General features: G+C 31.9%; 2 protein-coding genes across 2 annotated transcripts; one reads left to right on the top strand and one right to left on the bottom strand.

Moving 5' to 3' along the window:
• Positions 1–1016: 1016 nt before the first annotated feature.
• On the bottom strand, positions 1017–2485 carry LOC148271572 (uncharacterized). Its single transcript, XM_088241223.1, has one exon. It carries the CDS (start codon positions 2287–2289, stop codon positions 1276–1278), a length of 1014 nt encoding a protein of 337 aa, XP_088097349.1. The 5' UTR covers positions 2290–2485; the 3' UTR covers positions 1017–1275.
• Positions 2486–20655: 18170 nt separating this feature from the next.
• Positions 20656–64442, top strand: LOC148271571 (putative gustatory receptor 28b). Its single transcript, XM_088241224.1, has 4 exons — positions 20656–20675; positions 61129–61197; positions 63172–63261; positions 64313–64442. Exons 2-4 carry the CDS (start codon positions 61162–61164, stop codon positions 64358–64360), a joined length of 174 nt encoding a protein of 57 aa, XP_088097350.1. The 5' UTR covers positions 20656–20675; positions 61129–61161; the 3' UTR covers positions 64361–64442.
• Positions 64443–71614: the final 7172 nt, after the last annotated feature.

Genomic DNA, 71614 nt, shown 5'->3' with positions numbered 1-71614 from the left:
ATTTGTAAAAGTATTGTAAAAAAAGTTTACGGATTCGTCAAATGATCTAATTGAGAATTCAGTATGCCAGTCGATGTCAGAGATTGTACTATTTATTGAATCAAAGTTTGCTTTATTAAACAAATATTTAGTTAGCGGTGCAGGCTTTAGGTAAGTAAGTTCAATAAATTGAGCATTAATGAAGAGAGCATTATGATGCGGGTCAATAGGTACCAATGGGTCCATACATTCACTAACATTAACAATGTCATTAGAAATTACCAAATCTAGGATCCGTCCGTGTTTATTAAAAATTCCATTAAATTGCGACAAGTTATGTGTATCCAATTCATCGATAAGTAGGTACTCATCGTGACTTTGAGCATTAGAAGGCAAGTATGAAACATTATCAGTTGAAAGCCACTTAATACCGCTCAAGTTGAAATCACCTATTATCAAAAATTTGTCAAGCGGGTTATTAGAAATTGTCATATTTAACTTAGAGAAAAAATTTATCAATTGGTCGGAAAAGGAATTGCCTGATTTTTGTTTACATAGGTATAGAACACATAAGTGTAGTTTGGTGCGCGTACGGGTACCTGCGAGATTAAGAGATAGTGTTAGCCACAGATCTTCAGCGCTGGAGTTGAGTGTTGGCTGGGCAATAGCTGATATTTCTTTACGTACCGCTAGGAGAACACCGCCGCCCCGCGACTGTCCCGTTGCCGTGTAATCCCGATCGCGACGCCAAACCATATAGCGGCTGTCAAATAGTTCACTATCGGAAATGTTGTCGTTTATCCACGTTTCGGATAGAGCTATAATATCGTAACTAGATATGCTTAAATTACGTTGGAATATAGTAGTCTTAGAACGTAATCCCCTTACATTCTGGTACAGTATATTTAAGTTGGCGTTAGCCATAAGAAAGATCGTAAATATTAATTAACATAATTATGAAACAAAATAAAATAGAAACATGTGAGTATTGATTCCGAAGATTACCGGTACGTAGTTTAGGCAGAAAAAAATAAATGTAATGTGTTAGAGCGGGCGAGCGGATATAATTTGCAATAAATGTGCGACTAAAAGAGACATAAAGATGTAGATACTTGCGTTGTAGATAAATAAAGTTAAATTGTAAGTAAACATATGAGTATATAATAATATAATAAAGCGAGCGTTTGCTTTCGAAAACAGGGGTTACAAACACATTCAAAACAATCATTGACAGTAATGCGAGTACATAAAAAATACATAAGGAAAGTGCGAGCGATATAAACAATAATAAACATATTAAACGAACTTGTTTAAATCGGTCTCAGTGTTTATAATGTGGACACTCGAAGTATCATTCAATCTTGCATGAATTTTGCCATATTTTACCCAAATATACTTATATCCCTTTTCATCCTTCAACTTGGATTTGGTCATCGTAAGGAGTTTCTTGGTCAACGGAGTCAGATGGTCGTTTATATATATTCGATTGGTCGAATGGAAGCCTAAATCGTTAGCTGATAAGTTTTTCATGGCGCGAGCGGCTGATGTGAAATCTTCCTTTAAATATCGATTAATAAAACTCACTATTATTGACTTCTCCTTAGAGTTATGAACCGGTACCCGTGATATATAATTTATTTGGGATTTAGGAAAAGTGTAGTCCACCTTTCGACTGATGCTGTCTAATATTGTGAATAGATTTTCGTCCTTTTTCTGTGGTACACCCTTTATTTCAATGTTGCTTAGTCTAGACCATTGATCTTTGACAGCCATCTCTGACTTAAGTCGATTCACGTCGTCTTGGACGCTCTTGACTGCTACCTTGATTTCATCTACCTCTAGACATTTTTTTTCCATAGCTGTGATTCTTGTTGTGCAGTCAGTTAGTTTATTGCTGTTAAATTCGCAGGATGCTCTTAGATCTGCTAACTCACTTTTAATAAATTTGACATCTTCTATCAGAGTGGAGAGACCCGCCAGTTGACTTTTAGTATCAAGGATTTCACTTAAAATCATATCAAGTGATACCAAGCTGGCTGGGGATTTAGCTAACGTGGATTTTTCGTAGAGCCTCTGGTTCGCAAACTCTTGGTTTGCAATCCCTGGTTTCACCGCGTTATCAGCCGTGTCTTGAGAAATCTGTATGCATAGAGTGCATTTCAGCGCCCGGCGTCTGTCAGCAGTGAGGCGTTTCGATGGTCCCTCAGGTAAACCGCCACACTTGTAATGGAGTGACCCTTTACACTCGCAGCACGTAAATGAATTGATCGCAGTGATTAGCTCAGGGCACACGATGCATTTATTAGACATTTTGTACTCTACCCACAATCAAATTATAATTAGTTTAATAGTTGTTTACCGATTAATTGCACTGAAAAAAGATTTATATTTTATACACTGTAACAGGACACGCACTGAATTCAATTTGGTTTAAGTTATGAGGCACAAAATAACTTATTTAATGGTTAAAATGTTTTTTTTCTAATACGGATAAAACAATGATCACTATGGTTCTATGTTGAGTTTATGAATGACATAGTAACATCTTTAACATAGTAACTCTTTTTTCTTCCTAAATCTCACCTCATCTCATTTTTGCTCTCTCATCTTTATCCCTTTTTCCCATTGAGTAATAGTATTGATGTAAGAAAATTTTTGAACAAATACAATTATTTCTATTTTTGTATTTGTACATAATTTTCCATTTTTATTTTCTATTGAATATGTTCTGCGACTTGCATTTAAAAAAAAACTTTTATTTAATTGGTTGGTTGGAAAAAATTGACATTCGACAATAAGCCCGCCAATGAACAATTATTATTTTTTTATTTAAACTGATATAAAATTACCATATACGTTGTTATTGCTCCAATGATCTAAAAAAAAATAAAATATTAGTTTATGTATTGCGTATGCAGATATTCGGTAAAATATGTGTGACGCGTTTCGCCGTGTTAGGACATTATCAAACTATCTTGGTTTATATAAAAATCCCCAATACTTCTTTAACACCCCCATAAAATATTATCACTATAATACACCTATATTTTTAAACAGCAATTATTGTTGGTATAAAAGGAAACTTTGTAAATATTTAAGTTAGTTTGATAATGTCCTAACGAGACGAAACGCAGCAGATATATTTAAAAAAAAATTGAATGGATTTAACTCTTGTGTGTATTTGCTTACGCTGAATGTGGATAAAACAAAATATCTTACATTTAGTATAAGAGACGGATTACCACCCGAAGCCAGTTTAAAACTACACATTAACTCTAGAAATTCGTTTCAATTATTGAAACTAGTTGATTATATAAAATATCTAGGCATTGTAATTGTCAGGAATTTGCGATGGGAGACGCAGGTTCAGTCCCTGGTATGTAGATTAAGAAAGCTGTTTCATATCTTTAGCTCACTCAGAAATATCCTGGATATTAGCACTCTCAAAAATGTCTACTTTGCGCTTTTTCAATCGGTGGCTGCCTATGGCATAATTGGCTGGGGAGATTGCTCGACAATTGTCATGAACCCCCTAATCAAGACGCAAAAGCTAATTCTTAGAGTTATGCTTCGGTGTCCTCCGACTTACCCACCTGAAACATTATTTCTGAAGGAGGTCGCAACAGAATGCCCGTACGAGGTTTTCGCGTAACCTAAACTACTTAATACCAAAAACACGTACGATGTTTACTCGGAGACACTTTTCATATATAGCTCCAAGAGTGTTCAACGTCTTGGATGAACATATTAAGCTCTACAAAACAACGTCTATATTTAAGATGAAGATCCATATTGGATTTTATCGAGGGGTAGAGACCACTGTATAAAATTGCTCCGGGAATAAATATATAATATCGATGCTGTCTTAATTATTATTCATCTTTGAATAAACTAAATAGTGATGCATAATTATTTGTAAATATATATTTTAACTATTGCTAATCGAAGCATAAAATTATTTATTTTAATGTTTATTAAATTACTTATTCCACCATATATGGAAATGTGTTACACTGTTATTACATTATCCTATAATTTTGTATTTATTTTTACTATAAATTAATTACCGAATGGAATTATAAAATAACTAGAAACTATAAATAATATTTTGCCATGTATTATTATATAACTTTTCTGCATTCTATTTCTTGACATGTATAAATTTTTATTATTCGTATTTTTCTATTATTATTTTGTATATTATTTTGATTGTTTTGTATATGGTTTAATATATTTATAAATGTTTTGATTTATATAAATACGAGTCCCTACTTAACATGGAATTTTCTAACAAGTCGGGACATAAAAAAATATAATTGTGCTCTATGATAAAATTGTGTATTTTGTACATTAAATAAAAAATAAATAAATATTGCCTTCGGTCTCGCGCGATTGTGTGGGGATATAATATTTGCCTATCATACCTAAACGAGAACATTCACCCGGCTCCAGGAGAACTGAGTCACCTCCTCAGTTTTTACTGGAGTAATTCTCATTAAGCGGGTCCACGTCGCGGGGGTGGGCACCTTTTACTTCAGTAAACCGGAGTGTTTAACTGTTTTGGTGGCGAAGTTTGGATAAAGACTCATTATTGCTTGGCATAACATACACACAGAAAGATGCCCAGCCTTCGTATTGGTTGGGCGTGGGATATAGTTCCTCTCTCCAACTCTGGCTTAAAATAAAAAAATATGTTCTAAATTGACAGACCAGCGAAGTTTCTAAATAAGAATCATACATATTACATTGTGATACAACAAAAGGGTGTGTTTATGTGTATGTGTGTGGAAATAAGTGTTCAGGTGTGTATAAGTGGGAGATCGTATTGCAGCCAGAAAGAATTAGTGATATTTTTTTTTTTAAATAAGGGGCATATAAAATATATCAATACATGAAAAAAAGCATTATAGTTAGAGATGATAGAAGGAAGAGTGTTGTGCATAGTTAGTACTACAGACTGGCAGACGGAATAAATACTTATTTCTTGTCACGCAAAAGGTGGACATTAAAACTAATTTTGGAGAGTAGGTTTCAAAGAGCCTACTTTATTATTTATTAATTTATATAATTAGCACAATTCAAAAATAGTGCCTCTATTTTCAAGGGTAAAAAAACCATTTTGTTGGGCTGATAGACTGTAAGTACAAAGCGTTTTATTGTTTTTATAATCTAGGTATTTAAAAAAAAAATTGTTGTACATTTTCAATCCTTGTTATGTTTGTTATTTTTCGTGGGATCCACACAACGGATGCAAACTCCAAGTTTATTACAATATTTGAGTTTGTCCAAATGTTCATAGATAAAAGACTGGATTTCAAATTACAACAGGGATGGAGAATACCTTAAATAAGGGAATATGGAAGTCAAGGCATTTACAGGATGGTGAATGTTACACAGTGTGTAAAGTGGCCACTTAAACCAGCCAATGACAGGTCATAAGCCCGGTAAATGCCTTGACTTCCATACTCCCTTATTTAAGGTATTCTCCATCCCTGTTGTAATTTGTTAATCTTAATGACCCCCGAGGGGGTGAAATCCAGTCTTTTGTCTATGAACATTTGGACAAACTCAAATATTGAAATGAAACCAACTGGTCCAAGAAGAAGTTTAAAAATTGAAAAATTGTTTTCAGGCGTTGCCTAGTATGTGAAATAATTCAGTCAGATGAATCTCTTCACAACAATAAAGGTTTCAGCTCTTTGACTTCACTAAAATCAACAGATGGAAGAATTGAAGAAATATGGATGTTCAAACATAGGCAAAATGGTGAATGTTACTGTGTAAAATGGCCACTTGAACCAGCTAATGACAGGTCATAAGCCCTGTAAATGCCTTGACTTCCATATTCCCTTATTTAAGGTAGTCTCCATCCCTGTTGTAAGTTGTGTATCCAAGTTTATTGTTTATAAGTTGTCAATGTCCGAGTATTTTGAAGAAAAGGTGAAAAATAAAACAATTAATTTTATTGCATAGTATTAGACAATTTTTTATTATGGACACTTTATTCTTAACTAAAATATGAGAAAAATTGTCATATTTAAACATTATTTAATGATTGTGCTCCTATGAAAAGATCATAAAAATTCATAAATTTAGAAAAGTTTAACAATCTATTTATTCGTGACTCGAAAGTGCCCATAAGAACTACCCGTCATAATAAATTATTATAACAGTGCATATATATTGCGAACAGTGTTATTTAAAGTGAATATACGTTTATTCATAAGTGTATAATGATAAAAATATCAAACCTTTTACAAATATGACAAAAATGTAAAAAAATACATTCAGAAATTTTGAGCGGAAATGTTGCGTCCTTTGTTATACACATTCTACCTACTATAAAGTTGCGTTTCAAAATGGACACGAAGCCGACGGAACAAAAGGTTTCATCCCTTGGTGCATATGTGGGTCGGATCTACCAGAAATTACCCGGAAAGATGTGGCTAATGTATTTTCGGATACCAGGCAGACCCCTCGGACATCGGTAGTCGCTTTCATCTTGCGAGCAATAATATAATATGTGAAAACAGTGCTTTATTTATTTAGTTCTTCATTGTTTACTTTTTATTATAAACACTAGACTAACTTAGTACTCTGCTAATGTATGTTTTTTATTTAAATCATTGCCATCAACTATAAAAGAATTTCAAACTTAAAATTCATAAATAGGGTTTCAAATTCTAACCGTCTATGCGCTCTCTGAAGCTTTAGGGTATGTTGTAATCCATCTCTTATTTGTAAACGATTTTGAAAAGATAATCAGAAAATCCAAAATTCCATTTTTAAATAATGTAAATGGGGGCTAGGCTTCATACCGTCCATGCGCTCTGTAGCAGCAAGACATGATGTAATCTAGCTCCTATATGTTATGTGTAATCAAATTAAATTATAATTGGAAACGAAGAACTTGAACCCCAACCGTCAATGCGCTATGTAGGTGCAAGACGTGTTGAAATATTGTAAAGCGCCCTTGAGATGATCTTTACAAAAATAGCGCTGTATAAATTATCCATAATGATAATTATAAAAAGCTTATTCACACAGTATGTAAACATACTTAACTACTTTTTTAACTTTTTAGACAAGTAGTTTATTTAATTCATAATTATTCTGCCTCGTTAAGTGAAAAAAGCAATTAGTAAAATATTTGAAAATTATGTAAGGCTCTCTATCTGTCGAAAAATGTATTCTATAAAATTCGTACTTCTGAATACTTACTGTAAAAATGAGACTATTGTTTATTGGGAATAATCCTGCCGCTGTAAATCTCGGAGTGATGTGAAGCATGTAGGTGGACATTTGGTGCAGCTAAAAAAAAAAGAAGATCGAGAAAAATAATAAAGTATTTAAAAAAATTTAAATGTCAATATTTTGCATTGTTGCGTAATTGAACGATATAATATATTGTTTTCAGTATGGTTTTCAACTAATAGCAAAATATCACTCTTTTTACATTTTTAAAGTAAAAAAGGCATAGAATTAAGAATAGTCCAGAAACCGCATTCGCGCATCAAACAGAAGGTGACTCAACTACTCATAAATGAGTAGGTTTACGTTCCGACCCATTAGTTTCTTTGTAGACGTCGCTCAGTACGCAACTCCTGACTTGAATTCAACTATGCCGTGTTGTGTCCTTTTAAATATGAGAAATACTGCTAGGATCTTAAAGAAACAGGGTGCTATCACATTTTATGTGTAATTAGCAAATGAATGTGAATGTAACAAATGCATTACTTGAAAATTGAATCATTTTTCCACCTGTCAGATTGTCAAAGAAAAAAAAAGAAAATTTCGAGTGTTGCCAGGGTAGTAATTTTTTTACCCTACTTTGCTCATCTAATGAGAGAATTAATGAAAATCGGTTCTCGGATTAAACAATTCTGTGGTGGACATTTGACCGACATTATCTTCAAAGATATAAAAATATCCGTTTTATGTAATTGCTTTATATTTTAAGTTTAAAGTTCATTAATTCAATTACTCTTATTAAATGACCCTTTACTTATCTACTCTGTTGTGTCAATCAATATTTCCGCGTGCACAAAAAAATTTTAGAGAAATTAACACATTGCTTTTTTTTACCTTACATTTGTGTCATGATTTTTTTTTTTCCCCATCAAGCAACATTACGCTACGACATCACGAATGCGCACGGCGAAAGTAGGGTATAGTGGGGGAATTATTGAACACAGTCCGATGTATTCAAATATGATTCTACGCTACTTCTGGACTATTCTTAATTCTATGAATCAAGGTCTATGAAATACTGTTCACTAAAAAAATATTTTTTGCTAATTATTAGTGGCATATTATTTTTTTAAATTTGTAATTTTGAATTCCCGCAAAAACGGTCATTCCATTGGCCATGCCCCTAATACATCACGATTCATGTTTATTTGTTTCTTGCTATTGAAAATTGTTTAGAACATTATCACGAATCTTGACGTCACAACAAGCAAGACCAGACACGTCGCATTTTTCTAGCAACGTATTTTCAATGAATTTATTTTTTACATTTATGTAAGAAAACATTTCTCCACAATATCCATATCGATTTTGAAAATACAAATTATTATTCTGAATCCATTTCATATTTTATTTATTTATTTTTATTTTTATTTTTTTAGGGAAATCAACAGTTATACATACATATTTTTAGTAAACAAACAGATATAGTGTATAAACTCAGAACTAATAACAGATTTCCACATAGTATACAAAGTTAGTAAAGAAAATATATTACATCTCAAATAAATACATACAATTTATACATATCAAAATATTATTTTCATGTACTCAATAATCAAAGATTTTTTAAATATTAATTTTAAGTACATTAAGTTACTGTAAATTGGACGGGATAAGGACAAAAATGCTTGAAGAGAGGATAAGGAGGGGAGGGGAGATGTACATATTTATTATTATAATGTCTACTAAGTTACATCATACATTTTTAGTGTAAATTTTAAATCTGACAGAGTGATGTTTGTGTAATCTATATTTTTAAATTTTGTATTGTACATTGAAAAAGTCCTACGAAAAAAAGCATTTTTAACATACGATGTTTTACTCATTGGTACATGAAACAGGTGGTACCGTCTACAAATCCTGGCTGGCACATGTATTGATATTAAACCAAGCAGCTCTGTACAGTCAACCATTCCTGTCATAACTTTGTAAAGCAGCAGTTGGTCCGCACACACTCTGCGGTACTGTAGAGAAATGATTCCATGGAAGGTGGAGGCAGTGAGAGTAGATACATAAGAAATACCGGTTTTGTATTTAAGGTACTTTATAAATTTGTTCTGAATATTTTCTATTGTACTTATATATATGGCATACTGGGGATTCCATATCTGAGAGGCGTAATCCAAATGGCTTCTGACAAATGTATAATATAATGAAATAAGGGCCTTTGGATTATCAAAGTGTTTACTCATTCGAATTATGAAACCTAACATGCTCAATGCTTTGGAGGTAATTTTATTGATATGCGATTCAAAAAGTAGTTTTGAGTCTAAAACAATCCCAAGATCTTTAATTTCGTGCTTTCTCATTAGTACATTATTGTTTAGTTTGCAATCAAAATTAAGAATTTTTCTTTTCCTTGTGAATGTAATATATTTTTATATTTATCGTAGTATGTGATATTTCCCCAGTATGCTCCTCGTAATGCGCGGGGTTGTAGACCCGGAAGCGGGGAATAACGCTCTGGCAAAAAGAACGTGGTCAACGCCGTGTCGAGGAACTAGTAAATGAGTAATCGTGCAGGTATTTTTTTTGTTATTTTCCAAACATTAATTTTTCACGCCCATAGGGCTTTTACATACATGGAAGTGATATAAAACATGAGTACATAAACCAAATAAATTTTAAAAATAGAATGTAAAGCAATAAAAGATAGAACAGTGTTTAGAAGTAAAGTGGTATAAAAAAAGAAGATGACTATTTAAACAACACAAATAAAATAAAAAAACAATTTATTTTAAATATAAAGTTTATATTTGAAGCACTTACTTTGTGGTTATTCATTATAATAAAATAAATAAAACAACTTTGTTTTTAACCACTAATTTTTATTTTTCACCGACCGGTTTCAAAGCAAACAAGCTTCTTTGTCAAAATTTACGTAACTAATGAATTTAAAAAGCGATTCATAATAAGAAAACAATAATTAACAACCAAATAAACAATATTTCTTTAAGTCCTCTCCTGGCTTACTTCGAAAATAATGATATCAGATTACCACCCGTGTAAGAAAAAAAAACACTTGATTTATTTGGTCCACGTGTAGTATTTAGTGAACATGATAGATATAAAATAAAAAGGAATCAATTCATTAGTTGTTTTATTTATTTTTTATAACAATTTATTTATTCATTTATTCATTCAACATTACACTAGTTTAAACATTTATGAACTTATTAAGGCTTTTTAGGCTTTACCCGTGTCAAACCACAATAAATAACAATAAAAATACAAGGTAAAATTAATTGGATTAAATTATAACGACATGTGATGCAATATAATAACAATCTAGAAAAAAAGGTATAAGTAATAAATGATAAAATTCCAAAGAATACAATGCAAAAAAGATAATCAGAAATATTTTTAAAAATATAAATTAAGAATCACACATAATCAAATATACAAAATAATGGTATCATTGAAATCAACGAAATAAAAGTAAAATATAGTAATATTAAAAAAAACAGAATAAGAGTACCATTGAAATCAACAGAAAAAGAATGAATATAAATAAATAAAAATATACAATATAAAGAAATAGAAGATAGGAACAGTGTTAAGAAATATAGTTGGTATAAAAATAAAAATATGAGTGTTTAAACAACATAAATTTAAAAAAAATATCGTTTAAAGAACTGTGTTTAGAAGTTTAGTTGGTTTTAAAAAAAAACTTTAAAAAAAAAATTCGACTGAATGAAACCAAGGCGAAACCGAGTGAGGGTTATCACTAGAGCCCTTGCAGGGCACTGCGGATTGACACCTTGCTGGAATGAAACTTCCTGAAATTTCCGTACGCGAGTTATGCAGTGCAGATGATGAAAAATCTACGAGGTGTGTTGGATGCTCGATATCTTCGACCTCGGGACTGTAAACAAGGCCTTCCCTCTCGCGATACGCGTTTTCTAAAAAAACAGGGAATGTTTAATTTTAGGTAAACTAATTGACGTTATGGTTTTGAGTGTCAATCCTGGAATTAATGAAAGGAGTAAGAACTTGCGATTTCCCCCCTTTGACACTGGTGCAGAAAAACACCGTTATCGTTTGCACTGGTCACTTTTAACGTTTCCTTGTATGTCGGTGATTCGAAATCACTGTCACGCTCGCGGTACGGTTTTCGTTGAGTTTAATTGTTGTGTTGTCACGCGTTGCTTTCTTGACTCGCCGTCAGGGAGGAGTAGGTACATTGGGATTCAAAAGGACCACCGGTATCAAAGGAAGGAATGGGTTGACACTTGAATAAAGGATAATGAATCCAAAACAAGGTGTGTTCAGAAAATAATGGGAATTCGGAGATCCCGATTGTCACTTTATTTTATGCCTCTAAAGTGTGCTTAATTTTTCAGCTATTTTCATTCTTTACTTTGTCTGTGGCTGCCGCTAAGGTAAGACGTGTTCGGCGTGCTCGGCGATTTTCGTCTTGGCGATCCAGAATGCCTTCACTGGGACGATTGAGCCTTAGTTTCCACGTTATATTCGTAAACCCATGTTCTGTCACCTATTATAACACGTTTCAGTAATTTGCATCGCGTTGACTTCGTTTAGTGACACCTAAGCAACTTCCATACGCCACTTTTTTTGTTCTGAATTAAAATATTTTGAAAAAAACTTTGCTGCCATGAGCTGAAATTGAGTATAAACCCAAAATATTCAAAAAAAAACATGGCATGAGCCAATTGATATCCTAATATTATCAGCAACTTCTCTGATTGTGATTCGGCGATCGTTCATAATTATTTCGTTCACTTTTTCCACGTGTTAATCGGTTGTTGATGTGCTGGGGCGTCCGGGCCGTTCATCGTCTTCAATGTATTCACGGCCATCTTGGAAACGCTTATACCTCTCGTAAACTTTTGTTTTACTTACAACAGACTCACCATAGACCTTTGTTAACATTTTATACACTTTGTCAAATTTCGTCTCTTTTTTTACACAAAATTTGATACTAATTCTTTGATCCGTTTTGTTTAACAAACGAAAATTGCCGAGCTCATAAAGACACGCCTAACCTTAGTGGCTGCTATTGACAAAGTTAACAATGAATTCAGCTGAAAATTTAAGCGAATTTCAGGGGCATGTATACCAACATAAAAACTACACTGACAATTGGACTCTCCGAACACACCTCGTATATACATTATATGTGAATTGTGAACATTATATTACCCAAGAAGCCGCATCCCCAAGGGGGCACTAGTTAATCCTGAGGATCTTAGGAGCGTCTGCCTCATAATAGCCCGACACTTTAAGGATCTGGGCTTAAAGGGGGAGATTTAGAAATATAAGAACACTCGCCGTCCATTCAGTAGCCAGGCTCTAAAGACCTGAGCATCAAGAGAAATAATAATTTACGGATACCCATCCCAATAGATCTACATAAAAAGCAGTCACGTCAGAAGCTATATAGTACCTACCCGCATTTTTCAGCATAGAATAAGGGTTAAGTAATAAACACAACATATTTAAAACTGTATTTTCGCCAGTAGCTATTAAATAGTTTATGGTGTGGTTTTAATTTTTTAATTGAAAAAGGTGACTAATATTTAATACCTTGTAAACGATATCCTTATCAGTTTCAAAAGCCATCAAATCATTTATAAGCCGTGCGAATTCTTCAGCCTGGAAAATCAATAAAAAAAAACATTGATTTAACTTGAATAATTTAATCATGGTATGTTAAGGAGTGTAATTTTTTTGGACCTTCTGTTTACAAACGTTGCACAGATATGTGAGTAGAAACATATTTAAAGTATTTCCGAAACATCTCAAAACACGCACGAGCAAAGCAGTTATCGGCAAATCTACTCCATTTGTCATAGATTTAATAATGAAGAAAAGGAAGAAGAAATTAAACAGTGTATTAAAAAACGATAAACTGATTACAGAGAGGAAATGAATGAAAGCATAATCATTGAAATCGTCGCTGCAACTGCAGATTTTGGCGTAGGCTCTCCAAATCAAACTTAATTTTTGAAAAAATATATAATTTTTAACCGGGATGTCTCTAAATGTTGATTTCATTACCGTGCGCTTGAAGTGTTGAAATGAGTCTCTTTCTGATTTTAGTTTAACAAGTTCACAGTTAATATCACCTAAGTAAAGCGAAATTATATAAATAAAAGACGAACAGACGAATTGAGCCATTGTTGTGTGAAAGGTTGGCGTAAAGATGGTTGTTGCCATAGCCAATTTATCCACGCTGTGTATATTGTTAGCGGAGATTACGGCCATACAAAATATGCAAAAGACAATTTGAACTAATGTGACTAAAGATAATTTAATCTTTAGCTTTGAATAGTTTCTCGTATGACCGATGCTGATAAAGATCCTGTCAATTTCATGTAAACCCCGCAAAGTTGCAAACAATTTGTCGTTATTCAAAAACTTGAACAAGATCATAAAATTGACTGCCACGAAGCCAGTGTAAATTTGAGTTTTTTCGACAAAACGGTAAACATTAGACACATTCTTCCAATATTTATTTATGTCACTCATTGTAACAAAAATAAAAAAGCTGCAGTACACGATACAGTAAATGATAGAAAGTGCACGTGAAAGTACGCTCAAAGTTATAGTTGGTTCGACATTTTTAGTATCGACACGAAAAGGTATAATGCTTGCCCCTCGACCTAATGCCAATATAAAAAACATCGCGTCTAAAATTGAATTTGATTTATAGAATCGTTCAAAATATTTCAGCATTGCCATTTCTGTGTAGCTAATGTTATAATTCTTAAACTAATACCGTACAAATGAGCAACTATTTCACACGAAACAGTACATAGGCAGTGTATTAAAATATTTTGTAAGTATCTTTTAAGTAATTGTTATCTGTTAGTATTTTCTATTAACTTTTTTTTCCATTAATTTTGCCCTCGTAAAAGTACGATGACATAGATCAAAAAGTAAAACAAATAAAACAATTGATATAAGCGTATTGTTGTGTTCTTTTGTGGAGAGCTATTAATTTATGTATTTAATTAAAAAACGCTAATAAACTCTTCTTTTTATCATGTTTATTCGAAGAGTCAGAAATAAAATAATATGACGTGAAGTTTTATAAGAGCCAAGCGTAAAGGAAAAATAATCGATTAAGGTATACTTATTTATTTGTTTATTTTAAAACACGGCACGCAGTGCCTTTTACCTTACAAAAGTACATACTTAAAGATGGACATGTCAAAGGTCGGAATAATCGACGCGCGTGCATGAGAAGATGTATGAATGTAGAGGAAGCGAGATCTGTGTGCAAAGATAGATTGTTGTGGCGTTCTATCCTCTCTGCCTACCCTTACGGGGAAACCGCGTGATGGTTTGTTGTTGTTGAAATAAAAAAAACAGTGGTTATATTTCACTTAAGTAAAAACGCTGGTGAATAAACGCATTGAAAGTAGAACGATAGTTAAACCGAATTCTTTAATAAATTAAACTATAATAAAACCCAAGAATTTAATAAATTTTATTCAAACCAACATGGATACTGGGATCCCAATCACGGGAGTAATCTTAGATTTTAAAAAAGCTTTCGATACGGTTCATGTTGAGACCATGATAATAAAATTAAACGACATAGGAGTAAAATTTCAAGAAAGTAAACTATTAAAATCATACTTAGCAAATCGGAAGCAGTAACATGCGTTGAATACACTGATTACAAAAGCTATTAATATAACTAGCAGTAGAGTAATGGAAAAATACTCATTTGTAACAAAATACCTCTCGCGGATTTTGGCATAAGTTACCTAAAGTATGGAAGTCTAGGTATCCACAGGGCTTATGACCTATCATTGACTGGATTGAGTGGACTTAAACTAGTTCACTTAAACCAGCTAATGACAGGTCATAAGTCCTGTGGATGTCTAGACTTCTATATTTCCTTCTCTAAAAAGTTATTCATCTCGGTTGTAATATGTTAATATTTACAGCTCTCTAGGGGAGGGGGTTTAATCCAGTTCTTGACTACAAAAATTTGGACAAACTCAAAGCATTGTTGATTTACCCAAAGTAGACTAAGTTTTTCATTCAAATTGTTTTGACCATTTTTAACGCTGCATTTTCTAAAAATAATTAAAATAATCATGGTTCATTAACAAAAAATACGTTTTCTTCATCCACTACATGCACACTTAGGTAATAGATTTCTCTGGATCATGTCTAGTCTGCCTAACTAGGTACAACCTGTTTTAAGGCAGACATTTTTATTCAAAAATAAACAATAACATGACTACCTACTATTTGATTTACTATAAAGTCATACAATATTTGAGTTTGTCATTATTAGATTTGAAATACATCTATAAAACGTACCAACTGAAATTCAATATTTGAAAATAGGTTATTTAAACTTTTGGAATTCAATGATAAACAAGTACCTTAGTATCTACTTACCAATGACAAGTTACATCATCTTTGCGTTTATCTGAACGGTTAAGAACGAATAAAATATATACATTATGGGAACTAGACATCGTTTTATCTGCTGTCTTCGCGCGCATGTTGTACAAACTTTTATTTTTAAATACAAAACGTACCGATAAAGACCTTTTTTTGTGGAAAACGGGACTTAAAAACGTCAATTTTGTTTATTCTAACAAAAGGTCTGACATGCAGTTGTCTCTTTCGTACAGTATTTTGTAATGTTCGAATATCAATTTATCAATATTCTCTGTCATCACAATTTATGTAAACAGGAACACAAAAAAAATCATTTATACGTAAAAATTTTATTTGGAAAATAATTGATGTCTAACTTTCGATTGTGTTTAGCATAAACTTAAATCTAATAATAGCAAAGCATTGCCGGGTTCAGCTCGTATCATGTATAAATATTAGAAAAGTAGAGGTCTGAGGTTGGATCCTTGTTGTATTCCAGAGGATACGGAATACGGAGAGCAACAAAGTAGGTTTAATAAGTCAATAAATAAAGCAAGAGAATAATAAAGAAGGTTAAATAAAAAAAACAGTTTTTTCGTTTTCAAAAACTTTAAAAGGACTGTTAAACACAATGTCGCAAATCCCACGTAAAGCTGAAACCATTCAACAAATAAAAAAACTTAAGGAATATTTTTCATGCGTATATGAACCAAGCGGTTATGGAAATAAATAACAATAGTAAACATAAATTGATTTGATTTTTTTACTTTCAGTATTTGAAATTTGAAAGCCATGACGCCGGTGAAAATTGCGAAAAATCATTACCGGTTATATGGCTCCAAATACACTCTTGGTCATTTTTTATAATCTTTGTTCTAATCTGAATTAAAATGGGTGTAGAAAAAATCTTGATTTGAAAAAAAAAATTGTGCTATCACTGATCACCGATGGAAACAAACTATTCCTAAAAAGTACGTATTTACGTTTTTATCAAGAAAAAATGCATTAAATTTGATAACAATGATTTTTAAACATATTTTGCAGGTTGGATCAACATTGTTTATGTTAAGTAGAAAACTTATCGTATCATAAAATATAAATAAACATCGAATTTTAATGTAATTTTAGCTAAATATATATTTTTTGAGCTTTTATTACTTTATTACAAAACGTAAATATAATAAAATACTATATTAGTAACGGGTTATAAAATCCGGAATTATTTTGATATTTGACGACCCAAAAATAAATCGTTAGTATTTTTTAAGTATTTTAATCACGAACTGTTGATGATAAATTTAATTTCATATAACATTGAACTTATCAAATATAATATTATTTTAACAATACATTACTTAAACTGGTATTTTTTCTTCAAATCTACTTTAAATAATGGAAATACATTCTTTAGAAAAAATTGATAAAGAAAACTAAACAAATTTAGTAAGCGAGTACAAAATTACTTGGAGTGTTAGTGATAAGATCGATAATATACAAGTATATTGTTCGACCTACATAGTTTCTAACAAAGGGTAGAATTAAAAAGCGTGATGTGGTCTTTATTGTTATTTCACCGCTGACAGACTGTGTTGTTTTGCTGAAATTGACAAGCGCTTTTGAATTTAATGATTTAAACATCTGATATTTTAAGTTTGAAAATGATAACTATGTTTAAAAAGTTTAAAAATACATTTTTCACCTCTAATTCAGTTATGGAATCAATGTCACCATTGATTTCAGCTGGTCATTATTTTGCGCAAATGCCATTTGACATCATTGTCTATAAAAAGCAGTGTGAAACAAAAATTAATTATAAGTTTCTGATTTGGACTTTGCTTGTCAACGTTGTATATTTATTTGGGGCTATTTCCGCAATAGTTTTAGGAATAACTAACATTCACAAGAGTGCCAGAAAATCTTTCCACGCAACTGGAGAACGCACTTTGTCGTTTGCGAGTTTTGTAACGATGATCTCTTTAATCGTTAACATGTTTCTACAGACGGATGATTTAGCTAAAGCCTTTCAAATTCTATCGGAGATAAAAACTGCATTTAAATTTATGGGTCGAAAGATATCTTTTAATAAGCTCAGACTTCAAATGTTTGTCATAACTTCGCTGCTTTACGCATTTTGTGCCGGTTCAGTCGTTTTAGAAGTTTCGTTGAAAAGATCCTGGAATGGCTGGGGATATTTAATGGTTACGTTGTCAAGATTCATTTCTTCATTCAGCGTATCGTTCATTTTTGTATTCTTTTCATCTTTTGTTCATATTTCGTGTCACCATTTATCAATAATTAATCAAGAAATAACTAAGCTAACCTTCGTACAAAATGTGGCAACAGTCAATTTTGAAAATGGACAGAATGCTAACATCTGGCATGGCCAAAATTTTCGCTCTAGGAATAAGATTGTAAAAGAAAATCTTTTATTGATTTGGAAAGTCTACATTAAAATATGCGAATTTTCTTTAATGATCAACCACTATTTTTCTATAAGAATCCTTTTTGTTATTACTTTATCTTTTATCAGTGTGGTTTTCAAAACATTTTACATCGTTAGTACTTTTTTCAACTTGATTAAAAATAACATGATCGACTATCATTATTTAGCGAACGTAACTAGCCGGTGCTCGTTCCACATGCTCAACATCTTTGTTATTATATTTGTTTGCAATTTGTGTGAGAATTTAGTAAGTTTTGGTATATTTTTAATATAATTATCAATTAATCAAATTAATCAATATTTTTTCTTTAATGTATTAAAAGAAAATAAAATCACTTTGTTTTAATGTTCCACTTATATTTTTTATAATTCGACAACCAACTTTATTCGACAATACTATGCCTTCTTCAAAAATAAAAACAAAAATATTTTATTTAATTTTAATTCATTAAATAATAACGTTTTACAAAATAAGTGCTTCAAACATAAAAAAAAAATATATAATATTTTTTTCTTCACATTTCGATTATGAATTTTTTCGCCTATAAAAAATCACTTTATAATTCTTTTTAATTATAGTAAAGCCTTGTCCCAAGTTTTAACTCGAATTATTTTTCAGTCAAAGAAAACGGCCAAATTGATCAATAACATGATGGTAGAAGAAATCGATAGATGCATATCTGAAAAGGTATAAAAAGTGTTTTTGCACCACAACCGGCCAAAGGGTCCACCCGAAACACCCAGGCTTGTGAAAAATCACATTTTATTTCTGCAATTAATCTCACCGGGAATCGAACCCTTTCTCAAATATCTTAGCCACTGCGCCACGGAGGCCGCGTCACGATAACCAGTGTGTTGATACAATATTTTGAGTTTTTTTCAAATATTTGTAGGCAAAATACTGGATTTCAGCCCCAAGGGAATTATTATTATGATTACGTTAAATTCGAAACATTGTATTTAAACCAACTGGTCCAAGAAGACAAGTAATAATGAGAATATCACTCTCAGGCGTTGCCAAGTATGTGAAATAATTGAATCGGAGATATTTCTTTTCGACAACAGAGGTTTCTGCTCTTTTACATGATTAAAATCAACAGAAAGAATAATTGAAGAAATATGTATGCTCAAATATAGGCTAAATTGCGAATGTTACACAATGTGTAAAGTGGCACATAAAATCGTCAATGACCGGTCGTAAATTTAAATTCCAAGAATTTAACAAAAATATTTTTTTATTTGAAAATGTTTTTTTAATTTTTTTTTTAAAGTTTTATTCATTTTAACAAATAAGTAACATACATAATTGTATTTTTGTTCCCGTAAAGCCAAAGCTTGTCTGCGGGTTACATTTATTATTTTTTTTTTTTTTTAAGTAAGTACATAGTTTAATAATAATTGAAGAATAAAATATATTTATACACTTAAGTTTCACTTGCTGCTTAATAATTTTTTGACTATTTTTAAAAATGAAATTATGTTTTTTTCTTCACGATTTTTGGCTGATATTAAATTGTACAGATTTTTGTTTTTTTTTTTTTTAATAACCCTAACATTTATTTTACAAAAATCACTTTTTTTTTTATTGGTTGATAATTATGTTTTTTATGCGTAGTGAAAAATTTGTCTGAGTTTTCTTTTAGTTTTGTCTGGTAGTTTATTGTATAATTTCAGTCCCTGATTTATTAGTCTCGATTGTCCTTGTCTTGTTTTGGAATGTTGAATGTGGTATGTTCTGATATTCTTGTATAGGTCCATGTTTGCTACAATTTTTTTCAAGTTTTAGTTCTTTGTCTACAATGATATCAATGGCTAACTTAACTAAGGAATAAATTTTAAAGATTCTAGTTGAAAAAGTTCTTCTTCTTCTTCTTCTGCAGCCTTATTCTCTCCACTGCTGGATAAAGGCCTCTTCCAAACGTCTCCATTCCTTCCTATCACCCGCTTTCATCATCCACGTTTTAACAACAATAGAGGCAATGTCGTCGACCCATCTTTTCTGTGGCCTTCCAATACTTTTTTGTTTGCTCACGGTCTCCACTTTATTATTCTGGGTGTCCACCTGCCATCATTTTGCTTCGCCAAGTGTCCTGCCCACTGCCATTTCAATTTCGCTGCACGATCCATGATATCTACGACTCCGGTTCGGCGCCTTATTTCTTCAATTCTTATTTTGTCTCTTAGACATACACCGAGCATCTGTCTTTCCATGGATCAAAGTTGAAAAAGTTCATTCACATTTAATTGTTCAGTTCTTTAGTTGGTGTTAGATAAGGGAGGTCATATACTAGCTTCAGTATTTTATTTTGCTATCGTTGTAGTCTGATTATGTCATTTTGGTTTCCTTCCATATTTCCTTCTCTATCAAGTTCTCCATCTCTGTTGTAATTTGTCAATATTTTAATGCTTTACTAGTGGTTTTATGGGCCTAGTAGTTTTCCTAATAAATTTTATTGTTATTTTTAGTTTGTTCACAAAAATATGATTTAATTCATTCTGAATATTGATTTTATTGAATTCAATTGTCTGTTTTGATTTGTAGCTTCTACACTTTTCAACTAATATGTTCCACGTTCGGCCAACTTTCACGGCATTTGGATTATTCACTATTAACAATACTCTGTTTTTCACGGTAAGATTCTTAATAGGAATAAAATTATCTTTAAAGCGATCATTTTTTTCGGGTTTATTTTTCGGGTTCCTCGCGGGGAATCCCGATTGACGAATACATTTTACAATTTTTTTGACAAAATACCTTTTTAAACATAATAATTATATGTACATACGTATTATAAGTTTAACTTACTAGAATTCAAAAGTGCTTTGCGCATGTACAACAGGCTGAATTACCTTCATAGTTAGTTATGTATTTATATATTAAAAAAAAATATTTTTAATCATAAATTTCATAAAAAGTACATGTTTTTGTAAAATTCTAAACATATCTACTTTTACACATCTAGTACATGTTATCACTGTAACTCTCCAAAAAAAGAGACTTACTCTTGTGATTGGAGAGTGACTTACACTGTTTTAATTGTTTATTTACAAGAGTTAATATAATTTTAAATACGAGTACACGAAAAGAAAAAGAAAAACATAGGATATATAAAGGAAAAACATAAAACAATAATAAATTCATACTTATTAAAATTTAATGTTGTTTTTACACGAGTTCAAGAAATTTCTTCAGATTAACTTTAAATTTATTTGTTGATATATTATTTTTAATAGTTTTTAGTTCATTAGGAAGATTATTATAATTTTGTACACCTTTGAATACAAAGTTATTTTGACCATGACTAGTATGGAATTTAAGAATTTTAATATTATATTGGTATCTGAGTGACTTATTCATTTCAAATTATTATTATTTTTCTTTATTATATATTTGAATATTATAATTTATTTTATAAAGAGTGTCTACTATATGAACCTTAAATATTTTATATAGACTTTCCGTATTGAATGTTGAGGGTTTCTTTAAAATACCTTTAATAATTAATCTTTGTACTATTTTAAGAGGGTTTAATATATTGGCCTATGCACCACCCCATTTGAATTTTCAATTACTGCAACGGAGTTGAGGAGATGTAGATGTTCGAACAAAGGCAAAATATTGAATGTTGTATTGCGTGTAAAGTGGCTACTTAAACGTAAATGCCTAGACTTCCATATTTTCCTCTCAAAAAAGTTTTCTCTCTCTGTTGTAACACATTCGTAATACAGAATTCACTACGTAAAATATATTTTTCCATTTAAAATGTTTTTTGACAAATAACAATTTGAACATTTAAAAATTCAGTTATTAAATATTCGACATACACTTTAAAAGTGTTTTTCGACAAAAAAACAGTTTTTTTTCTAATTTGGCAAATATCCTCTAAAATCTAGGAAATGTAATAATAATATCGCCGTCCCAGTTCCACACGGAAACAAGTCCGAAATTGTCATATTTGAGTTAGACATTGATTCAAGTCAAAAAGCCGATATTCTTCCAATCCCACTCGGAAAAAACTAAATAAAGGCTTTGTTCTCTTCATAAAGACCATGTATTTCTTTGTGGAATTTTTAATTATTTTAAACTTATATATTCCACACAGTAACATTTTGACATGTTTCTGTGTGGAAATTAGAACGTTGAGTCATAAATGTATCTTTTTTCTATTCCATAGAGCAACAAGTCTTAGATATTATATTTTTTTATTTTTACACTTTATGTACTTATACAATTAATGTACATATAAGGGCGGGCATATTGCCTTAAGGCGATTTCTTCCTACCTACCTAAACCGTTCAGTTTGAGAAAATTACAAGCACATGGACATATTGAATCTTAAAATTGTATACAAAAATCATTAACAAAGATTAACAAAATAAAAGAATATATGAAAAATCAACACTTTACTATGAATATAAAAAAATAACACCATACTGTGAAGAGAGGAAAGGGGATGGAAAGGAAATAAGAAGGACTAAGGAACAATTTAAATATTTAGATAGTGACATTTCAATCTTGACTTAAATGTAAATAAACAAGGGGCGTCACTAACATTAGAGGGAAGATTATTCCACAATCGAGCAAATTTTACTGTAAAAGAGGAGGCAAGAAAAAATAGAGCGATGAGAGGGTATTAAAAGGGTTCTATCGTTACAAGAACGTAGAGATAGTCTGTGCTGTGATAAAGATTGGAAGAGCTCTCTCAGATAAACAGACGAAGTGGGATAATTTAAAATATTGTGAAGAAGTGATATAATGTGAATGATTCTTCTATGCCTGATACTGAGCCAGTGTAGTTGCATGCGATATTCGGTTATGTGGTCGAATTTGCGAAGATCAAAAATATAACGTATGCAAACATTCTGCAATCCTAATATTCACCTATTTTAGTCTACCTAACTAGGTACAACTTGTTTTAAGGCAGACAGTTTTATGCAAAATAAACAATAGCCAATTGTGTGCTAAAAATGGCTCCAAGGTTTCTTTTGGGAATTAAAGGCCAGTTTCCATTTTCTTTGCTCCAGCTAAAGTGTTCGAGTCATTGTTACATCACTGTATTTCATCAAAAGCGAAACCTTTTGGTTGACAAACAGCATGGATTCAGATCTGGACATTCAATTGAATTTAATTTTGTGGTATTAACTGAATACGTGTCGAAAGCCTTGGATAGAAGTCTTCAAGTGGACTGTTTATATAATGATTTTAACAGGGTTAATCATGACGTGTTGCTAAGAAAATTAAATAAAATTGGTTTTAGTTTAAGGCTTCAAGAGCTTTAGGAGTCAATTTGTCACTTATGAACTTTTTACTTTTAAACCGTTTCTTATATTTTCAGGAGTCCCACAGGGCTCTAATTTAGAGCCACTTTTATTCTCCATTTTTATAATTGACATTACTAGCGTGGTATCGCATTCACGAGATCTGTTGTTTGCTGATGATCTTAAATTATTTCTGGAGATTTTCACCTTAGATGATTGCCGCCTTCTCTAGTCTGATATAAATAATATATTTGATTGGGGAACTCAGAACTCACTAAAATTTAATGTTTCAAAATGTTATGTTTTGTCATATACAAGAGCAAAAAACTATTTTTATGCGGTACTGTATGGGAGTTTGTTCTCTTAAGAGAACTGTCACTGTCAAAGACCTGGAAATTATGTTTGATGCTAAACTGAAATTTCATGCTCACATAGGCACTTTTTGTGACAGCGTGCCGAAGTATTACAGATGGCATAATTTTACGTAGAAATAAAGGAAAATGTCACAAAAATGTATGTGATTTAAAATGCTTGTATTTCTTTTCAAAATCGAAAAAATAAAATTTGACTTCAGCCACTTTCATGTTCAACTTATTACCTTCAAATTATTGCAACAAATTTGAGTTGAATACTTAGTCTTTATTGAGATCTCAGATACCTAAGATTAGTCTAAATTTGAAATGGCGTAATCTGCAGGTCGAAAAGTAATTATATTTTATCATCATCATCATTCCCTTTCCGTACATAATCGTGCATAGGGCACTGCATTGGTACACCAATCGCAGCGTATCTTGATCATTTTTGTTGCATGAAGGTAAGGTAAGGTAAGTCTTACGCTTAAGTTACCAGTCCAGGGACTATGAAATATTCTAGTGAGAAAACACCCCTTTTAGATAAATATTTTATATCAACCATGTCCGGAATCGAACTCGAGACCTCTTGCATGGCAGGCTAAAGCAATTATTTTTTAGTTACATAAATCTTTTAAGTATATTTTATAACAGAAATACCTTTAAAACATATTGTTTTTAACTAATTCATGTTTTTATATGATAGCGCGAAAAAAAAAACATTCGCTTTAAAATGAAAAAAGTCGTATGATTTCCTAATTTTGCGTTCGTTTTACCAGACTACAGCCTTAGGTAATTGTGCCGTGTATAACACATGAAATAATAAAACATAGGTACTATTACTATATACATTTTAAATATAAAATCTGTATATAGAAAAGGCAATGTTTGTATGTATCCCTCCGATATACTAAATAACTACTCAACCGATTTACGCGGAGTTTTTTGCGAAATGATGAACATTGTCATGGGCATTTTTATAGTTAAAACAATATGTGAGCGTAAATGTTTTATTCATTAACATTGCATTCGACAAGAATACATATTTTACCAAATAATTGGGAGGAAGTTATTTTTTCGCATAAAAAAAATATATTAGAATGCATACAAACAAAATATTTTTTTTATGGATTCAAATACTATTTCTTTTAATTCCTTATAATTTCTACCCATTAATATCTTTTTACTGGATTTTTTAGAATGCTAAAATAATATTAAGAGACAGGTATTCAATTCATTTTTGAAAATTATATTTCTACGTAAGAACAGAAAAGTTTGAAATTTGCAAAAACAATTATTTATTTTAGAATTCAATCATAAACAAGAGTACCTAGGTAACTACATTCCAATAAAAAGTTACATCAGCTTTTACCGTTTATCTGATCGATTTGTCACGACAGTATCAGGCATTTTGGTTTTGAATTAAATGTCAAGCTCACGTAAAAATCCAGCTGGCAGTTAAAGAACGGCTAAATACGCGTCGGACATGACTGAGCATTTGAGCATTAGTTATGTGTCATAACTGTTGAGAGCTTATAGTGCGTCTATGTGTATTAATATTTCGGTGGTTTTATTTAAAAACACAGAACTTGTTTCTATGGCATTTAAAAGTAAAGTTTTGTAAGTACATATACTTAATTACATTCAATTTCAAGAGGAAACGTGGTCTTATTTTTTTTCAAACGAACGTATTACCTTTCTAATGTCCCTGGATTATGGCACTTGAGCATTAATTCAAGTGTTTTATTTACTTTATAAAGCTAACAATTATATTCTTCACATAAATAATGATTTCTGTGAATTCAGTTCCCGAAAATTAACAAATATATGATTTCATAATGTTTGTTTTTTTCAGATTATCGGAGCCATAACAACCTACATGATTATACTAATACAACACGCATCAGATGGATAAAATGCGTATGATAAGAAAACACATTGAAGATTAGTTCACGTGCTGATTAGTGCATTTACTTACCATGTATTATAGTTAATTATGTAAATAATTAATTTAAGGAGATACACAAATGTAAAACACATAAGCAACAATGATATAAATATTTGATGACGTTGTTAATTATTGCGTTATTATTTATACAATTGAAATCTACTACCCATTACTACTATACTACTAATATAATACGCATTACTACTACCCATTCTAGATTACGCATGACTGATTTAAGCTGTGAGCAACTCGATAAACTTAAACGACTTCAAAATACATGCATAAGGTACATTTTTGGTCTTAGGAAATATGACCACATTTCTGAATTTCGTAGGCAACTGAAATGGCTCAAAATTAGACAGCGGAGAGACTATCACTCCCTCTCACTTCTGTTCAATGTACTTCATAGTCTTAACGCTCCTATATACCTGCGTGAAAACAATTCATTTTTTAATTTTTTTTTTTTTTTTTAACGGACATTGTTCATGAACATTTTAAAAAAAAGAAAGAAGCATTGACAAACATAAGGGACATCGAGACAAGATTTGGACTATTTATTAAGTGCTCGTTTAAATCCTTGTAAACTTAAACCAAAAAAGTCCAGATCTTGTCTTGAGTTAACAATACGACAAAGGCGGGTCATTGGAGAATTTAGGCCATAGTTTCTTCTATGCTGATCGATGAACAGTACTTCATTGTTTCTCAATCTACGAGTCGGAATATTGAATTTTACTTGTCCCAGTAATGATGGAACATCGATTATATCATTTAGTATGCCGAACATATATATGGAGTCAACATTAGTTCTACGTTTTCGTAGACTAGAAATATTTCACATTGACTCTATTTCAGCATAAGAATAATTATCTCTCTCTAGTCCAAGCATCCACGCTATTTTTCGAAGCAAGCGATGTTGGACTGATTCTTCTTTCTTTGCACGCGGCGATGAAACATTGTATTACCTTTTTTTTTTTTTTTTTAAAGGTATAACCCGCTAAGCCTCTATTTTGAGGCTTGTCAGCAGGTGGGATATAGGGAATATGGAAGAAGGTAATGAAAAATACACCACAACACCCAGACCAATTGAGAAAAAAATCTTTCTTGGATTTTTTTCTTGCAACTGGCGGGAATCGAACCCGCGACGCTAGTTTCACAGATAGCCGTCTAACCAACTGCGCCACGGCGCCTGTCAATGTGATTTATGCGATTGACGTAGAATAGAGACCAGACCACTGAGGCATATTCAAGAAGAGGGCGAACAGTTGAGCAATAATGAGTTTTGATTGTACGGACATTAGTAAAATCAGAGGATATTCTGTTAATGAAGCCAAGTAATTTCAGTGATTTATTTACTGTGTTATCTATATGCTCGTTGTATGTCAGTTTAAAGTCCAAAATAACTCCTAAATCTCTGATGGACTTGACTACATCAATTTTGGAGTTTTCTAATAGGTACTCGAAGGAAATTGGTTGTTTTGTTCTATGAAATGACATTATTTTGCATTTTTTAATATTTAGTTCTAATTTCAACGCTTATTAGTTCATGGTTTCTCTTTCTTCTCTTAAAGCATACAGTATCCATGCGGCTCGACTGTGGAACCATCTCCCATCCACCATCAAAGATTTGTTTATTTACACCTTTTATCAAAATACAATTTTACGTTCACTTTGCCCAGCTAACAAGGGTACATACCCCGTTCCTAGCTAGGCAATTACATTCTAATATTTTATCATATATTACAACAGAGACAAAGAACATTTCAGAAAAGGTAATATAGAAGTCTAGGCATTTACAGGGCTTATGACCTGTCATTGGCTGTCACTTAAACCAGCCAATGACCGGTCATAAGCCCTGTAGATGCCCAGACTTCTATATTACCTTTTTTGAAATGTTCTTCATCTCTGTTGTAATATGTTAATATGATAATAGTAAGGAAATTAATAGAGCAGATACAAATAAAATATAAACTTATTCGTATACTCATTTTGATACATATACATACACACATACACCTACATACACACATATATATATATACGCATATATATACATGTACATACACACACACACAGATACACCCATGCGCATACACATACATACATTCATAAAAACATAGACAATTTATTTATGTGAAACTTCATGGTTGCCATCTATAAATATATTTTTTAAAATTATTCCTTATTTTTATATTTTATTTTCGACATCCAGTAAGAATCTCCAATCCGTGGCATGCATCAGCTTATCTGACTCCCTACAACCAATGTCATGAAAGAGCGAGGTCAACACCTTCCAAAACTTGACAACACTCCCGTCTTTCCAGGATTCTGGCAAAAGGTTATGGTCCTTTTTGCCTACGTAATAGTGTTGTCTCGATGCCAGAACAGTGTTGACCCCTTAACTTAGTATCAGATCTCTATTAGAGTATCTTGTATTATGGTTGTGGTTGACGCTTGGGTAAATGTCTTTATTTATGTGTGTAACCACTGCCGTTCTCAATATATACTGTTGAATAATATTCAGTACTCTAAATTATTTGAAGAACACGTCACTTGAATAGCGAAATGTTTTTTAAAAAATTACTCGGATCAAAGATTTCTGTGCAATTGCTACAGGTTCAAGGGCGGTTCTTTATGTTAAAACAGTATATTTGTTTAAATCACGTCTGAAGAAACATCTCCTTTATTTTCCTCAGTCTCTCATTTCCTCTTTCCTCTTTTTTCCCTTTTCTCACTGAGTAATAGTTTTGATTTGAGATAATTTATAAACAAATACGTTTATTTCTATTTTTATATATCTTTAGAATTTTAATCTTTATTTTCTATTGAATATGTTCTGTAACTTGAATTATAAAAATAAAACTATTCATTTATTGGTTGGTTGGAAGAAATTCCCATTTGGCAATAAGCCCGAAAATGCACAAATAACATTATGAACAAAAAGTTAAATAAATAAATTAAATAAAAATCATCAATTAATTAATAAAATAGAGCTTTGTCACGTAAGGTATGTATTGTGTATTTAGATTATCTTAATGATGTCAAGTATTTTAATTATAATAGACAATAATTTTGAAAAGTGTCCCATGTTAAACGTAGACATTTAATGGATTATTTTACACGTTTGCATTCAGATATCCGACATTTAGAGTCAACAATCATGAAACGTGTTAGTAAAGTTAGAAGAAAAATAATATTCTTTTTCTGCCACGCTGAAAGTACATTTGAAGCCGTAAACCCTGTTTTGAGAATCTGCAATCTCCTAGCATTTATTCCTTTTTATCTTTTAGTGAAAAGGGGGCGGATAAAACCGGTTTTCAGTCTTCTTTATGTAACTCTCCCACTATTTACATTTATAGCATACATGGCTAATATTTCAAATTTAATGATAAACCATTTTAATTTGAAGCCCCGGCCAAAATTGGATACCGAAGAATTCGGGAAATGGTTGAACATATACAATGGCTTGTTCAGTACTTTTTTATTCATCGGTGGATTTATAAATAAAAAAGGGTTTGCAAAATGCTTCGAACAGTTTGCAAATATTGATGAAATATTTAAATCGTTGGGGAGAACGCGCAACTTTTCTTTGCTGAGATTCCAAACAGCTTTGGGATTGTTCTTGTTGTATTCCTTATATTCTATGACATATTTTGTGAATTTTATATTACGAGATGAAAGAAACGTTAACTTTCTTTCATTCATTTCCGTTCTTTACACGCCGATTTCTCAATCTACATTCACAATGTATACACATTTTATTATTGCCTATTTGAACTACTTAAACTTGTATATTTTGAATGAAGAAATCAAAAAATTAGATCCCCATTTGGACCCATTTGCCGATAAAAACTTGAGATCTAAAAATAAAGTGGGTATCTGGAAAATTGAATTTTTTAAACATCCTAAACCAGAAGTTGCGTCACTTCAAAAAATTCTTTACATTTGGGCTGCTTATACCAATATATCTAATTGCGTGAACTTCCTAAATCGTTACTTTTCACAAAAAATACTTATAATAATTGGGGGATGTTTTTTGACTGGATTATTTAACATATTCCACATTCTTACAAAACTGAATGGAATATCTCAAGAAGAACATTTTGAGAACTATTTTTCGACGTCTGCGATCTCAAGACTTTTTATAGTCACAATTGATTTGTGTTTGATCATTTCGATGTGCAATTACTCTGAAAAAATGGTAAGATTCAAATAATTGTTAATCTAATTTCCATATTTAAAAAATCATATTGGTTGCACGAGTGGTTGGTGGGATTGAGTGATTTGTGGCTGGATGGACCGCCAGTGGATGAAAGTCCACCTATCCTACCCATCCTGTGATTTCCTAATTTTCAATGTTTGTTCATTATTCTCGTCTCTATGGCCATGGGTAGCTACGGTTGCTTTAAGAACAATTTTCCATATCCATAGCAACCAACATCAACCATCACTTCTTTTTCCCTTCTTGATAATTTGTATTGTCAACAACCGCACGCAACTTATTTTATCTTCCCGCATCCAATCGTCCTATCGCCCGCATTCACACACTTTTATATTTTCTGACCGCCGCGCCGCCACTCTTTACATATTTTACACATTCACCATTCTGCCCATGTTTGAACATCCACATTTCCTCAACTCTTCCATCTGTTGACTTTTGTGAAGTAAAAAAGCTGAAACCTTTATACGCGGGTGAGATTCATCCGGCTGAACCAAATCACCAACTAGGCAACGCCTGAAAACAATTGTCCAATTTTTATACTTCTTTTTTTACCAGGTAGTTAATTCAACAATGTTTGAGTTTGTCTAAATGGTTTCAGACTGGCTGGATTTTCTCCCTAGGGACTTATTCATATTTATTATTTGCTTAACAATATGTGTGTTTGTTACAGGCTCTTGAAATTAAATACTTAATTACCAAGTTGCTGGCTTCTGAAACGGATCCAAGTATTTCAAACGTGGTAAGAAATATATGGTTTTCATGTGGTCACCTTTAAAAATATATACGGGACAATCATATACAAACCTCGAATTTGTTTCTAACTGGAAAATAGTGAGCGAAGGTAGCCACCGCTCCTGGTGGGGATTGTGTGTATCTAGAGTCTGTTCGTTATTACAAGAATTAAAAAAATAAAAAAACAGCCACGGATCCGACGGAGAATAGCCTATTTCACACATATCGTCTTAATCTAAACGGCACGGTAAAATTATAGTGGATTGACATTTATTTGATTCGTTTGTATCTATTAAAATTTTAAAATATTTATATTTTTGTTTCTATTATAAAACTCCATTGTTAATGATTTTAATGAGAATATCAATAAAAAAATACAAAATAAGAAATATTAGTGCACTTACAATTTACCCAAATATTTCAATTTTGCTAAACAATTTCAACGAGTTGTAAATAACTCACTATTAAAAAATGAAATTCAAGTTAGGGTTAAGTGGGGTGCAAACCTTGGACCTTTGATCCCTGAGTCCGCAACACTTGCCAAGGGACCACAACCCAATTTAAATAAAATTGTAAAACTTAACAAAAAAGATTTTAATAATAATTTTATCAAAATCACTATTTTAACTAAGCTAGTACTCTCAGGTTAAAACCCTGCAAAAGGGAATCGTCTAGAGATTGGTCGGTCTCATGGTGTACTGGTTATTGCGTTTGCCAGGCTTTAAATAAATAAATATCTTTAAAACAATAAATATCGATCCACCGTATTGTATTTTATCATGCCGAGTAGATTTTTGCCGTGGTGCGAAATGGGCCAATCATGCGATATCACGCAGCGGGCTCGTGGTTTGCACGTGCACAGCGGTCCAGTCTCCGTGAATGTACGGTTGTTCAATTTTCACCGCTAGAGCTCCCTTCTCCAACACCCCCCTCCGTCTAACGACTTAAGATCTAGCGACTTCTAGCGACTTTTGAACATGCGTTTAGCGACATTTGCTCATGACGAGTTGGCAACACCGCCACCGGCTCAGTGCTCAGTAGTCATCGTGATGTCTGAGACGGCGGTACCTTCGTCCGTTGATCAACGCATTATAATTAAGTTCCTTGCCCATGAGGGGGTGAAACCATCCGAAGTTTTGATGTGACTTGAGGCACCCTTAGGTGAGGGACGCTTAAAAAGACACAAATGGCGTGAAGCTGGAAAGGTCTTGCTGATCGTATTTTCGACATTAAAGGAGTCATTCACATCAATTTTCTTCAATAACGTATTAATGATAATCTTGAGTACTACAGCCAACTGCTATACGAGACAAAACCGACATATTGTTGAAAGAGGCGTGACTTTCCAAAAAGAAACGTTATCCACCTCCATGACAACGCCAGACCCATACAGTAGCCCTTACTCGGCAAAAACTTAAAGAATTGTCCTGGACTACACCGGGACGCCCTCCCTAAAGTCCGGATCTATCGCCTTTTGACTATCCCTTGTTCGGCGCCATGGAATAAGCACTTGGACGGCAACGTTTTGACACCGCTGACGCAGTGAAGCTTTCGTGCGCAATTGGCTGATGACACAATCGTCTTTTTACGATTACGGGCTAAAGAAATTATCGATTCGTTGACAAAAACGCGTTTTTAAATGAGGAACTTATTCAGAGAAATAATTTGCAGTGTTTGTTTTCATTTCTATTGTTCTCCATAAAAAAATCCAGTTGATATTTGTTACACCCTCGTAATTTATATCAACATCAAAAATAATTATTGCTAACAAATAAGAAATCAATAAAAATAATACAAATACGCCCATTTTGTACAAAAAATTGAAGATAATTCTGTAAATTTTCTATTGTTATCTTGGCCCAGGAACGTCTAAAACTTGTTTTTTTAAGTATTTATTGAAACGTGTTTTTATTTCAGCTTCATCGCTTCTCTACTTCAATTTTTCATCTCCATCCCCAATTTTCGGCCGACGGACTTTTTGCTATTAATAATACTCTTTACTTTACCGTAAGTTCCCCATTTTAGTTGCTTTAATTTCAAAGTTTCAATAACAACAATTGTATTTCTCAGTAAGGTAACCATAGAATTAAGAATAGTCCAGAAGGAGCGTAGAATCATATTTGAACACATCGGACTGTGTCCAATAATTCCCCCACTTAAGCTAGGGTTTCCTAGGACAGCGGTGCCCGTATTTTAACGGCCGTAGTGAACGGTGGTGCAGTGGACAGCCGTCGTAACGGTGACTAGAGTGTGGTTTCCTAAGAAAACGGTGTTATCAACACCATTTAACACCGTTTCCCTAAGAAACCACTCTCTAGTCGACGTTACGACGGCTGTCCACTACATCACCGTTCACTACGGCCGTTAAAATACGGGCACCGCTGTCCTAGGAAACCCTAGCTTTAGACACACTTTCGCCATGCGCATACTTGAAGTCACCGGATAATATTGCCAGATCGCGAAGAATATAACCATAACACAAATGTAAGGTAAAAATAAAGCAATCTGTCAATTTCTCTAAAATTTTATTGTGCACGCGGAAACATTGATTGACACAACAGAGTAGATGAGTAAAGGGTGATTGAATATGAGTAATTGAGTTAATGAACTTCGAACTTAAAATATAAAACAATTTTTTTTGACATGAAACGTTAAATTTATATCATGTCAAAGATTATTTGATGTTTTGAAGATAATGTCGGTCAAACGTCCACCACCGAGTTGTTTAGTTTATTTTATTAATTCTCTCATAAGATAAGCAAAGGAGGGAAAAAAAATTTACTACCCTGGCAACACTTACGAAATTTCCATTTTGTTTTTTCGACAATCTGACAGATGGAAAAATAATTTAATTTTTAAGTGATGCATTTGTTATATACACATTCATTGGCTAATTACACATGAAATGTGATGGCATCCTGTTTTTTTAAGATTCTGAGAGTATTTCTTCACTTTATAAGGACACAACACGGCATTTTTGAATTCAAATTGGGAGTTGCGTACTGAGTGACGTCTACAAAGAAACTAATGGGTCCAAACGTAAACCTACTTATTTATGAGTAGTTTAGTCGCCTTCTATTTGATGTGGACTATTCTTTATTCTATGAAGGTAATCGAGATCAATCAACATAATATACACACTTATTCAAAACATTAGAAAAAAAAATAAGTAAAAAACTATTTTTTAAAATGAGTTTAATTCTGTAATGTGGTCTCCCATCTACGATATCCGTGAAAAGCGAATTGAATCAGTGCAACGGAAATTCGTACCAACCATTTTTTTTGTTGTTTTGGTTATATTTATGAGTTTATCTTTATGGGACTGTTAAAAATGGTTTGTATTCATAATATGGTTTGCAAATTCAGAAAAACTTTTACATTCTTTCACATATAAAGGTATTATAATGAACAACTTATAAAATATTGAAATACTAAACTATAGGTTAAGAGAAAACTTTAATTAATAATATTATATTCCAAAATTCTTTACCCCTGCTATCAATTTTCCCCAAAATTAGGGAAACCCCATCCCCTCCACCACACATTGCCTTGCCCCTTCCACCCGACCCTATAAGTACCTAAGTACCATGCGCGGTCCGCTCATATATTGGATGGAACCAATGCTTCACCAAAAAATTGACCTGTAAACAATCAGTATCTATATTTTTTTATTTAATAAAATCAACTATACGAGTAAGTTAATTAATTATTTAAATAACTACAAGAAATATTTTATTACTGGTTTGTTGTTTTAATCAAAGCCATCTGAGAAATGTTCATTCATCAATAACGTCCAAAATTTGGCGACAGCTCCACACACAACCTCTCGACCGCGCAGTTATGCGCGAACTGGTATAAAATATAAAATACACCGCGCTTTGTCTGATTCTGGATTATGGAACGACGCAAGTGCTTTAGTTTCTTTGAGGAGGGACGTCAGCACAGAATTTTACAAGTCCGCGCATGCGCAAATAGAGGTCTTCAATATTTTTGGAACCAATCCTAACAAACACATCCATGTTCATTTTCTATGTATGTTGACGATTTTATAACAAATTAAGCACTTAAATCGGTTGAGACGACGGCATTATAGTATTCAACTATGACAAATAACTATTTTATACTAAAATCATGGCATAAAATTGCTTTATAGTTTATTTTAAAACACCTAATTCGAATTTCTGTGTTAGTAGTAGGCACAAATTTTACCTATTTATTTATTTATTTATTTACACGCCCTACGGGCTTTTACATATATTAGAAATTACATTCAAGTGCAGCAGTGAAACATAAGTGTGTAAATTTAGTTCAAATTAAAGGTAACATAAGAAAAATTAAAAGATACAATAATAAGTAAAAATAAGGAAATGTACCAACATAGGTATAGGGTACATAGAAAAATATTTAATAAATTTACATATGAAAACATACACACATACATATACATACATATAAGCTTATACATTATTATAGAGATACATGAGAGAAAAAAAATTAAGAACAATATTAAGAAATTTTATACAAATTAATTTATAACCTTTTGAATACTTAACCTATATTTATATAAAGACAGACGAAATATATCAACTTCACCATACTCGTTACATTTTTACTTTTTTTTTTTGCACCACATCAGGCCAGGAGGCCTAATTACAGTGTTGAATTACATCACAGAGCACACAGGCTTGAGAAAAATCACATTTTAATTTTTGTGTTCTCACCGGGAATCGAGCCCGGAACCTTCCGTGCGTGAGTCAAGCGTCTTGACCACTACACCACGGAGGCCGCCAGCCGGTGTAGTCTAGGTATTGGTGAATTGTAATATTAATTGTGATTGCCAGGAGATTAAAAAAATAACGTTAGCTGCCGAGTATTTCAAACAGGTACATTTAAGCTGATAACAGTATTTAATTCCGGGACGTCCAATACGCTATTTGCTATTTTATATAAATTTAATAAATCATTTATAATTCTTCGTTTACAAAGAGTTGACATATTTAGTGTACATAATAAGTTATCGTAATCAATATTTTCAGTGGGTATATTAAGTTTGTAATTGATGAATCTAAGGAATTTACGTTGTACTCTTTCTAACTTTAAAATATGAATATTGTAATAAGGTGACCAAATTGTTGAATTGAATTCTAAATTACTTCTAACCAAGGCAGTAAAATAGCACTTTGAGGGTAGTGACGGAATTAAAATCCTTTACAGTTCGCTGCAAATATCCAATACATTTCATCACCTTGTTTGTGATGGTATAAATGTGAGGAATAAATATAAATTTTTCGCCAAAAACCATCCCCAAATCCTGTATTTGTGTATGAATGTACCTAGTACCAAATGACTGCTTCCCTAATCGAAAACTTCACCACACGCTCCTGCTAAGTAATAATCTGTGTATATGTTTTCTACTACTACTACTACTACTACTACTACTACTACTACTACTACTACTACTACTACTACTACTACTACTACTACTACTACTACTACTACTACTACTACTACTACTACTACTACTACTACAACTACTACCATCACGCCATTTCCCCGTAGGGGTAGGCAGAGAGAATGGACCGCCACACACGTCTATCCTGGCATACATTCCTAGCTCCTTCCACATTCATTCATCTTGTCATGCATGCCCTTTGGTTTTGTCTGCTTTTGACATGACCAGACTTAAGATTTTGGTTTATTTGATCATGCTACGTCTTCCTTGGTTGTCCTCGTCTCACAATGCCGTTCATTATCGCCATATATACTTGTTTTACCATTCTTTCGTCGTCCATTCGTTCTACGTGACCAAACCATCTCAGAGACCCTTCCGTAATCTTATCAATTATACTTGACTCAGATTTAAACTCTCGCATCATATCATCATTCGTAACGCTGTCATACTTTGATTTCTTACACATTCGTCTAAGATATCGCATTTCAACCGCGTTCACTCAGCTTTCATCCTTTCTCTGTCAGTTCCATGTTTCACTTCCATACATGAGTGTTAGGACTAAAACTCCGTTGACATATTTTTATTAGAAATTACTGTGCTTATTGCTTTGTTTATTTTGTTGCCCGCATTCACTCTTCTTTCAACATCTTTTTCCACTCTTCCATTTCTTGAAAACATGCTTCCCAGATGCACGAATTCTTTTTGTTTAGTTTAAATTTTTTACACCTAATGATGGATAATTCAGATTACATGAAACTAGTTGTGTTATTATATTTTACACTTTCATGTGGTAAAAATCACAAAGTGTTTCATTTGAAATAAATTCAACGTAATTTACCTTTATTTACCGCACAAAATTAGATTACATGTATTTTTGAAATAAATGTATTTTTTCAGATAATTGGAGCTGCAACAACATACATGATCATTCTGGTGCAATTTTCTATCGGTCAAAAAACCAATATTTCTGATCTTGATACTTTCAACCATTGTAAAACTTTAAACCACACGTCGTATAACTTTTCAGGAAATACTTCGTTTTTGAGCAACTAAATTCACGAAACAAAAAATAAATACTATGGTATAATGTAGCAGTACTTATCGTTTTTTAATTTCTTATTATTATTATGTATGTATGTATATTATTATTACAATTTTATTTTATCTTTAACTAGCTGAACCCAGCAATGCTTTGCTATTGCTAGATTTGAGTAAACACTCGTCTTTGTTAAATTTTTTGAATTTACCAATTCTGAAGGATCGCAGGAAAATAACTGACCTGATATTTTTATATAAAATCATTAATTCTAAATTCGATTGTTGCGAACTCCTGGATTTAATAAATATTAATATACCAGCACGTAGAACTAGACATAAAGTCTATATTATTATCACCCTTCTCAAACCAATTATTTTTGTCACTCACCTATACCGCGTATCAGTAGTAAAGGGTGGTTTTTTTAACAGGCGAGCTATAAAAAAAATCATATATTTGTACCTTTCATTTTCATTTTCATTTATTAGTTTATACATACAATGTTACAAAATGGCACAAAAAACACTCTGGCAAATTCTGCTAGTACTAGGAGTAGGCTCAGTATATGAAGGGTCGGCAAGCCAGAAATATTAATACGCCTAATGTTGCAATCGGTTCCTATATGGGCAAATGCCTACATAGAAAGTACATAATAAAATGTAAGTAATATATGCTATAAATTGATATTTTTCTGTGGTTCTGTGTGATACAACACCTCTCATCCATGAAATCAACTCAAACGGCGTAACTTCGTGATATATTATATTATATAGTTATATTATTCACAACTTTAATAGATAACTCATCAAAAAATAAAGAAAAAATCGCACTACGAATTTAGTCAATATTAAATATTCAATTGAAATGTCAACTGGCCGAATTGTTCTAGAAATTAATAGTGCTAAAAACGGCCGCGTCGAGCGCCATATGTCCTGCAATATGACGCATGAAAGTAAATGGTCTTATGTCTTATATCCGCACTGGAGTTGAGACATTCAAAATAAAGTAAACTTATTTGGATGAAAAAATAAGCTGGAATAATCGGCTAGTTTCTTGGCTCGCCGCCTGCGCTGGGCGCGCTTTATTAATATTAATATTTATATTAGGATAAATATACAAACGGTGGAAATGATTTCAAATAAACAGTAATTATTTATTTGTTTTCCTGTCAATAAAATTACAATAAAACATCATTATGGTTAGTCAAATAAAATGTGCGCATAATAGCTTCTATACACGGTTCGCCCCAGGCGCGTATACATAGAATGGAAAATGAATGTACCCCTCATATCAACATCTTTAACTCTAGCCTCTGTAAACTCAAATCATCTCTTTATAAATATTTTATTATGTTCTATAGCATATTATTAACGAATTGTTTGCAAAGGCTACTTATTCTAATAATCTGATGTTAATTCATTATATATTTTTTAAATCTTTTGTATGCTGACATACATACATGTATATAAATATTTTTCATGTTATTTTTCTTTTTCTTTTTATTCCCATGTTTTAATATTGTTTTAAGTTTTTTAATTTTCGCATATCTAACTTACTCATTTTTTTACTATTTTTTTTGTTTTTAATATATGTTATCCAAAAAATAATAATAAATAAATTAAAATAAATAAACTACTACAAGAATTGTTTTTTTCTTTTACGTAATAGGAAACGTTAATGTAAATATATGTAATAAAATCATGTACAAATTGTATTTAGTGGTTATATTGTATTCATATTTGTTATTTAAATAAAATTTTAAAATTTTAAAAAATTTAAAAAATTTTAGAAATTAAAAAAAATAATAAACATATAAGACTTCGAGCTTAACCATGCCAAACTTTCTTCATCCTACACTGTTTTATTGGCGAAGAGATCTACGAAGAGCCGGAAGATCTTATACAAAGAATTCCAAGTTGTGCGATGAATTGGCTAATTAATATACACATTCTAGACATTGGGCATAAAAACAAAATTATCTTATAAATGATTTTTCTAAAAATGATTGATTGTGTCTATCATGTACGGGCCAGTTTCACACGTATCACGCCAATCCACTCGGTCCGGTATAATTAGGGCGGGTGGATACTTATTTATTTTACCTTTATTATTCTAAATAAAGTTTATTTTATTCAACAATAGTATAGTTTTCATTGATTTTTTTTTTAAATGAAAAATATTCAATTTCCTATTATATATTCAAAAATTGCATTTTTCTGGCAATTTACTAAACGTTGTAAATAGTTTGTTCTGAAAAAATGGAAATCAAGTGATGGTAGAGTGAAATTTGAACCTCGGACCTTTGCCCGTGAGTCCAACATACGAGTTGTGGTCCTCGGGACCACAACTCGGTATTCATCAATTTTGTTTTTTTACAAACCCCAAATACCAGACTGTTACAACCTTAGAGTATATACATTTGTATATACTCTAAGGTTACAACTCACCTTGACTTCTGTTTCAACTTTCCTCGGTGCTAAGAGAGTTTTAACGCTGTGAGTTTTTTTAGTTTAACCCGATTTTCTAACTGACCCTGATTATTTTAACAAGTTAAGTATTGAGATAACATGGTGTATAAAATTGGCTATGTAGAGATATAAAATTAATAGAGGTAGAGCTATTTTTGGCCGAGATATACTAGAACCACAGATTTATATAGAATAACAAAAATGCTCAATTTAGATGAATTAATTTACACAGAAAAGGTAAAAATGATATTTAAGACGAAAAAGAATAAAATAAAGACAAATAATAAATTTAATTTTAACAACAACATACATAAAATAAATACAAAAGCGTCAAATAATTTAACCTAGGACTAACATAAAGCGAAACAGTTTTGTGTATCTGTTTACAATGTATCTGTATAATATTGCTGTCAATAATTTTTTACAATTCACTTTCTAATGACCAAAAAAATAAACAAGACATATACGTAGTTAAAAAACACCTACATAAAACAGTTCTTACATCCCGTGTTACGAGTGATATTTGACGTTTATTTATCGATTTTTTATTAAAACTATTGTGTTATTATATATCATACCAGCATTTTTGCTGATTGGGAATCTTTCGTACAAATAAAATATGTAATGTAATGTGTAATATGTAAAGTTTTAAAAAACCTTGTATTTTGTAATGAATAATCTAATCAAATGTCAAAACAGTTTTAACCCTTCTCGGTCTCCCCTATCATGCACCCGAAAATAATAAATGAAACTAGGTTTGGTGATTCTTGTCCCCATAGTAAAAAATTTATCAAAAAACAAATTTAAAAAAACCCAAAAAATATCGTGTAACTTTTCTTTGGTATGTGGTTGCTTAGGTACTCGTTCATGATTAAATTGTAAAACTTGGAATAATTACATTTCATCTCCGCAATGAATTTATTTAATGTAAACATGATTCTTTGGTATTGTCCTGGAAATATTTTAAATACCGCACCATTAAAAAAATATCAAGTTCTTTTTTATCAAGGGAATTATAGTGAAAACGTATTATAAGAAGTAACATAAGGTGTAGGTAATATTAATCTGTCGAACCCGGGACTTCAAGCATGGTAGGTGAACGCGCAAACCACTACACCACGAGGCGGACTTATCTCCAATCGATTTCCTTATTATACCCGAGAGTAGTCGAGTCGAAAGCACTAACTCGTTGAGGATTTTGGTTTTATTTCACACGCAGAATTGTATTATTTATAATATTTTGCTTATATAGATTTTTGTCATCAAAAAAATTTCGTAAAAATGTCGTATACCATATCAAATGAATGACCATTTTGTTAATTATTTATGTTTATTATGTAAGTCTTCTTTATTTATTTTCACGAAGGTGAATGATGAAATTTCCGAGCCCCTCAAAATTTCATTGGGAGTACCACAAGGATCGGTTCTCGGACCGGTTTTGTTTATTATATACATAAATGATATTGTCGAAACATTAAAATATTCAAAAATAAGACTCTTTGCAGACGATGCCTTAATATATATATCGGGAGAAAATTATAAAACAATTATGGACAGACTAAATCATGATCTTAATAATGTATCACTGTGGCTAAAAATTAATAAATTAAAATTAAATGTTAACAAAACTAAATATATGAATATAGAAAACAAAAGAATAGAAATTACACCATCAATTGTAATAGAAAATGAAAAACATAATGATGTCACTGAAATGAAATATTTAGGTGTAATGTTGGATTCAAAACTTACATTTCACCAAAACGCTAAGATGGTAATAAATAAGATTGCAAAAAAATAAAAATTTTGGGAAGGATCAGAAGATTTATTGATAAGGACTCTTGCAAAACTATTTACAAAGCAATTATTGAACCACACGTTAACTACTGTAGTTGCATTTTATTTTTATCAAACAAAGAAAACATAGATAAACTAACTGTATTACAAAAAAAAGCCTTTAGAATCATTTTGAAAAAAAACAGATACACGAGGGTAAAGTCGATGGTAAATGAAATGAAATTATTAACATATAAACAAAGAATATTTTACAATACTATGATATTTGTTCATAGAATTATAAACTCTAATAAAAAAACAGAATTTTGGAAAAAAAATGATCGGAACCAGCATGAACACGATCACAATACTAGAGAAAAGAACAAAATTAGACTTCCATTTATGAAAAAAGCAAAGTCACAAAATTCAATTTTATTTAAAGCAATTAAAAAGTATTACGAAATGGAAAAAAATATTTATGAAGAAAAAAACATATCAAAGTTTAAAATAATGGTCAAGACATATGTGATAAACAATGCATAAATTAAATATATTTGCAATGTTATTATTTGAACACACATAACAATATGTATGATATGTGTACCCTACTTTAAGATTTAAATTAAAAATATAAAAAAATGTACAAATTAAAAAAAAAAAGATATTGTTAAGTGTCCTCGGCACGAGTAACCCAGTGAGGTGACATAATTTTGATTATTTATTATAGTTTGTAAGACAAAATATTATGAGTAAATAAATAAATAGAAATGAAATTTTCACAGAGAAGGTAGAGTGGACATGGCTACGTGAGTAGAAAGGAAAGGGGGTTTGTGTGTGGATTTAGGGAGAGGGAACATATTTTAAAATATTACTAAGATTTATTTGATTATTAATTACATAATTTTTTTATTTACAGCCTATATTTCAAAAACAACAAGTGAATATACTTTTTTGTTTATGTATAAAATTTCGATGGCAAAATCAATTTATTTTTAATAAAACTATGTTATTTTCCATGTGAGATTAAAAAAAAAATACAAAGAAATAAAACATACGAAATATACACATACATATAAAATATGTATTTGTATATTTATGTTTTTTCCCTTTTAAAAATGTTATTATTTTATTTTTACAACTGAGCATGTTGTTCATTCTTTATTTTTATTCTTAACTTATATTTTATGTTTTTTTTTCCTTCTCTTTTTTGTACTTTAATTAATAACCTTACATATAATACTTACTTTATAATATGGAAACTTCACTGGTCCATTAGAGTTGAGTCTTATTGTGTAAAATATAAAACTATGGAACTGTACTGTATGTTTTCAAAAAAAAAGATAATAAAATAAAAAATAAAATACGAAATTGAATGAAAAAAATAAGCTTGCCGTTTGGAATTACCTGAAGTACACGGAGTAATGGCGAATGGAGGCTATTTGTGAATACCATATGCTCTAACTAGGGAGCGGACATGGAAGAATGATACGTAAATGTTTGTCGGAGGAAAACCGAAAATCTTGACCTAGTATTAATTATATTAATCAATCAATATAATTTAATGTTACTAAAATTATTATTTCGGCAAAATATCTGTCTGTTTCATTTGATCATTCATCAATCAACTTAACACTTAATTTTTTTATAGTATAACCTTTCTTTGTACTGCAATAAAAAACTGTTTTTATTTTGATCCACTCATTCGAAGGAAAGCAAAATGTATAAACGTATATTAAAAACCGCTTCATTTTTTCAATATTTAGCTAAGTAAAGATATTTAAAAATTTGTCGAAAATTACAAGTAATGTTTGGTGGTTTATCTCCTGTCATGTCTTTTGCGCTTTTTACGGGTGTTTTACCTTTGAGATTTTATAAAGTTATGAAAAAACACAAAACAAGTTTGAGATTACCTTTTTTCATCGTATCTGTCATCCACACTCTAGCTTACAATTTATGTATCGGGGCCGTGTTTTATTACAATCTCCTTAGCTTTTCTGGAATAAAAGTACCTAAAGTTTTCATTTTCATGGAGTGGTGTAGCCTGGGCGCAGGATTCGCCATATACAACCTAACGTTGCTTTTGATGCTGTTAAATCGCGACAAATTGGCGAGTTATTTCGACGACCTCTTAGAAATAAATGACATTTTCAAAAAATTGAACCTCGACCGAAAAGATCAGATAATAAAATAGAAACTCCGTCTTGTAGTCATTGTAGAATTTATTTTTAATTTGACTTACTTGTCTCTTTTAATTTATGGAACCAATTATTTAACCGATAAAAATCGCCAGCCTTTAATATTAGTAAAATTTACTCCGTTTTTTCAAATGTCAGTTTGTAAGTTTATTTATTTGACTTTTGTTTACCGTATGTTGTTGAATCTTCGTGATATTAACGAAGTTTTGATGTCAATATTAAATAAAAAGCTCTCTCAACCTTCACGTAACAACAACATTGTAGGAACGCGAGAAGCTCAAAACGGAAATGACAATTTAGTCGAAAAGTTGACGCTGTTTTGGAAAGCTTACGCTAAAATCTGCGAGAGCAACTTTAATTTGAATGAGTATTTTTGTAAAGCCATATGTTTAGCCATATTTTTGTCTTTTGTAAACAGTTTATTCAACACGTTTTACGTAGTAAAATTCTTGACACTTGTCTTGCAAGGAAAAAAAGTTGCTTACACCATAATTTTAGCTAGAAGTTTGGCAGTTATTGGGAACATGCTTAATTTGTTTTTGATGATAAACTTTTGCAGTATTTGTGAGAAAGAGGTAAGAACGTTTTAAAATAAATATATATATTTTTTTCAATATTTTGAGTTTGTCCAAATATTTGTAGATAAAAGACGAGATTTAACTCCCTGAGCCGTCCTAGGGAGTCATTAAAGTTAACAAATCACAACAGAGATAGAGAACCTTTTTGAGAAGGAAGTCTGGCCACTTAACCTAGCCGGACCGAAGAGGGGGTTCTAATCCCCCATAGACCAATTTGGTCAATTTTACTTTATGTACATAAGCATTATGCACTCCTTGCATGTTGGTCCAAGATCCTTCAATCTTCTAACTTAAGAATTACAAAACATTAAACCACTGGTACAGTTTAAAGTAGGTTTGAGGTCTTGGATTAGGAACTGATAGACACCTTCTTAAAAAAAAAAAAATGCATACTGTAAATAAATCCTGTTTTCGAAATATCAGCATATGTTAATTTTGTTTTTCTTTTCTTTTTCTTTTCTTTTCCTTTCATGGTCATTAATATGATTACACCATATTTATATGCTATAAACATATTAATAATTAAAATAGGAATAGCTTACGCTCAGACGCCAAAGTTTGTGGGCATTTTTCACAATTTATTTTTTAGCTTAATTTTAAGATGTATTTTTTTAAAGTGTATTTTTGTAATTATATTTCTATGTTAATATATGTATGTAAAAAAAATCTGTACGCGAAAACATGTATAAATTATTGCACGGTCATATACACTTCAAATATTTTATTCTACTAATGCCATAAACAAGTAGGCGCTGGGGTCGTTTGGTCCCCCCGTTCGGATCATGTGTAATTTTAGGATGCTTAGTGAGGGAAAGGTTAAACTAGCGAACGACAGGTCATAAGCCATGTAAATGCCTAGACTTCCGTATTCCCTTCTCTAATTTTTCTCTATCTCTGTTGTAATTTGTTAATAATATGTTTTCTTTCATTAACTTTTATACTCGGGTATAGTAAACATATACTTAGGTATATTTAACGATATTTTTTTTTAACAAATTGCAACAGAAATATAGAGCATTTTGAAGAAGAAGTATAAGTCTAGGTATATACAGGGCTTATGACCTGTCATTGACTGGTTTGGGTGGCCACTTTACACACTGTCAAACATCCACCATTCTGCCCATGTTTGATCATCCACATTTCCTCAATTCTTCCATCTGTTGAATTTTGTGAAGTAAAAGATCTGAAACCTTTATCATATGGGTGAGATTCATCCGGCTGAACCAATTCGTTTTCTTCACAAAAGTCAACAGATGGAAGATTTGATGTGGATGTTCAGACATAGGCACAATGGCGAATGTTACACAGTGTATAAAGTGGCCACTTAAACTAGCCAACGACAGGTCATAAGCCCTGTAAATGCCTAGACTCCCATATTCCCTTCTCAAAAATATTTTTCCTCTCTGTTGCAATAAATTTAAATATGAACAACTCCCGAGGGAGAAAATCCAGCCAGTCTGCAAGCATTTGGAAATACTCAAAATATTGTTGGTAGCACCATTCTGCCTTTATTCGAAAATCTATATTCTTTCAATTCTTTCTTCTGTTGGTGTTTATGAAGTCAAAGAGCTGAAACCTTTATTAATGTAGGTGGATAAGGGTAAATGGGTTTCAACAATATCTATCCAAAGTTTCTAAAGATAGAAAATAATAACCTATTTTACCAGTATTTTTTTTCATTTTTTTTTTTTTTTTTTTTAAATTTACAACAGGCTAGAAGGCCCAATTACAGTGGTGAATTACATCACAGAACACTCAGGCTTGAGAAAAATCACATTTTAATTTTTGTGTTCTTACCGGGAATCGAACCCGGAACCTTCCGGGCGCGAGTCAAGCGTCTTGACCACTGCACCACGGAGGCCGCTTTTTTGTTAAACTACACATTTTTTGCAATTTTTTTTTACTTGAGAACGAAGATCTTTCCAGTAGAGCAACAGTACTTACCTGTTGTTTTAACTTAAATGGATTATAAGAGTTTTTTTTTACCAATTCAAATATTTGGTGGCCATTTCAGGCAAGTTTTTTTGAAAAAAATGTTAATTCCGTACATGGTAACCTCGGACTTCTGACAAGGAGCCAAATATTCAGCGAGACTACAACTTACCTAATAAATAAATCTATGCATGTGCTGAATTAAGATAGAGTTGAACAGATATTAAATGACCGGTTCCAAAGACTTATTGGTGGGAAAACAAATTTTCACGTGGATGCAGGTCGAGAAATTGAAGAGGGCGAAGCCTTGGGGCTTCTGCGATGATATTTAGCGGAGTGGACTGTATTTAAATTTTGATAAAATAAGTGAATATCCTCGATATCGGTATGCAGTGTCAATCAGCCACAACCCAAACGAATGAAATGGATTAGGAATAGATGCCACTAACCTGGTTCGTTCTTGGTGGAATTACGGTGGTCCGACTGGTCAATTGCGAGCGGCACCAACGCTAGAATAGGCCTCCGATCTGGAGCTGAACACTGGTGGTTGGTGGAAACAAAGTCTATGATGCGACACACGTTCAACTTAATAAACGCGTGATTTACTACACAAGGTCTTATTGCGGCGGATGATCAAAGGATACTGAGGTGGGAGGTGAACAGATGTTGTGGGTACAGAGGATGTTGAAGTTGAGACAATATTTCAACAATGCCTACCCACATAATTTGCAACCACTTATGTAACATTCACCATCCTACAAAAGTATTGTATTTCTGTGAGACCCTTTTGACGGAGATTTAAATAATTTGAAATATCTTAGTTTCTAGAATTGATAAGAACGAGGTACCGAACTTTTTTAAAAGCAAGGGTGCCTGTCCGTAAATGCTATTCTATGGCTCAAATTTGTTACTAGATACCGATTTGATAGTAACTACCAGAAAATGTATTTACATTCACATAATGCAAGGCTAGCACAACGTGAAAGTTTGTCAGTACCGAGGTTTGTCAACAAGTATGGCCAAAGAATACTTCATTATACAATTACTGATTTTTTAAATAAGAATCCCAAGATGATTTTAAAAGAAAATGTTGACAAAGCTTTTAAGAAAAAAAAGTATTAAATGGTTAATGTGTAACAAAGCTTTATATTGATTATCATTTAATGTCATCTATTTTATTTTTTATAAATAAATATTGTGTGAAAATTTGGTATGCTTTTAGTTCTTAACTCATGTGTGGCTATGCGGTAACGGATGTCTACCTCGGGTAAAAAACATTTAATAACTCTCTTATTTTTTTAAATAACCAACTCATATTTTTTGTAATCCTTATATGGACTTTTTTACACCAAAATAAGGAAACATTTTTATAAAAAATGCACGGGCTTTTTCTATAAAAAACAATTTCTTCATTTTGTAAAATAAATTAAAACAAACGAAAGAGATGCCAGTATTATAAGTAGTTTATTAAATTGTATAAGAAAGAGTACGAGAATATACCATATCAGAAGACCGACAAGGACACTATTTGTTAGGGGCGGAGCTTGAGTGACCGAGAAAACAATACCGAAAGAGCACGATACAGAATTATACCACTTGTGGGACAGAGAACACATCAGTCGCGTGAAGTTTTTTGTAGTAAACTGACCTGACGCTGTATTTAACACACCGTGTTCCCGAAATGTTTCTACAATTTATTCACAGTTTATCTGATTTAAATTATTTTTTGACAATTCTTGATGGAATTTCATTGTAATGATGTAATATTTATATACATTTACATATAAGTTATTAATCAAAAATACTTGGTACACTTCCACTCATTTCCACACTTAAGATAATATTTTGATTTCTATAAATCATCCTTACATTGTATAATATTCGCCAGTCTGAAGATGTCCATTAGAGGATGAAAGCGCTAATTGGTCAAACAAATAAGTGGAAGTGTACCAAAGGAAGTGTGCAAAGTTATTTCATTTAAAGTGTTCAAAAAATTTGTTCGTAACTAGTTTTAAAAAACGTGTTTACGTTGTCATTTTTGTGTATGTTTAATTATGATTTGATTATATCACGTATTACGTACTATTATTTTATTTCTTACAAGTTTTTTTTGCTATTTTTTTAGGTTTTATTTCAACATTATTCTAAGAATATGTTTTAACAGCGTTTTTATTTATTCTAATAAAATCTAGTATTTATTTGCAATAAAAAAATGATATTCTTTTTTGCATTCAAATAAGAGTTGTATTAGCATAGCATACTTTCTAGTCTCCCGGTTGATCTATTTCCGCTAAATTCAGTTGTAAGTGTAATTCGGAATTCAGTCGACAACCAGACGCGGGCGGTAGCGCTTGCTGGCGGGATTTTAAAAGGAATGAACACAATTTCTCACTTTATTTTGCATAAATATGCTTTAATTTTATATTTTTTATGTAACATCTTTGAATAAATATCATTTTTAACACATACCATTGTAAATAATTTGGTATTTTAGCTTACATTTCAAAATATCTCGACTTATGCTTGTGGTCACATTGTGTTACACCACCGGCTGCAAAGGGATTATTCAGCACAGTCTTTTAAGAGTTAATAATGTTTATATTACTTTTTAAATTTACATAATTTCTCTAACATTTCTCTTTGTAAAGGAAAAAAAAGAAACTTGCTGACAAGCCGGTTTCGCGGTTTAGTGGATTTCATAATTTTTTTAAAATATTTTCCGTTCTTGTTTTTACCTTCTTTAATAAAAATATATGGGTATATATATATAACACGTAAAAAATATTTTAAGGATGTTAACTTTTATTGAATAGAAATTTGAATATTTAAAAAATTATGATTTAAACGTAATTTATTGCTGATATATAATTTTCAGGCTAAAGAATCTGCACGTCTAACAAATAGTTTAATGGCTTTTGAAACAAACAATTATATTGTTTACAAGGTGTGTAGTTACATATTTTCACTATTTTTTATTTGAATTTTAAACCTGTTAAGATAACCAACAAGAGACGAAAAAATAAACAACAATAGTGGTTTGAAAAATTAACAATCTTGCACCAAAATACTGATCGGTTATGAAAAAATGGACAATGTTATTAATATTTATTTATTAACGGACATTGTTGATGTGGAACATGTGGAGATCTGATGTGGAGCAATTATTGCAAAATGAATTCATAATTTATAGTTATTACTCGTCGGCCTCGTGGTGTAATTGTTAGCGCATTAGCCTGTCATGCAAGAGGTCTCGGGTTGAATTCCCGACATGGTTGATATGAAACATTTATTTAAAAAGGGTGTTTTCACACTAGAATATTTCATAGTCCCTGGACTGTTAACTGAAGCGTAAGACTGATCATCTTACCTTCATGTAACAAAAATGATCAAGATTCGCTGCGATTGGTTTACCAATGCAGTGCCCTATGCACCATTAGGTGCGGAAAGGGAATGATGATTATGATGAGTTATTACTCAACAAAACTTGTGAACAACAACTTGTTATTGAAGACAAAATAAAACAATTATTTTTTTTTTGAAATCCCTACAAGATTCATAGAATCTCCAGCAAACGTCGGCGTCGATCAATTTGAATATAATTAGATTTAATACCCAAAAACATAAATTCATTGCAAAACTGCTTTGTCTTCTAAATATTCTATATTTTTTATTGGCCGTTTCGAAAAAGTTTGTCTTTAACAAAACTTTTAAGTTTGGTTTTAGAAAAAGCTTGAATATTCATCGATATTTTGTTGAAGGAGCGGAGCGTATACAGTTTTCTTGAAAAACGTAACTTATTTTTTTTAGTCCAGTAGTGGGAACAGCTTTTTTTTCTTTATTTCATATTTACTAGAAATACTAGATGCTTGAATGCTAAGTAAATCTCTATTCCTTTTAATATCTGTCAAAGAAAGAAACTTATTTAAAGAATATATTTATAAAAAATATATTTAAAATAAATATTATTTTACTTTGATGAATTTGATACACACACATATTTTATCAAAATATAAATAAAGAATCAGATATTTAAAGAAACTTAAATAACCGATTTAAAAAAAAAGAATTTTCGCCCATTAAATGAATATATTGCTGCGTCAACAGTGTTTTTGGCCGTATAGATATTCATCGGTCGGATGGAATTCACTTTTTTTTGTGAAATCTATAAGGATCCCTTTTTATAGGAAAGGTGTAAGAACGCAGCCCTGTCAAACTCCAGCGGTGACTCCAAACCAAGCTGTAAAGTGCTCATACTAGTTCGAATATTTTTTACGAGTGCTCATTTATATTTAGTATTTTCTAAGCACTGGCATGTGTGGACTATCAAACGATACCATCTAAGGATCGAAGTTTATTGTTTTTGTTATTTTTAGCTTCATCAAATGTCCACCTACATACTTCATGTAACTCCAAAATTTACTGCAGCAGGAATATTTCCAATAAATAACACTCTCCTGTTTACGGTAAGACCTGATATTTTTATGGAATTAATGCATGAATGTCTTAGATATGTTTGTTTTATTTGTTGCAAACGATTCTTGTATAAGTCCAATATTCATCGTTCATATCAAAAATTGTATAGTTTTTACTAGATATTATTTGTTAAAACTAATAACAAAGTATTGATCAAATTCCATAGTATGGTTTTGTTTTTATTTATTACATTTACGGCTAAATCTAATGGCATTACTTATATAAAGAAACGTACATATAAGAAACTGAACAAACAGGACTAAAATACATATATTAAATACAAAGAAGTGCAGTAAAATGTATTCAGTATATTAAAAAATCACGATCAAAATATTTGACTTCGAGCTGTCATGCCGATTCTTTATCATATACAGTGTTAGTGGCGATGAGATCTACAAAAATCAGGAAGATCTATCTGAAAGAATTCAAAATTGTGTGAATAATTTCCTTATGTACACATTCTGAACATTGGGGCATAAAAACTAAAGTTGCTCTTGGAAGATTTTGAAAGAAAGTAAATTTTGACTTCTTGTGACACGGTTAGAATCATAAAAAAAGGTTGATTGCAACAAAGTTGGGACATATACAGATCCATATGCGTTCTACGTTTCTCTAATGATGACAAATGACTATTTTATTTATTTACGGTCGGTCAATATTAAGAAATATTTAAAACTTACCAAAGAAGTATGATTGATGCATTGACGATTAATTTCCAACTAACTATAAAATGAACTAGTTACCTTCTTTTTGTTGATATTCCTGTTTTTTTCAGATCATTGGCGCAATAACAACATATATGGTTATTTTATATCAAATTTAGTTTGATTAATAAAGAAATACAAATAAACGACTTGTTTGATTGTAACAATGTTTGAGTATGTCCAAATACTTGCAGACTGGCTGGATTTCCTCCCTAAGGAACAAAACAAAAACTGGAAAACATTGTTAAGAAGGGAATATGGTAGTCTAGGTATTTACAGGGCTTATGACCTGTCATTGTCACGGAATGGTGAATTTGACGCCATGTGTAAAGTGGCAACTTAAACCAGCCAATGACAGATCATAAGCCCTGTAAATGCCTAGACTATCATATTCCCTTCTCAATACTGTTTTCCCTCTCGTTGTAATAAGTTAAAATTTTTGTTTGATTGTGTTAGTTGAATGCGGTCCAACAAAAAATGAATTTAAAAGCATTGACGTATAATAAATGAACACATTCTAAAATTACAACTAAGATTATAGCAAATATTGCGTTGCCCCCAAAAATTAAAAAACAAAAAAATAACAGATCGCGATGTTAGAAAGATATATACATTTTTACAAAATTATTTTTTATTCTACCATAAAAACGACACTAGCCAGCAGTTGTCAAAATATTTAATAAACTGCTTAAAAATTTGACTAATTAAGTATCTGCGTATTTCATTCATTATGTAGTATTTACGAATGAAATAATATCTGTTTTGTTTATCAAAATTGCAGTGTAACAATTTTTTTGTCACACACTAGGGTATATTTTTGCATACAATGAAAGCACCCACTCCTTTCCCAAACCTTTTTAAAAAGACTTGTGTTTTTCTTCAGTTTTGCATATTCGCTATCAATTTTTTTAAAACTATTTAAGCGAAAATATAATATTTTTTTACAATCAAATCACGAAAATAACAAAACAAACTTAAAAAGCTTTCATTGTATCCTTCACTGCAGTATTGTCAATTTCTGATCGATCAAATACACATGGTCAGTACAATCACCTGTTTCTCATTTCCCAGAATGACAGTGAAGGAATACATTGTAAGTTCCAAATTATGACCGTGGCCGCATGCTCCAGACTCCACTTTGGAAAGGAAGAAAAACGTAGCAATACAATCAACGACACTAAACCCAAATACGTATAGTAAAAATTCAAAAAATTTGCCCTACACAACATGTATTGAAGCAACAGAAAAAAAACAATACGTATACTAAACCACATAATAAATCCTATCTAAGACAAAATCCTAACACAAATCCTTACACGATCCTTATCGAACTCGGCAAAATTACTTCTCGTCAAAACTTTCCCGGCACTTTCTCTTCAATCCGTGCCTCATGCCTGAGGATGGTGATTACGCCTGACTCCAGGCATGGCTCGTCTATGGACAGTCTCCCTCCATCTGGAACGGTCTTATCCTCTTCTATAGGCATTTGTCAGTGATGATTCTGATATCTCAGTGACTGTGCCGCTCCATCTTGTCAGTTGACGTTCATGCGACCTTGTCCCTTCGACACATCCCAAGAGAATAGTTTTCTCCAAACTATCAGAATCTCCCCTAGAAATATGCCCAAAGAACTGCAGAATTCTTTTCTCGCACATGGATATCAGTCTTTCTCCTATGTCCCGGCGCTTACCCTCCTTTTAATATCTTTCTCAGTCATTCCATCCCTAGTAAACATACTTCACTTCTTCTTCACGTGTCTTGTCGGGCCTCTCCGACGTTTACAATCACTTGGCAAAAAGCTTCCCTATCCTGAGCAGTGCAAAATAGTTCCTCCGCAGTTCTAATCCTGGTCCACGCTCGGATGTTTCGAAGCCAGGAAAGCTGTTTTCTTGCGACCACTCTAAGTCCCTCGATCTTCCCCTTCATGACAAGCTGACATACTTCCCAGAATACAAATTCTTTTACTTGTTGTAGTATAACTCCATTCACAGTGATTTCTCATTTAGTCTTACTTTCATTTCTTTGAAAAACCATCACATTCGATTTGTCGACATTCATCAGCAAATCGCTTCCCTCGCATACATCGTAGACCTTTGTTACCAAGAACTGAATATTTTTTTGTTATAATAATAATAATAATTATGGATAACTTATACAGCGCCATTTTCGTTGTATAATACCTCAAGGGCGCTTTACAAAGTGATTATATAAAGATATAAATTTAATTTTAACTTTTTAATTAAAGAAAAATAATGTACTATGTCACCACATGCTAAGAATTTAATCAAATGATTTAGAGAACAAGTGGGTTTTAAGATTCTTCCGAAACATCACTTCACTCTCACAGTTTCGGACTTCTGCTAGGAGAGCATTCTATGCCGTAGGGCCTGCGACCGCAAATGCACGTTCGCCGAATTTAGTGCGCTGTTTGCGTAGAGGTATAATAATTTTTCCTTTCGACGTCGATGTAGCTGATCTAAGCGTGAGACGTCTGTCAGCTAGTTTATCTGGAATGCAGAGTTCCCTTAGATATTCTGGAGCAGAGTTGTGCAGTGATTTATACATTCAGCGGCCTCCGTGGTGTACTGGTTAAGACGCTTGACTCACGCACGGAAGGTTCCGGGTTCGATTCCCGGTGAGAACACAAAAATTGAAATTTGATTTTTCTCAAGCCTGGTTGTTCTGTAATGTAATTCACCACTGTAATTGGGCCTCCTGGCTTGTTGTGGTGCAAAAAAAAATGAAATGAAATAAGCCAACAGAGTTTGTATTCCACCCTCTGTGGAAAACATAGCCAGTGCAATTCCCGAAGTAGTGGAGTGATATGACTGAACTAAGAGATTCCAAAAATAAGTCTCGCTGCGGCATTCAATACAGACTGTACGCGAGTTATTTAATTCATTGGTAGACCTGCGTAGAGTTGTTTGCAAGAAGCACGGTATCATCAGCATACAAACATTAAAGGTTACAAAATAAGGGGGAAAAAAATATTTAGGCATTAATTAGAAACTTATTTTGCCTGATTCTACTTCCTATCTGTACATAAAAAAATTATTAGTTTTGTAATTACTGATTTATTTTTTACCTTCTTTAAAAACCTTACAGCAGTATTTTTTTTTCTCTTTTGGCACAAGTCCAGGCAAAGCTTAAAAAAATGTTTTTTGATGTAATATTGGGAATCAAAATGGCGATGCTACTTCCACAGTTGGCTGTCAAACCAACTGCTAACGGCACCTGATGGGTTTTTTAATTAATTAATATAATTTAATGAATTCAACTAAAATTATTATTTCAGCATAGTAAGCTATCAAACAATCAGTCATTAATTGACTGAACACTCAATTTATTTTATAATATAACTTTTATGTGTAATGCAGTTAAAAATACTTTTATTTCGATCTACCAGTTCGAAGGAAAGCGGAAGATACAAACGAATGTTAAAAACGGCTTCATTTGATCAATATATAGCTGGGCAAAGATATTTAAAGAATTGTAAAAAATGCCAAGAGCAATGTTTAGTGGTTTATCTCCTGTCATGTCTTTAGCGTTTTTCACGGGTGTTATGCCTTTAAGGTTTTATGTAGTTATGAAAAAACATAAAACGCGTTTGAGTTTACCTTTTCTCATTGTATCTGTCATCAGCGCCCTGGCTTACAGTATTTGTATCTGGGCCATGTTTTATTACGATCTTTTTTCTTTTACTGGAATACTTGTACCTAAAGTTTTCATTTTCATAGAATGGTGTACTCTGGGTGTAGGATTCACAACATATAGTCTAACGTTGCCTTTGATGTTGTTGAATATTGACAAATTAGCTAGTTATTTCGACAATCTCTTAGAAATAGATGACATATTAAAATGTTTAAATCTTGACCGAGAAAACCAGAAAATAGAAAAGAAATTTCGTGTTATAGTCATTGTAGAATTTATTTTTAATTTGATTTACACGTCTTTTATAATTTGTTCAAGCAATTATTTAAGCGATAAGAATCGCCAGCCTTTAGTAATAGTAGTCCTTATTCCATTTATCCAAACGTCAGTTTGTAAGTTTATTTATTCGTCTTTTGTATACCATATGTTGTTAAATCTTCGTGGTATTAACAATGTTTTGATATCAATTTTTAATAAAAAGCTTTCTCAACGAGCGCGTAACTTCAAAATAGTAGAAACACGAGAAGCCCGAAACGGAAATGAGAATTTAATTGAAAAGTTGGAGCTGTTTTGGAAAGCTTACGCTAAAATCTGCGAGAGCAACTTTAATTTGAATGAATATTTTTGTAAAACCATATGTTTAGCTATATTTTTCTCTTTCATAAACTGTTTATTCAACATTTTTTATGTTGTGAAATTCTTTACGATTATTTTCCAAGGAAGAAGAATTTCGTATACTTTAATTATAAGTAGAGGTTTGGCAATTATTGGGAATATGCTTAATTTGTTTTTAATGATTAACTTCTGCAGTATTTGCGAACAAGAGGTAAGAACTTTTTAAAATAATTTAATTAAACCAATTTTTGTACTACAAGTACCGGGGAACGGGATGGCTTCGGAAATGGCAGGGGAAGTCGGACAATGGCACATCGTTTCGCTTCAAGGTAATCTGTAGGGAGGGGGTAGCGCGAATCACAGTCCTCTTGCGTCAGTATGCTCGCAACGGCTTGTCGCTACGCGGCGCGGGTATGTTTTGTTTTTGTTGTGTTGTGTTGTGATTCATTATAATAATAGAGTTACTAATGTGTCACTGCCAATCTTGAATTTTCATAAAGTATTCAACAAACTCGTGTCCAGATCAGTACAATATAATTATAATTTGTTTGATTGATTGGTTTGATGTAGAGACTTTTATTCGTTATATTAATATAAAATAAATTAAGAAATGTTGTATTTTGTGAGGTGAAGTAGACATGCCGCGAATATACAAACGGAAGGTTGTAGGACGACTATATTAGAAATATGATTCACAAAATATGGATAAAACTATTTTGAAAGTACGGGACAAAGTGTTATATATTTGGGATGCAGCTGTCAAGTTTTCACTGCCAAAAGTACTTAGATTTATGTAATTAAAATGTTTTTAATATTTTTTTTCAATTAAATAAACCAGCGCGTATTATTTTCAACCCCAAATGTGGTTCGCACAACATCATTTTAACAAAAATCGAATATTTGATCATTTAGTGTGTGTTGTCTTCGCAACTTCTCTAAGTAAACAGGGAGAATTTCATAGTCGTCCAAGTCATTACACTTAGTAGTGGCGACTCCGGACACTTTTCGAAAACCAGCAAATAAAATAATAACATAAATATGATATTAGTAATATGCTTCACATGTACTTAAACAATTGACTTGTTCAAATTATTTGGTAAACTTAAAAAATATACGAACAAGTGTCCGGAGCCACCTCGTTCCCCGGTACCGTAAAAAATACTTAGATTTTACGATATATATTATGAAATACCTGCAGCAAAATAGGTTCTTACCTTAGAGTAATAATGCGTAACCTAGAGAGAAGCCTTAACACTGTGTTTCATAGAACGCAAGCGATGTTGGTTTGTTGGCTAGTAACCAATTGGTGGCTGTTTATTTGACATTATAAACATAACGGTTCGATCGGATGCTTTTGTAGCTGTGCTTGGCTTTGTTTGTAAATAACTTGGATATTTACGTAATAATAAATAAAAATCGATAGTGGTGAATTGCAGTATGTTTGGTTGCAGCAGTAGAAGCGTCAATGGTGTTAAAGGAGTCAGTTTTCACAGGTAATAGATTCCAAATATTTTTCCATGATTTACATTGATTTTTGGCATTTATTGTCCCGATACGTGTATTATGTTGCTTAAAAACTTTCTTTATATGAACATAATTACTTCAGATTCTATTTTTACTCAATTTAGGAGATAAATTTGTGAAGTATGTTTACTGTTGATAATGACCGTTGATTACGGGAAATATGTCGGGACACTAGGCATCCATATAAAGTTTGAGTTTTTATCGGGTAGAGGTCGATCAAAATTTTACTCAAAAATAGCAACGGTAACCTTGAAATTGCATCTTAAATGACGTGTTTAAATTTCAGATCGCTACGACTCGCCCTTTTGGAGATGTGACGGACAAACAAACAAACTGGACACAGGATTTTGGTTCCATGGAGTTGGGATTTATGTTTCAATAAATGACCCATAATTATATTGTGAATAAAATAAATAAATAAATAAAAAAATAAACACACACATTTTCAGTTTTATAAAATAAATGTAGGCAAATTATATAAAAAAGATTGGAATAACCTTGCAATGATAAATCCACCGGTACATATTTCAAAGAAATAACTATGCAAATTAATATTCATTTGGCAATTTTTGACCTGAGTACGGCTCATTGTTTTGCTGCGAATTGTAGCTAATTTAATACCCAATAGTCAGAGAATGGTTTTCCTACGTTTGGGCTCCTCTCTAGGTTACGCATTATTACTCTGACGTTCTAACACTCTTAAAGAACAATATTTTGAGTTTATCGAAATGGTTTTAGACAATGTCGAAGATCAACATATGATTGGGGGGAGGGGGGGATCGGAAGATTTTTTTAACAAAATCGGTAGGTTTGACAACGCTGTTTGTATGTAAAACTTGCATATTCGTACTGTGTTGCATTATTTTTTTTAAATACGTATATTGCAAAAAAGCATCGCTATCATTTGCGACTGAAGTAAAAACAGGAACAGTTTTTGCTCTCCTCAGGGGCCTTATGCCGGACTCATTCGTCTTTAGAATCGTATGCGACTTTTGTAATTCGACGAGTGACCGCATTTTTGAACCACTCATATAAATGCAGTCGATTGAAAACCAATCGACTTCATCTCGAGTGCCACAAAGTACTCGACATTGACAATCGAATGCGACACCGCAACTTCAGCTGTCAAACTTTCTTTTTGTAAAACGCTCGGCATTCATGTTTGAATGACAAGTATGTATTTTTGTTGTATTTTCAAATTTACAACACTGATCAATGTTACGATGATGACGTTTCAACAAATGTGCAATCAATATAACTGTACTTGTTTATAATCCATTATCAAATGAAGTAACACTAGAAACATGATTTCAAGATTATTTTATCACTCGTCAATGTCAAAATACCTATGTATTTGAGATATTTTTATATCGGGTTGTGGTCCTGTGGCTAGTTTTTTATTTATTGACACTTTATATACATATACAATAAATATACATATAAGGGCGGGCATATTGCCTTAAGGCAATTTCTTCCTACCTACCCAAACCGTTCAGTTTCAGAAAATTATAAATATATGGACATATTGAATCTTACAATTTTATACAAAAATTAAAAGCAAAGATTAACAAAAATAAATAAATGTATAAAAAAAAAATAACACTTTACTATGAAGAGAGGAGAGGGGATGGGAAGGATAGAAGAAGGATAAAGGAACAATTTAAATATTTAGATAGTGACATTTCAATCTTGACTTAAATGTAAATAAAGAAGGGGCGTCTCTAACATTAGTGGGTAGATTATTCCACAATCGAGCGGCTACTACTGTGAAAGAGGAGGCAAAAAAATTAGAGCGATGACGGGGTATTAAAAGAGTTCTCTCGTTACTAGAACGAAGAGATATCTCGGACTCATGGACCAAAGGTCTGTGGTCCGAATCCCACTCTACTCCAACTCGATTCTCATTTGCTAATAGTGAGTTATTTACAACTCGTTGAAAATGGCCCTCAAAATTCAATATTTGGGTAAATTATAAGAACGCAAATATTTCATTTAAAAAAAAAAATGTACATATATATATTTGGCATGTTTTTAAAATTCATTAAAGAAACATGAAATATTTATTATTACCATGTAGATGTGTTATGTCAAAGACAAATAATAATTATAAATGTTGCAGTGTCTCAGTAAAACATTTTCTTTAACTTCTTTCATAATATTCCATTTACAAAATATTCAACGGAAGAAGTCTGACAAGAAATAAAAAATAAATGTTAACGTGTGGCAGGAGAGGCACAGATAAATACGGATTTGTTAGTTTGGCCACGTCCTAATTCGTCTTTGTAATTAAACTGTCTTATGTCGGAGGGTTTTCAAGAATAGCATTATGAAAAAACAATCGAGATGTCTAATCGAATATTGTCGAGTGGGTGACAAAATGTCACATATTTCCAGCTTCAGGCTCCTGGAGACTTTTTCTGCCACAATTTCGTTTCGTAAGTACTGGTGGTTTAACTAAAGCTTGCGCGTTTAGAAAACTCACACTAACGCATTTAAAATCTATAGGATGTTGACTAAAAAATTGTTGTTTTAAATTTTAACCAAATGCGCTATCTTTTTTTAAATTCGATGTGATTAGAGGTTTGTGTACATGAAAATAAAAGTACAATGGGTAAAGAAAATGTAATATTAATTTACTAAATTACTTTGTTTAATTTTTTCATATTTTTCAAAAAATTTTTTTAGATGTTGCATTTTACTAATTATAGTCCTTTCAAGAACAAGGGGCAATTTAATTTTTTTTTTTTTAAGTTTTTTTTTTGTCAATTACTCTAGAACAAGAATGCAAAGTAGATTGTTTTAAGTATATAAGTAACAAAATTTATTGTTTCTCAATAAGTGTATATGCATATTTTTTTCGATATAATTTGTACTGTGCATTTTAATAACACTCTTTTAATTATTATTATGATGAAGACAAAATTTTTAATAAAAAACATGCTTGTTTAAAAATAAATACTCGTAAATATATGTCATTTCCTAAGTATTTGTTTTTTTCGCTCTTATCAAGAGGAGATTTTTAAAAACAGTATTCTATACATCAAAAATGTTTTGTGTAAGTTTTGCGAAAGCACTATCACTACATAATCGACCTATTCATGATTTGATTTAATAAAAATACTTACATATTTATAAACCAGTGTTTTTAATCCATAACTTAATACTCGTACATATTATTATATTTTTACTATTAAGAATCGCAGCGAAATTCAGACGAACGCCGAAACATCCTGTGTACATTGTATAATCATATCATTAGCAACTAATAAAGCAATAGTTTTATATGTCACGCTCGTAAGCGCGTCTGAGCGGGTGAGACAGACATTTTTTTTAATAATGCGTATGCCGTGTGATGTCATACCATGGGTATATTCACGGATACCACGCAATGCGTATGTGTAAGTATAGCGCACGCGCCAGCTTACAAAAATCCACCAGTACATTCCTTTGTCATACATCCAACTCACTCTAACGCAATCAAAAGTGTATTTCAATCTCGTTCCCTCTGATACGATACGCATGACTTTACGAACGAATTAGTTACAGGATAAGGCCACTGAACAAAAGCATGTTTGGGACGAGTTAGGCTGACAACAGAGATGGAAAACATATTGTATCGGGTTGTGGTACCGTGGATAGTATTGTAGACTAGCGGATCCGAGGTCCGAGGTTCAAACCCACTCTTGTTGTCGTGAGTTATTTTCAACGAGTTAAAAATAGCCCGAAATTTTTTAATGTTTGCATAAATCATTACCTAAATAAAAAACGGAAATATGGGAGTCATTGGAAGAATGTTTAATGTAACACAGTGCGGAAAACGATCACTCAAATTAGCCAATGACATACCATAAGACCTGTAAATACCTAGACTTCCACATTTGCTTCTCTAAATGTTCTCCATCTCTGTTGTGAGTTCATTAATAGTGATTAGCGCGTTCCGGGCTCGATGCCTGGCAGGGCGGATGCGAAATATAGTTAGAAAGGTGGTCCTACATTGCAATATTTAAATGCTCCAGGACTGGCACTTAAAGCGTTAGTTTGATCACCTTACCTCCCATTTAACAACAATTCTTAAGCTCGCTTTCTTGCCTTTTAAGTTAAATGTATATTGTAATTTAAAATCATTTGGCAGTGTGTTTTTATAAATGAATGATTTTGGCTTTCGCTTTTCAGGCTAAAGAGTCTGCGTGTCTCACAAATAGTTTAATGGCTTTTGAAACAGACAATTCTATTCTTTACAAGGTTTGTAGTTTCATACTTTTATGTTATTTTAATCAAAAAGTTTCTTTGAAAAAATAATCATTTAAAAATTAACTAAAGACGTAAAAATAAAACCAAAATAACTGTAAAAATAACGAACAACCTTTAGAAGAAAAACAAAAGCTTATAAATAAAATACACCAATTTACCTATTTAATTTTACTAAATGTTATTAAATACTCTTCTATATAACCACTTACCGACTTATCTATGTCTACTGGTTTCGAGACATCCTTGTCTCTTCGTCAGGACACCAATTAAACCAACATGCAAACCATCATGCAAAACCCACTATACACCTTCACCATAGTTGTTGCACAAAAAATATAAAACCAAAACGACTTTTCCATTTTTTTCACCACAACAGGCCAGAAGGTCCAATTACAGTAGTGAACTACATCACAGAATATCCAGGCTTGATAAAAATTACATTTGATTTCTGTGTTCTCACCGGGAATCGAACCCGGAACCTTTTTTATTTTTTATTTAACTTTTTGTACAAAATATTATTTGTATATTGGCAGGCTTATTGCCAAATGGCAAGTTCTTCCAACCAACCAAACAATAAAAGTTTTATTTTTATAATTCAAGTTACAGAACATATTCAATAGAAAATAAAGATTAAAAAGCTAAAGATATTTAAAAATAGAAATAAATGTATTTGTTTATAAATTACCTTAAATTAAAAATATTACTCAATGGAAAAAAGAAAAAAAGAGGAAAAAGGAAAGGAGGAAAGATTAAAGAAGAGAAAGGAGATGTTTCTTCAGACGTGATTTAAACAGAGATAATGTTGTAACATCTTTGATGGTGGATAGGAGATGATTCCACAGTCGAGCCGCATGGACAGTATATGAATTAGAGAAGAACGAGGAATTGTGGATGGGTATTAAGAGAGTGCCTTGAGTACCAGAACGAAGAGGTAAACCATGAACTGATAAGCGTTGAAATTTTTCACGCAGAGGTATATAGAAGCGTTAGGACTATGAAGTACATTGAATAGAAGAGAGGGAGTAATAGTCTCTCCGCTGTCTAATTTTGAGCCATTTCATTTGCTCAAGATAATCAGAAATGTAGTCATATTTCTTAAGACCAAAAATGTACCTTATGCATGTATTCTGAAGTCGTTCAAGTTTATCGAGTTGCTCACAGCTTAAATCAGTCATGGAAACATCAGCGTAATCTAGAATGGGTAGTAGTAATGCTTGTACAAGGGTGCATTTAGTATTAATGGGTAAGAAGTTTTGCAACTTTCTTAGTGAGTGTAGACTGAAAAATATTTTGCGGCTTAATTCATGGCTTAATTCATGAACCTTCCGTGTGTGAGTCAAGCGTCTTGACCACTACAGCACGGAGGCCGCCAAGTGAAGTTGTATAATGGGTTTTGCATGTTGGTTTGCGTGTTGGTTTAATTGTTGTCCTGATGAAGAGACGGGTACGTCTCGAAAGCGGTAAACATAGAAAAGTTGGTTAGTGGTTATATACAAATATTTAATAACATTTAGTAAAATGTTTGAGTTAATGCTTTAAATATTAATAATATTTTATTTTATTTCTTCAAACATCATGGCGGGATTTTACATTTTGAAAAATATAAATTGATTTTAACCTTCAAACTGGCAAGTGGCAAAGAAACACAAAAATTAAAGTAGAAATTACATTGTATAAATGAAACCCCAAAAACAATAATTCGTCAAACTTAACTATTCAAGGACTAAAAACATAACTTTAACTTCATTAACATTTTCTTGTATACCCACGAACAGGCCATGGGTTTGTGGTATTTTTTGTTTACTATTTTTACTATTAATATGTATTTCATTGCTATGTAATTATGCTTTATTTTTCGAATATTCTGTTCTACCTCTTTTGTATATTGTAAAAAAAACAACAAAAAAAAATAAAAAAAATAAAAAAAATAAAAATAGTATGGTTAATTGTTATTGTTATTTTTAGCTTCATCAAATTTCCACCTACATGCTTCACATCACTCCAAAATTTACTGCAGCTGGATTATTACCAATAAACAGAACTCTTCTATTTTCGGTAAGGACTGACGGGATCAATTCATTTATTATTCTGTAGCAATCGCAATAAAAGTGAACAGCAAAATAACAAAATAACCGCATGTATTCACATTGGAAAAAATAGTGCATCGCTGTACGCGGCCAGACGCCAAACGTTCAAGTGTTAAAGTCAAGAGTTGAGTTCCAGTTTGTCCGTTTGGCGTTTGTTTTGCACTTCGCGAAGTTTCCGTTTCGGAAGTGTGGCAATATCAAAACATAATGATCCCCGAAAGATAAATTCAAGCCCATTGAAATCGCTGAAACGATGAACAATCGTGGTAAGAAGCCTTTATCGTGTCGTTTATTGTTTTTAAAAAAAAAAAAAAAATTGTTTATTTAACCATACATATATTATTTACATAGAAATATAATAACTAAAATACGCTTTAGAAAAATACATCTTAAAATAAGGCTAAGGGCTTAAATCACTAGTACAGTTTATAGTAGGTTCGAGGTCTTGGATAAGCATGGCGAAAACAGAAAGACACATTCTTAAAAAAATAAAAATGCATACTGCAAATTAATAATATTTTCGTAATATCAGCATATGTTAATTTGGTTTTTCTTATATTTTTCTTTTATTTTATTTTTCTTTTCTTTCTTTTTATGGTCATGTCATACCATATATATGTGCTATAAACTTTTTAATAATTAAAAAAAAGGTATAGCCCACGCTCAGACGCTGTAGTCTTTGTGGGCATTTTTTCCAATTTTATCCCATTCGCGAAATTTTATCCCATTCTTCACCCATACTTACCCAAAGAACCTCAAAAAATATGAACACGTGAAATCAAACTTGACGATTCTTTTGTTTATTTGCACAAACATGATTGATTCACATCAAACCATAAAATGACAGAATAATTAATATTTCGTAATAATTAATAATTATTTGTTTCGTTTTTTTTCATTTGTACTTTTTGCCTTATATGTTTTATTTATATTATTAAACGTGGTGTTTATAAAAAGTTATCAACAAATGCAAAAATGTAAAAAAATATTGTTAAAAAAATAATTCTTCTTCTTTTCAGATTATTGGCGCAATAACAACTTACATGGTTATTTTATATCAAATATAATTTGTAATTATAATCAATAAAAAGTACAAAGGGAGGACTGCTAGATTTATTCAAATCTGGCATCACCCCCCCCCCAACCGAGATCCTTTTTTTAACTTTTTCCTCGCTCATGACTGCAATTTTCCCAAGCCAGGCAAAAGTTTATCCAAGGGAGGAGGACGCCAGATATTTTTGTACCCGCAAAGCAGTCTAATATTCAAAAAGGTTAAAAAAACACTGTGTTAGTTAAATGTAGTTAAAAAAAAAGGGTAAATAATTACTCTTCTACTTTCAATCGAAAAACCTACACTACCTATCCTATGTTTTATAATTCAAAGGGTCAGTTAGGTAAACAAATAATATTTTTGTATCCGGAAAAATAAAAAATGCATTGCTAAGTGTGCGCAGACTTGTCTTCTTTTTCAGCATTTTTACCGAGAGTAGCTAAAAAGTTTAAAGCTTTTGTCTCGTACACATACCTGTACTCTTCATTTTCTTGGACACAGTCTATTACTTCGTCTATTGAATTCTGAACTATTTAAATGATATAACAAAATTCTATTAACATATTACAACAGAGATGAAGAACATTTAAGACAAGATAATATAGAAGTCTAGACATCTACAGGGCTTATGACCTGTCATTGGCTGGTTTAAGTGGCCACTTTACACCCTGTGTAACATTCACCATTCTACCCCTATTTAAAGATCTATATTCCTTCAATTCTTCATCTGTTGATGTTTGTGAAGTTAAAGAGCTAAAACCTTTCTTTATGCACGTGAGATTCATCCAATTGATTTATTTTACTTACTAGGCAACGCCTGAAACAATTTCTCAAACGCCTGAAAAATTCATCTCTGTTGTAATATGTTAATATTAACAGTTCCCCGGGGAGTTGAATCCAGTACTGGTCTGCAAAAATTTGGACAAACTCAAAATATATAGTTGATAAATGCACCTGGTCTATGAAGAAGTATAGATATTGAAAAATGGCCACTTAAACCAGCCAATGACAGGTCATAAGCCCTGTAGATGCCTGGACTTCTATATTATTTTGTCTAAAATGTTCTTTATCCTGTTGTAATGTGTTTATATTAACAGCTCAACAGGGAGTTGAATCCAGTTCTTGTTTACAAAAATTTGGACAAACTCAAAATATTGTTACATCTATAATAAATACCTCAAAGTAATGAGCCGCTATTGCTATAGAGCCGCCCATTTGGACAATTGTCATTCTAGGAAATTACGAGGTTAGCTATAGTTTACAGTAAGACAATAGGCTGTGGGTACTCAGGTCGAGAATCGCAAGCGCAGTGACGAAACTGTTTGTTATTGATTTATTTAACGCATTATAAACATTTCATATATATATATGAGGACGGGCATACTGCTTTAAGGCTATTTCTTCCTACCTACCCAAACCGTTCAGTTTGAGAAAATTACAAGTACATCGACATATTCTAGGTTTTAATACAGTACCTCATATTTATATATAAATTTTGAAAGAAAATTGACTAAAAATCGACACTCAACCACGAAAGGAAGAGAGGGGATGGGAAGTGACATTTTAATCTTGATTAAATGTAAATGAAGAAAGAGTGTCTCTGAAATGAGTGGTTGATTGTTCCACAATCGAGCAGCTACTACAGTGAAAGAGGACGCAAAAAGTAGAACGGTGAGTGGGCATTAAAAGGGTTCTCTCGCCACTAGAACAAAGAGACGTCTGCTGTTGTTACACCAAAAACCAAACCAAAAATTCGCAACGTTTTTGTTCAAAACCATAGAGCGAAATGCCGTCTCTACGGCTATAATGCATTATTTCTAATTAAGGGCAATACTAATTAAAAATGTGTTTCTCTCTATATTTTTTTCACCTTTTACATAAATTTACGTTCAGCGGTATGGAAAATTTGACGCGTTGTCTATGTAAAACATTTTTTTATGTCGGTCTAGATGACATGATATGCAGTCTTTCAACTGATCGGGGGAATCAATTTTCGTATTTATTTGTTTGCACTGTAAAAATAATTGGTCTAATATCATTCTTCAATTTTGAGAAGAGTTCATTCTATGGTAATGAATACTTTCAGCATAGTTAGAGACGTTAATTTTTAACTGGTTATTTTATTTTATTTTATAAACATAAACGGCAAATATGCATTTTACGAACATTTAAAATATTTACATATGTGGCTTAAAATTTTTTTAAAACAAGAATTTCCTTATACCCAAGATTTATTTAAAAAAAATACAAGACTTTTATTTAAAAAATTATCCTAAAAATTATACAGCATATTCAGTAGAAAGTTTGAATAGTAAAACATTCTACAGTAAAACAACAATAAAATCATAAATACTGTTTTACACAGCTAGGCAAAGTAAACAAAAAACTGTATATATATATTATTTATTTATTTCTTAATCTACACGCCCTACGGGCTTTTACATATATGAGAAATTACATTCAAGTGCAGCAGTGAAACAAAAGTATGTAAATTTAGTAAAAATTAAAGATAACATAAGAAAAGGTAAAAGATACAATAATAAGTAAAAATCAGGAAACGTACCAACATAGGTATAGGGGAAATAGAAAAATATTTAATAAATTTACATATGAAAACATACACACATACATATACATACATATAAGTTTATACATTATTATAGAGATACATGAGAAAAAAAAAAGTAAATAAAGAACAATATTAAGAAATTTTATACAAATTAATTTAAAACCTTTTGAATACTTAACCTATATTTATATAAAGACAGACGAAATATATCAACTTCACCATACTCGTTACCTAGCCGGTGTAGTCTAGGTATTGGTGAATTGTAATAATAATTGTGACTCCTAGGAGATTCAAAAAATAACGTTAGCTGCCGAGTATTTCGAACTGGTACTTTTATGAAATGCATGAATAAATAAATATAATTACATGAATTTATAAGTGAGTACATAGTTTAATAATAATTAAAGAATAAAATATATTTATACACTTAAGTTTCACTTGCTGTTTAATAATTTTTTGACTATTTTTTTTAATGAAATTAGGTTTTTTGTTTTAGTTCAAAAGGTTTGTTCTACAGGAACAATACCCTACACTAAATATATCAGATACGTGAGAATAACTATTGCCGAGTTCATGAAGTCTATTTAATACGGCATTACAAGTATACACTGTCCGTGAATTGTTGCTACAAAACGCTGACACCTGCCTAGTCATTTTTCGAGGCACCCTGAAGTTGATGAGAGATAATAGTTCAGGGCAATCCCATATTGAATTTACGATTTTGAATAAATTTAAAAGGTCTATAATTTTTCTTCTATCGTTAAATTTAATGTTTTAGTAAAAAAACGTAATTTAAAAATTCATGACTGATTCTAAGTTTAAAATTTATGTACCGTAAGAATTTTCTTTGGACTCTTTCAAGATAATTTTGCTGACAGTTGTAGTAAGGAGTCCATATTGTAGAATTATACTCTAACTGGCTTCTCACTAATGAAGTAAACATCAACTTCAATCAATGGTAATCAATTTTTTTAAAAAAAATTGTGTTAGCCCCTTTCTAATCTTTTAATATTAACCTTAAGGTTAAGTAACTAAATAAGAGTGCAGTATTCTAGCTGGGGACGAAAAAATCTTATATAGAGTTTTTCATATGTGTCTGCATGTTTAAATGTTTTTTAAAGGCCCATGTAAAGTAACCTTCACTTAATCCTCTTATTGTCAATGATACCAATATTCAAAACAGGAAATCCGTAAAAAATCTAGAAGTACAAATGAATGAACATCTTTGCTGGCAAGCTCATACTAATGAATTAAGCCGCAAAATATTTTTCAGTCTACACTCACTTAAAAGGATGCAAAAATTCTTAACCATTAATACTAAATGCACCCTTGTACAAGCATTACTACTACCCATTCTAGATTACGCTGATGTTTCCAAGACTGATTTATGCCGTGAGCAACTCGATAAACTTGAACGACTTCAAAATGCATGCATAAGGTACATTTTTGGTCTTATCAAATATGACCACATTTCTGACTATCGTTGGCAACTGAAATGGCTCAGAATTAGACAACGGAGAGACTATCACTCCCTCTCACTTCTGTTCAATGTACTTCATAGTCCTAACGCTCCTATATACCTGCGTGAAAAATTTCAACGCTTATCAGTTCATGGTTTACCTCTTCGTTCTAATTCTCAAGGCACTCTCTTAATACCCATCCACAATTCATCTTTCTTCTCTAACTCGTATAGTGTCTATGCGGCTCGACTAAGGAATCATCTCCCATCCACCATCAAAGATGTTACTACATTATCTCTGTTTAAATCACGTCTGAAGAAACATCTCCTTTCTCTTCCTTAATCTCTCCTCCTTTTCTTTTTTCTCTTTCCTCTTTTTTCCTTTTTCCCAATGAGTAATATTTTTGATTTAAGGTAATTTATAAACAAATACGCTTATTTATATATTTAAAACTTTTTAATCTTTTTTTTTTCTTTTGAATATGTTCTGTAACTTGAAGTATAAAAATAAAAGTTTTATTTTATTGGTTGGTTGGAAGAAATTGCCATTTGGCAATAAGCCCGCCAATGTACAAATAACATTATGTACAAAAAGTTAAATAAATAAAAAATAAATAAGGTACCATTTTACATGTTTCTTTAAAGACCAATTCCATTTGAAAGTTCAATATTAATTTAGTATTATTAAAAATACCTTAGTCATGAATTTGACTTTTTGTATTAGAAATAAGAGTGATATTTAAAGAGTAGAGGAATCGGACCATCATTTATTTGCGCGGAATGCAAAACGAGTGACTACTTACATTTCGCTTGCAATAGAGAAATAGTTTGCCGATATTTTCTAGCATTTTTGCGCAGTCTGTATGAAGTTAAATACAAACGTTTATATTCATATCATCAGCAAAAAATGTATATGTAAAAATATTTAAAACATTTGCCAATGTCATAAGTATGAGGGTTGTCCGATAAATAAGTTTCCCCATTTTTTTCACAATGAAAACCATTTTTATTTACAACGAGCAATACATCATTGGAAAGCTTAGACTTCCAGCTATTTTTCTACACAATCTCCGTTGAATTTGATGCACCTTTTTATCCGGATCACCATCTTTTTGATTTCCTGGTCATAGAAGTCTCCCGCCAGGTTGTAAAGGTAGCTCAGAACCTCTTCTTTCGGCTCTTCTTCGTTTGCAAAATGCGTTCCACCGAGGTGTTTCTTCGAATCAGGGAAGATATGGTAGTCGCTCGCGGCCAAGTCCGGACTGTATGGTGGGTGTAGGACGATCTCCTATCTAAAGTTCTACATGAGCGCGGTGGCGACGTGGGCTGTATGCGGACGAGCGTTGTCTTGATGAAAATGGATTCCATTCGTCAGCATGCCCCTCATCTTGTTTTGTATGGCCCTTTTAAGGTTTGCCAGAGTTTTGCAGAAGCAAACAGCAGTTATTGTTGTGCCGGTAGGCATATGTTCGCACAACAATAGGCCTTCTTTGTCCCAGAATACCGTAGATTCAAAGAACAGAGGGCCTAGGTTAGATCCTTGTGATACACCAGAAGATATAATTACATAGTGTGATTTAAAGCCTTCAATAGTAACAGTTTCTTTTTTTCAATATGCTATGTATACCGTCTCAGTTAATCCCCTTTATCTGACATAATGTATTCTTAATAATTATTTTTCTACATTCTTCTAATTTTATGATTCTTTTTATATAACCAATGGGAAAAAATGAACTTCTGTTCTCTCTACTGGAATACATGTATGTATGTACTATTGTAAGATTAGTTTTATATATTTTTATTTTCTTTTTCTTATTACTTCATTTTCAATTTTTTGCTACTTTTGTGTAAAATATGTCTGTTCTTTATATATAAATATATGTAAAACATGTAAAAGCCTACAAGGCGTTTAGATAAATAAATAAATAAAATAGCAGAGATACTCGTATATTTTAACGTTAAGTTCATCTTTTTAATTAAATCCATATTATTGCTATTTAATATTGTAGAAGGATAAACAGGTAGGTGGTCAAAGCTCCAATCAACTAAAAACAGAAAACGGATTATATTGTATTCACTTCATTTTTATAAGCATGTTTTAACACAATAAACATATTACCACAAAATGTAAAAAAATTAGTGTCATCATCAAAATGGGCAAATAAGTTTCATAAAAAAAAAATGACAGAGTTCAGTGGTTTTTTATATTTTTGCTAGTAGACTTTAATTCATTCTATGCCTATTAGAGTGTACAACCTGCTTTCATTGTCCATAAAGAAAATTAGTAAATACGGTCACTATAAAATCGCCGTTCAGAAATGGGTAATGGAAGTAGGATGCGCACGGAATGATGAGTGAATCAGGCCAAATATGTAGAAAGAAATATGTTTTGTTAATGTAGTTTTTATTTGAGTGTTTTTTTTGTGTTTTACTATGTGTATTTGATATTATGGTTTGTACATGTTTAATAAAGTATGTTTTAAAATTATACAAAATGTCTCCCTCGGCACGAGACAGTGAGGAAACATTTTCATTGATGTAAAATACATAAATTGTAAAAGAACAAATAAATAAATAATACATGTTACAAGAGCGCGATTTCTTTGAAGCAAGACCGCTACCATTTTGAAACCGACGATATTTACAAATTAAATTGTAAAAAACTGTCCCAAGGTGTTGTGGCGAATAAATGTAGACAGATACTTCGTCACATTTTTTGCACACTCAACCCCGTTTAGCTATGCCAAACGAAACGGGCGTGTTTCTGGTCGGTTCTACGGTTTTGTAAATCCGGTCGGACGAGGTCCTTTCTGACGAGGTCCGAAAAATACGAGGATGGATCACGAGAAATCTGGTGAGTGTCTAATAATAACATTATTCTCAACCATTGAAGACTATTCTTGTGTCCAAATACTAATAACTTGAAATGAACAGTGTCCCTTTTATCTGTATATTTATACTAGAATCTAATATTTTCTAATGCGGGAGATAGAGAAAGGCACCATACGCCTTTTCATATTTTTCTTTTTAATATATGTTGCCCTGGTGCGACTTGAGCATGATGCTGACGATATTAACCCATCCATCTAACTGCAGGTTTTAAAAACAAAATCCCACGTGACGGCTGTTTTTGCATCGTCATTCAACCAAGTGTTTCTGTGAAGAGTGGTTGAAGACGGTATAAAGACGCTCAGACGAGCGCGGCTGGACGTCAGTCATTCAAGCGAGCTGAAGGGAGGATT

Source organism: Micrasema longulum, unplaced genomic scaffold (genome assembly GCF_059751315.1).
Source record: "Micrasema longulum isolate JH-2025_06_02 unplaced genomic scaffold, ASM5975131v1 h1tg002788l, whole genome shotgun sequence".
NCBI lineage: Eukaryota > Metazoa > Arthropoda > Insecta > Trichoptera > Brachycentridae > Micrasema > Micrasema longulum.
This window is presented reverse-complemented; position numbering and strand designations above follow the sequence as displayed.

Excerpts from the sequence above, each read along its gene's own strand:
- LOC148271572 (XM_088241223.1), bottom strand. The coding sequence starts at position 2,289 with ATGTCTAATAAATGCATCGTGTGCCCTGAGCTAATCACTGCGATCAAT.
- LOC148271571 (XM_088241224.1), top strand. The coding sequence starts at position 61,162 with ATGGCTTTTGAAACAGACAATTCTATTCTTTACAAG. Across the intron at positions 61,198-63,171 it reads ACAATTCTATTCTTTACAAG|CTTCATCAAATTTCCACCTA; the intron begins GTTTGTAGTTTC and ends TGTTATTTTTAG. Across the intron at positions 63,262-64,312 it reads ACAGAACTCTTCTATTTTCG|ATTATTGGCGCAATAACAAC; the intron begins GTAAGGACTGAC and ends TCTTCTTTTCAG.